Genomic DNA, 57,804 nt, shown 5'->3' with positions numbered 1-57,804 from the left:
TAAATTTTGAAGTTGTCTTTGATTGAAACTAATAATTTTTGCTATTTAAAGTAAGTCGAGGAATTCAATAGGTTTATTTACTAATGAATATTGCCTGTTAACATTTCTTCTTTATTTTAAGTAAGATTCGATATTAAATTCTTTATGTGAGAGTACGAGATTTTATCGATAACATTTATTGTTGTCATTTACAATTGTCGCTTTGGGGGCACTTGATAAGATTGGAACTGACATTTCCAATTATTATTTTTTAACCTTAAATATAAATAAGTGAAGGGTATCTAAGGTTGGAGGTTGTCTAAATAGTATCCTACTTTGTCACCACTCTTGAACAGTTAAACAAGAATCAGAGGGAAGAATGCCACTTTTTTTTTTTTTGTGGATGCAAAGCTTATAATTGTATTCAATCAAGCAAAGAAAAGGAAGTACAACAGAACAACAACAACAGAAAAATCACAGGCACTACTTAATACATTCAGCTTGAATCACTTCCTGCACTACTATAGGATAAGCCCCTACCCACACCTGTGAAACTTTACCATTTCTTGCTAGTTGAGCTAGCTCATGGGCAGGTCTATTGTAATCTCTTTTCACATGATTGACTTTCTAGCTAGAAAAAGAGCTCAGCAATGCAAGGATGCCTTGGTACAAATGGCCAAGGTTGCCTTCAACAAACTTTTCACTAATATTTTTAATAGTTGATTCAGCATTTGATTCAATAATAATCTTAGAGATTTTCATGTCACGGGCAAGTAGGATCCCAGCCTCCACAGCTCAAGCTTCCACTTCTACTACCGTGAGCTGGCCTTGAAGGTATTTACAACAAGCAGCTATGACAGCTCCACAAGAATCTCGAATGATAGCTCCCACACTTGAGTTTCTTCCATCCTCGGACGTCGCCCCATCTACATTGATCTTGAACACACCAGGAGGCGGAGGAAACCATTTATTATTCTTTGCCTTAGAACTTGTATTCATTGTTGCCTAACCTCCCCTGTACTCTTGTAGAAACCTCATAGCAAAACTCCATATTTGGCTCGGTATTTGGCACTTTGATTCAAAGGCAACTAGATTCCCATTATACCAAATTGACCAAGCCACTCCAAAGAACACCTCAAGGTCCCGATTAGATCCATTCATCAGAATTTTCATTGCAACATCTGAAAAGTCATATGACCCCTGCCAATTCTCAACAACTTTGACTTCCCAATAATCCCAGACTCTTCTAGCTACCTCGCATCTGATGATTGAATGAAGTATTGTCTTAGAATCAAAACCACAACAAGGACACAAATCATTTTCTCCAATACTTCTTTTATGCAGATTCACCATTGTTGGAAGAGCATCCACACATGCTCTCCAAGCGAAATTTTAATCTTTGATGGGAGATGCAGGTGCCATACTTTCTTCCATAAGATTTCCCTCGGATCCCTATAGGAACTTTCACCCTCCTTAGATGATTCCCCCATATTAAGTGCAACATAATAGGTACTTTTGACAATGAAAACACCCCTATTGTTACCAACCCAAATAATTTTGTCCTTTAGAAGATTATAGCTTATTGGGATATTAAGGATTTTCCTTGCTTCAAACGGCAATAATAGAGACTTCACAAGATCTGTTTTCCATCTTCTCGTATCACAATCAATTAGAGTCGAAACCATGGGAAAATAAAAATTTTGAGGAGGAGAAACAACCTTGTATGTTGTGGGGGTAGGTAGCCACTTGTCATCCCAAATATGATTTAACCTCCCATTGCCAACTTTCCAACGCGTTCCTCTCCTAACAATCTCCAGCCCATTCATTATGCTTTTCCAAGTAAAGGACGGGTTAGACCCCAAACTAACACTAAGGACATCACCATGGGGATAGTATTTAGCTTTATATATTTGAGCTACCAATGAATTTGGGTTCATAAGGAGCCTCCAACCTTGCTTTGCAAGCATGGCAAGATTGAACGCTTGGAGATTTTCTATCCCGAAGTAGCCTTCTACACCTTGAGAATTTCAATTAAATGCTGGCATTCCTGGCTGCTAGCCTTACCAAAAAGCAGACTATCATTCGCGAAGAAGAGATGCGTAAATTTGAGGTAGCCTCTACAAATTGATAACCCACTCATTTTTTGATTCCTTACAGCCTTATTTATGAGTGACGAGAAGCCTTTTGCACATATAAAAATAAGTAAGATGAAAGGGGATCTCCTTGACGGAGTCCCCTTGAAGGAATGATGTTTCCATGAGCTACCCCATTAATAAGCACAGAATAAGAGACAGTTGTTATGCCATTCATAATCAAATCAATCCACTTTTCATGGAATCCTATTTTTTTCATGACTTGTTCAATGAAGCCCCATTCCACCCTGTCATAAACTTTTCTCATGTTCAATTTAATTGCCATATAACAATCTTTACCATTTCTCTTATGGTCTAGGTAATGCATCAGCTCAAAAGCAATAAGGACATTGTCTGTTATTAGCCTCCTAGAAAGAAAAGCGCTCTGATTTTCGGATATGATTTGGGGGAGGATCAATTTGAGCCGATTAGCTAAAGTCTTAGAGATGAGTTTATAAATAACATTGCTTAGATTGATTGGTCTAAACTTTGTCATTCTAGACGAATTGTTAGTTTTTGGGACAAGAGTAATATATGTTTTATTTATGTCAACCATAGATACATGAGAATTTAAAACATTTAGCACCATGCAAACAACATTATTACCCACAATATCCTAGTACTTTTGATAAAGGACAACAGACATACCATCTGGGCCGGGGGATTTAGTCGGATGCATCTGTTTTAGGGCTGCTTCAACTTCTTCCTTTGTGAATTGCTTGATTAGATTTTGATTCATTTCAATAGACACCTTCGGATCCATAGCATCAACGACCTCCTATATTCTGGCCGGATGGGATGTTGTATAAAGCTCCTCAAAATATGAGATTGCAACCTCCGCCACGCCCATAGTAGACTCTCTCCAGACCCTCATTTAATCCATAAGCTAGGTGATAGTATTTTTCATTTTTCTCCCGGAAAACTTTGTATGAAAATATTTTGTATTGCGATCTCCAAGTGTAATACTCGAAAAGAAAAAAAAATTAAAAGGAGGGGTATTTAAGTAAATTTGTTTATGGGGTCAATTGTTATAATTAAAATTACTAAGGGGTTTTTAGAAAATAAGGTTGAAACCCTAGTTTATATAGTCTAATTTAAGTCAGCGTATACTGACAGATGTTTTGAGGGAGGAGACTAGCCAAAACACTCAAGTAGAGAAGATTTGAGGGTGCTTTTCTTAGTTTTGTCCTCATGCTAAAAGAGAAACTAGGGTCGGCGGCAATGGTAGGAAAAAAAAATATATATATATATATTATAATATTTGTTTATTGATTGGTTGAGGCGTACAAGGGAGGTCAGCAGGTCTGACATAAGTGATCAAATATATATATATATATATATATATATATATATATATATATATATATATATATATATATATATATATATATATATCAACTCACGAAAAGAAGATTAATTGATGTACTTTTGATCTTTTATGTCTATAGGTATGATGTGACTATAGACTTGATTCCTAGGAATTATTAGCGGCAGAAAATAAAGAGAGCAAAAATGTTGTAATTATGTGGGATTTTGGTGTGAGTTGATAGTCAGCAGTTATTGGTTATTTTTAATAGTCTCTTTTTGGTCGAGTACCGTTATAAGTTTTTCTTGAATTATTTGATTATTGAGTATAGTGCTTAAAATTGTTAGGTGATATCTAAGGATTTTAGAGAAAGTGCTAGGGAGAAGTCCTTTATGGTGAGCTAGCTGAGGTAAGTAACCTTATCCTAATTGGGTTTTATTTTACTTATATTAATGTATTTTTAACTACTGAAAATTTGTTTATAATTGTTAAAGTTTTATTTCTATTGTATCACTAATTTCAAGTAAAGAATCATCACAAATTTATCTGGTTATCGAATATATGATGTGCTTTGTTTAATTGATTTTAGCCATACTGATTCAAAGTAAAGAATAAAGAATTTCCACAAATATATATGAGCATTGAATATAAGATTTATTTTATTTAATTTTTTTTAGCTATATTGATTTAAAGAAAGAAATATAGAAATATCACAAATGTATTGAAAATATTGAATACATAATTATATGTATATGAAATTGAATAAGATATATTTTGTTAGAAATTATGATTTCATATATATGATTATAGACAGTCTGACTATGAATTGATTCTGATACCCAAACCAATGGGGGTTATTCATTGGTATTCTAATACCCAACCAATGGAGGTTATTCATTGGTATTCTGATACCCAGCCAATGGGGGTTATTCATTGGTACTCTGTTACTCAAACTAATGGGGGTTATTCATTGGTACTCTGATACCCAGCCAATGAGGGTTATTCATTGGTACTCTGATACCCAGCCAATGGGGGTTATTCATTGGTACTCTGATGCTCAGTCACGGGGATATAGCGTGACCATAGTCATAAGATTATTAAGAAATATGAATTTCATTGAATATTTGAATTATTTTGAGTCCTTAAACTACATATATGATTATGGAAATGTTTGAGTATTGGAACTATTTTGAGACACAAACACTGCTTATGAGTTTTAGAACATATTGTAAGTTATGGCTTCTGGATATATGAGAAACTGACTATTTTCTAAACCATCTATGATATACTTGTAAGAGTAAAGTATGTGATCTATGTGCAACCTATTATTTTAAGACTATGAAACTTCTTCAGTTAATTTGAAAACACATAGTATATTATAACTTTTGAAAACACATATTACATCTATTACTTTATGGATCTATTACTTGATAGAACTTCATAGGATTTTGGTTACTTATTGAGTTGTCACTCACCCCCCTCTTTCTCCTTTCAGATTTTGATCAGGAAGAGTAGCATATGTTTAGGCTTCCGCTGGGATGTGTGCATGAGTGAAGTTTAGGAAATCAATGGGATAAGATTTGAATTTTTATGTTTAAGATTACCATTTTGTGTGGACCCTTAAATTTAAAGGGTTTAGTTTTTATTTTTTTATTTTATTTTTTTATTTTGATGTTGGAAGATTATTATTTGAAGATCTTTCGAGAATTGCATTATTGAGGATATTTTCAAATTTATGGACTTGATGAAATTTTCTTTGAAGATAACTCTTTAATTGTTATGAGGGCCTTACATACTTGTAGGGTGTAAACTTTATAAGTGTGTGGCCGTTGTCACGTGCCTAGCTCTCACTTGGGTTTGGGGCGTGACACCAAGACCCATCCATTGAACTTTGGATCTTTGTTGCCACATTATTTCCTCACAATCCAACAACTCGTTAATCTCCTTCCTGGTCTTGTTGATTTTGCTGCCATTGCTTCCATTCTGAGGCCTTAGAACCAGGTCATTTAGGACTTTTTTTTTTTTTTTTTTTTTTTTTTTCGAATCTGCCTTGGAGCCTGGCCAAAAACCGACCTATTCCACCTTGATAAGTTAGTTGCACATTGCTTAAGCCCAGCTACTATGTCATATGGGGAATTTGATCTCACACTTCCTCTCCAAGCATCCTTAATCATATATGCATTCATCCTTTCTTGTCCACATTGCTTCGAACTGGAATCTTTTTTGGGCTTTTCCGAGGGCAAAGGAATCAGAGATTAAGAGCATAAAATGGTAACTAGTTGATTCTACTAGATGGTGCACTCTCATGTCCTCGTAATGATCAATCCATTCTTGCGTAGCTAGAGCTTGTCCAACCGAAGATACATCCTGTGCACACCTTCTTGCATATTACACCAAGTGTATTCTAGGCCACAATACCGTAAATCCTTGAACCTTCAACAATTAATTACTTCTCTGAAGTCCTCCATTTGCCTTTGAGATCTTCGGGGCTCCCCCCATTTTTTCCCTTACTGACACAATTTCGTTGAAATCACCAAAACATAATCAGGGAAGACTAAACTTTCTACTAAGAACCCTTAGTAATTCCCATGGCTCTTTTCTTCAGTGAGTCTCAGGATTTCTATAAAATCCTGTAATTTTCCATTTAAACCCAAAGTCATTAGTAACAATGGCATCAATTTGCCTACCTGAATAACTTTGAATGTCCACAGTAATTTCCTCGTCCACAACAAGGCTAATCCCCCACTTCTTCCAAAGCTTGGAACAATTAATCCATTGATGAATCCAACACTCCTTTTCTTCTTCTCCATGCCTTTCTTCTTTAATTTTGTTTATGATAAAAGCACAAAATTGGGATCCCATCACTACACGAGTTCGCGTAGCTTGCGAACTGTCATTCCTCTTGTTCCGTATTGTCTGACTTTCTTTCCAATCACGTGTTGTCTCTTCTGTCTTGTCCCGTCTGTCTAGGCTGTCACCCTCAAAGAAATTTGAACTTTTGAATTTTGTTTCTGATTCCAAGATTTGCAGCACTGCCCTATCCTGGTTACTATTCCTGCTACCACTTTCGTTCTCCCCATTTTGAGCCGATGAGCCAAAGACTTCAGCTATACTCTGTGACTTGAATCTTGTACCTTCATTTTCCACAAGGTCCAAAAATCTGCTCCCATTTGTTTTTCCTTTTTCATCTCCATTTTTAACCACACCTCCAGCTCTTAACCAATCTCCATATTGCCTCTCCTTCAATCCTTCTAATTGACTCATATGACAATGTTTATCATCATGCCCATTTAAGCCACATATATGGCAGAAAGTGGGGAGTCTTTCATACCTGAATTGAGCCAGCACCGTTCCCAGTCCGCATTTGTGATGCTCCCTCCTCGGCAAAGAGGCTTGTCAATAGGGATTTCAACTTTTATTCTCATAAACTTCGCTTGTTTTGCCTATAGCGATCTTTTGTCCACCTTAATGACTTTGCCAAGTTTGCTTCTTATATCCTTTCCTGCTTCCTCAGACATGTATTCAAATGGCAAACCCCAAACTTGGATCCAAAAGGGAGCATGGGTAAAAGTGATATTAGATGCTGTTAAACCTTTCCTCCACCGGCAGAGCAGAAGAAGGTTATTTTCAAAATTCCACGAACCACCTTTTTCAAACCACTCCAACTGACATGAAGAGCCAAATTTAAATTGCAAAATATTGTCCCCAACCTCTGCAATCCTCAGATCTGACCCCATTTTCCACGTTGACTTCAGAGTGTTTTTGAGAGCTTGTTGATTCTGTTGACGGTTAGTGAGAAGGCGCCCAAAAAGGCTTAAAGAACATTCTTCTAAAATCTCCGATCTAGTAACATTTGTTAAAACAATCTCTTCTTCTTCCTCCTTTGTTAGCTGTAGCTATTGAAGACCATCCACTATTTCTTGTTCCATGTGATAACTCTATGATGGCCACTACCTAGCCAAGTACTGATGAGTAGGCCAAGAAAAGTCCCTTACTGCAGGTTCAAAGGGAGAGAGTGCTCGTATCTTTCGAGAGGAAAAGCTCCTACCAGGGAGAAAAAAGTTTATAAAAATGCCACCTCTTGAAGGTTGTTTATGGTCAAAATTAAATGGCATTATGATTTATGACAACTTTGACAACCTTTCCTACCAAATTTTAATTATTGAGCTTGTACTTGTACTCAGCTCTAATCCATATCAAATGGCTTTCATCCTTGCCTTCCTATTCGTCCAAACATGTTCTTTTAGCTTTGGAACTAGTTAGTTACATTTCCATTTTCGAAGTATAGCCCAATACCAAACATTGAGAAAAGGTATAATGTATTATTGAATACATGCATTATTCTCTTATGCAAGGCCAATACACTGTAAGAATATGTGGGCGAGAGTACATGTATGTCTTATTGTGTGTTGGTGATTACTTTGAGCTTACCTAACCTGTACCTTGAAGCAGAGAGCGATGATTACATATAAGAGCTATTTTAAAAAAAAACGATAATTATTTTGAAATCCAAAAATTGTTAAATTTATTTCCAAAAATATGATTACAAATCAAATCACAACATCAATTAAAATAAAAAAGAATTTATTTATAGAAATAGAAAAAGATATTAAACATTTTAGAAGTTAAGGGGTTGGATTATTATATGTATATTTAATTTTTTAAGTTGTTTATATTGGCAAAATTTTCAACCCAAGTTACCCAATTCAACCCAATATTATTGAAAAATATATGTTTTTTTTTTAATGTTTTGTAGTTTGATATATTTTGGATTTTGACTTAATTTAAATTTATTAATTTGATTAAGTTTGGTATTTTGAGACCTAGTTTTTTTAAGAAATTTGAATATTAGGCCAAGTTGTGTATATGCATATATAATTTAATCTATTTTATGCATTTTCAATTTATAATTTAATTTTTATACATATTTTATTACAACCTGAAAACACTTGTCTTTATCTCTATAGAGTCTCTCATGGGTCATGGCTGCTTCTACTTCTACCTTTACTTTTCATCTAAATCTCATTAATTATGAAGCCACCTCATTAGGATGGTAAAATATTTTGACCACGACAAGGAGACAAGGCATCCTTGATCTAATTGCTCTTGATCCGAACCTCATCCCTATTTACAACCCAATGAGGTTTTGTAAACACCCCAAACACAACCTAAATCGACCTATGCACTCTCCTAATTATACTAAACATTCCATAGGACCCCAATCCAACAAAAGACATATAACGTTGATGCCTCTTTTTTCTAAAGGTCCACACAAGGCAAGTCTAATTCTTTTGGGCCTATTTTTTTTGTTGTATTTTGTTAAATTCTTTTAATATGGCCTAAGTCTATGTAATTATTGGGGAAATTGGAGTAGTGTGGTATGGATGATAAAAAGTACATCTATTTTGAGGTGGAACACTTGCAAAATCAATGAGCCCATGTGTTAGCCATAAAACACAAAAAAGAGCACTTGACTAATCTGTTGAATTTGCCCAAAATTTTGGCCAAATTGCTTCCAGCATGAAAAAGCAATTTGACCTCACTTAATGTTAACTGACTAGATCCCTTAAATTTTTAGAGGACAAAACAAAGTTGGTTTAGTTTATAGATTACCCAAAATTGATATAAAAACATATTCCTAATATCCAAATCCAATCAATAACAAAACTCAAGGTTGCCAAATATTCGGTAACCAAATGCTTTGATCCTTATTCAACGATGGACATTAGACATAGGAATGGCAACGGGTTGGGTTTTTGCATACTCGGACCCGACCCGCGGGCCAAGACTCGAAACCTAGACCCGGCCTGATTATTAATTGATTTTTTGTTTTCGGGGCCCAGACCCACCCCGCCAGACCCTGTTTATCTTCTTGGGCCCAAATTTGGGCCAACCAAAAAAAAATTCAAGCCCATTCAAGCCATATAACGTGGCCCAAATGCCAAAATTTAGCATTTAGACAATGTTATATGGCAGCCAAATCAATCCAAATTATAGGTTAATCATAAATCACCTGTTAATTATACATCTATACTTCAATAAATCATAACTAAGATTATAAATCAATAAATCACTAAACTAAGATAATCATTTATCCACAAAATCATAGCTACAAAATAAAATATAAAAAGCTACAAAATATCACAAGTCCAAGAAATAAATATCAAGTTCAAGAAATTAAAAAGTTACAAAATAAGTCTCACTAATCTAAGAAATTAAAAAGGCTAAGATATTACAAAAGGCTTAGAATAATTACAAACCAACAAATTAATCCAACAAATCTAAGAAATTAAAAGGCCACTAAATTATTACAAAATGTCTAATCCTCCACAATTGTGACACAACTCCCATCCTCTTCATTAGGCTTCCCATTATCAAGAATTGTTTGAAGATCACAATCTCCAGACATAGTTGAATAACCTACAACAATGAATTAAAAAAGGAATAAACTTCATCAAATTGTAACTAGCAAATATAAAAATACAATTTTGATTTTATAAATAAAAATTAGACAATTGCTAACCGTTGATTTCACTCCATAACTAATTTTGAGCATACATCATTGCCTCTATAGTCTTGGGATGTAGCCTATTACGGTGTGGACTTAAAAGTCTCACACTAGTGATAAAGGCAGATTTTGAAGCAATAGTTGTGACAAGAATGGCTAAAATATCTCTTGCAATCTTTTGTAAAGTAGTATACTTGAGACCATTACTTTTCCACCATCCCAAAATATCAAAATCTTCATTTCTTTTCAACACTCCCTCATCAATGAAATGATCAAATTCCATTCTAGCACTCCCATGTTTCTTTGAACTATTGTTCACAAACAAATCATAACTTGACATTGACCCACTCAACCTAAACTTCATTTGTGCCGCAGGGCTTGAAGTACTTGCAGGAATATGAGAACTTCCTTCATTATGTACAGGGGACTTATCTAGATCTCTATACTCATCAAGCAAATCATAACAAATATTCTTAATTTTTTTCAATCTCCAAATCAGAATTATCACCATAAATGTTAGAATAATAAAACTCCAATAACTTCATCTTATATCTTGGATCTAAGATAGCAGCAACAGCCATAACAACACTAACATTAGCCCAATAAGAATTAAATTTAGTAAGCATGTTTACTGCCATTGTACTTATCATCTCATTTGAAGACAAACTCCATTCATTCAATGCAATTTTCAACTCACACACCAAAGTAAAATACATATTAGTTGTGGGGTACTTACGACTATAGAAAAACTTAGTCACACTATGAAACAACTCCAACCTCCCACAAATATCTTTGGCTAACTCCCAATCATAATCATGTGGCAAAGAAGTATAAAATGTTTCACATTTAGCCAAACGCGTGAAAACATCTTTATAAATCAATGCAGTAGAAACTAGAAAGTATTAAGTAAGTTGAATTCCAACGAGTTTTACAATCTAAGACTAACTCTTTGCTGCATTGAACATGCAATTGATGTGCATTTTCTTCAAATTTTTGCCTCCTTTTTCGTGATCCAGTCCAATAAATCACACTATCATGAATCCTTTCAATACCATCATCAATAAGAGACAACCCATCTTGAACAATCAAATTCAAAATATGTGCATTACATCTTATATGCAACATAGACCCACCCAACATAAGAGAATTGGTATCAAGCTTATTCAAGAGAAGTCTTATCATAGCATCATTAGTACTACAATTATCAATAGTTATTATGGACAACTTCCTATCAATGTTCCACTCTAAAAAAAAATCAACAAGGACTTCAGCAAGGACATCTTTCGTGTGTGGAGAAGGAACATAAACAAACCTAGAAAAATAATAGGAATAATTATAACATAACTCTTTAACATTCAATTTATTACTAAATGTAAATTCTTTAACATTCTAAATGTAAAGTCTTTAACACTCAATTTATAGATAAAAAAAATTACCTTAAAACCTGGCTTTGCAACATCCAAGTATGATCAATAAAGTAAGCGGTAATGACCAAAAACCCTCTCTTTTTGTTACTTGAAGTCCACATATCAGTTGTAATTGCTATCCTACTTCCATTCTTGTCCATCATGTTCAAAGCTTTCTCCCTCTCATTATCATAGATTTTAAGTATGTCACTTTTTAAAGTATTTCTTGTGACAAGTTTAAACAAAGGTTGAAGAGAAACCACAAATTCTCTAAACACAATGTGGTCAACTATTGAAAGGGGATATTCATGTAGGATGACCATACAAGCAAGATTATTCCTCACTTTGCCTTGATCAAATTGGTAGGCATTTAAACTCATAGTTCCATCCACCTTATTTTGTTGTTTAATCAAGACTTGTTGTCGCATATCTCTTATATCTTTAAACTTCAATTGTGGACATCTTGCTAAATGATTACGCAAATGAGTTATACCTTGGCTAGAATCACTCAAGTAAAGTTTGCTACAATGATGGCATTGGGTTTTAAATTTTCCATCAACTTTCTTTCTTGTAAAATGTCCCAAATATCTGAGGTAGTCTTTCTTTTTTTACTTGTATTCAACTCCAAGTCCTCGTTTGTAGGCTCTTGCTCTCCCTCTTCCCCTTCTTGTTCCTCTACCTCTAAGTCTTCTCCCGCTAAGTCCACTGTTGGAGATTTTGGACTCCTAATTGGTTCAAAAGTTTGGGAGTTAGAATCACAACAAATATTCACAAATTTATTATTACACATACTCATTGATTAATAGGCACCGATTTATAATTACACAGATTCACAAATTCTATCAATCCAAACATAATTAAACACGATTAAATATAAATTCCTAACACTTACTTGTTGTTTAATGGTCATAAATGTGATGGTGATACTAAGGGTGAGCTGCCAAGCGACAATGGCGAGGGTGATCGTGAAAAAGGTGAAGGAGACCGCATAGCTGGCAAGGGACAACGTCTAGTTCTCAAGGGAGAGCCGCTTGGCGAGAAAGAACTAGATTTCTTTCTCAAGGGAGAGCCGCTTGGCGAGGAAGAACAAGATTTGTTTGTGTCTTCCATCTCCGTTTTAGGCTCTGCATTCCCAACAAACACAAAAACAATAAACAATTTCTTCCATTAGCACAAAATGGTTGAATTTTTAGTTTTTCAATTTAACAAAAAATTAAAATATCCTGAATAAATCAATGCAGCAATAATAGAAAAATTGTTCATCATGCATTTACTAATAATAGAAAAATTATCAAATTTGATCAGTGGCTATTCAACAACAAATTAATAGACTACTAGACTACTGATCAGTGGCTGTTCAATAACAAATTAATAGACAACTAGACTACAAATTAATGGACTACTTATCAGTGGTTTTGATAAATGTTCAACAACAAATTTGATCAATGGCTGTGCAACACCCATCTACTAAACCAACAACAACAAATTATGAAACACTTCAACATAGTAGTTGTTCAACAACAATGTGACTATATGAAAACACATTTCATAGCAACCTCAACACTTCAATGCTCCTTGACACAAACACAAACCACCAGAAATTTTGTATTACCAAAAAAAAAAAAAAATTTCGAGAGAGAAAAACATCCTCGATGAGTCTAAACATCTAATATATTATATAAACATAACTATATTCAATAATCGAAAATATTAGTAGCTCAAAATTCACAACAAACCCATATCCAAAACACCCTTTTTTTTTTCCTCACAACTCAAACCCCCAAATTACTATTTCCAACAAAAACACTACATCACAACAATAACAAAGTTTCAAAAATGCCCAAAGCCCAGAACCCTAATTAGCAAAAAGTTCCAATATTTGAATCAAACTACTACATCACAAGCTTTCCCAAGCCGATTCCCCAAGCCGATTTGTACAAACCACCACCACCCAGATACACAACAATAACAAGTAGAACAACAAAGCTCGCAGATCCGAGTACAATCGGAGCCTGGAAATGGGTAAAAAAAAAATCAAAGAATTGTTAATAAAGGGGATTTACCAGAAGCCGAGGGCGTGAGGGCTGAGGAGTGAGGGCGTGAGGGTGGTAGGGCTGAGGAGTGACCACGTGAGGGCGTGCGTGTTGAGGCGTGAGGGCGTGTGTGCTGAGGAGTGTGGGCTGAAGAGTGACCGAGTAAGGCATGGCTGCGTGATTGATGAGGGTGAGGCGTGATGAGGAAGTGGAACTGACTGAGGTGTGAAGGAAGGGAAATAGGGAATGAGACGAGAGGCGGCTGAGGCTGGGCTGGCTTAGTGATTGCTGAGTTAGGGTTTGCAAATTACATTATATATATAGGGGGTTTTATGTGATATCACATAACCGGGTTTTGCCGGGCTGGGTTTTTGGGTCGAGTTCCGGGTTTTTTTTTATAAAACCCAAACCTGACCCGACCCGACCCTATTCTTTATCGAGCTGGGTAAAATCCAGACCATTAGGGTCGGGCTGGACCGGGTATCTGCGGGTCGGATCTAAATTGCCATCCATTTAGACATGTCTAAACTTGGTTTCAATCCATGCATTAATCCAACTCCTTTTTTACTCCCACCAATCATTCTTAAGTCCAAGCTTCTAGTTTAAGAAACAACATATTCAAAAGGGACTCTTGCCGTGTTATAATTTGTTAAAGACATATTTTTATGTAATTAGCATATCATTTGACAAAACGTATTTTACTTGTATTTGGGTAAATCTAAGAAGGTTCAAGATGATTATTACAAGTGGTTAAATTGAAGACATGAAGATTACTCAAGAATTGCTCAAGAAAAGTGCAATTTGCAGGTCTCGATACCTCATCAACAGAAGCTTGATCTGTCGAGATTCTTTAAAGCTCAATTTGTCAAGATTCTTTAAAGCTTGACACATGTCTCGATCTATCGAGCTTACAGGATTTAGGCTATAGCCAACAACATTTGTATTTTAAAAGGCTATTTTGTTTATGAGTTTATATAATCCTTATAGGACTAGGAAAACCCAAGCTTTGTGAGTGTGTATAATCCTTATTGGACTAGGAAAGCCCAAGGTTTGTGTAAAGTGTAAACCTATTTAGAATAAGAGAGCCGATTAAGCTCCTATTCAAAGGAGGTAGAAAAAGAAAAACCTAACCCAAGCTTCTAGTTTAAGAAACAACATATTCAAAAGGGACTCTTGCCTTGTTATAATCTGTTAAGGACATATTTTTATGTAATTAGCATATTATTTGACAAAACGCATTTTACTTGTATTTGGGTAAATCTAAAAAGGTTCAAGATGATCATTACAAATGGTTAAATTGAAAACCTGAAGATTACTCAAGAATTGCTTAAGAAAAGTGCAATATGCAAGTCTTAATACCTCCTCAACAGAAGCTCGATCTGTCGAGATTCTTTAAAGTTCTACATATGTCTCAATCTATCGAGCTTATGGGATTTAGACTATAGCTAGCAACATTTTTATTCTAAAAGGCTATTTTGTTTATGAGTTTATATAATCCTTATAGGACTAGGAAAACATAAGGTTTGTGGGTTTGTATAATCCTTATTGGACTAAGAAAGCCCAAGGTTTATGTAAAGTGTAAACCTATTTAGAAGGAGAGCCCATTAAGCTCCTATTTAAAGTAGGTGGAAAAAGAAAAACCTAAACCTAGAGAGCTTTATAAGGTTTTGTTTTTGAAACCCTAGCCTCCTCCTACAAAAAAAAGAGTTATTGTTGCGCTTCTTGTACGCCTTTGGGTTTTGAAACCAAGTGAAGTCTCTTGCATCAACGTTGAAGATCGTATTGGTGTTTCTATGTGAAGCTGCTGCAAATCAACTACAACAATCAAATGGTTGCTGTGGAGTTAGTCATGTACTTGGATTTGTGCATCGATTGGTTAGTCACAAACTGGGAGCCGTGCATTGAAAGGAGAAATTGTCACTACATTGCAAGTCCAATTGTGTATTGGGGTAAGGGTTCAACTGTAGGTTGGTACTAGGTACTGAGATTCTTTTTACTTGTAACCACTTGTTTTGATAATAGTGGATTCTCGGGAGTGGTGACCTTAAATTCACCTGATGGGGTTTTGTCTCGGTGATTTTCCCCATTCGTAAACAAATCACCTGTGTCAAATTTATTTTCTGCTGCATTTAACTTAGTTGGTGATTTGTTTGTGCTACTACGCTTATTGCATGTAATTTGAATCTAATTAATTTACTTGGCTAATTAATTGGTTAATATTATCAAAGGAGTCAATATATTCTTGGCCTATCATAATCAATAATCATATTAAGACAAAGATTCATTTGGTTGATATTCCTTCTATGAAGTAGTTTTCACAATGCATCACTAGCCTCCATTCTTCTATTGGAGTGAGCAGCATAATTAGTAAAATACGGTACGTGTATATTATGGTAAACATATGAGTGGATACAATTTGGTATTTTTAATAAAAATATGTTTCAAAAATTCGACATAAAAATACAGAAACGGAAAAACAACGGTGTGTGTAGTATGAGTATTTTTAAAATAATTAGTATAAAAAATACATAAACATTTAACACACACACACACACACACACACACACACACACACACATATATATATATATATTGTGGCGTTTGACTAGTGAGGGAATGAAGCGTGGAAAATGGTTGTGACAGCTTTTGAGATGGACATTTTATGAGTTTCACAATTTAATAAAAAATAAAAAATAGAGCTGGGTATAACATTTTTGCAAAATTTTACAATAAAATCTAAGTATTAAGCGGTTAATATTGGGTTAAAAAGTAATATAAGTGATGAACTCAAATTAAAATCATAAATAATTTATCTCCTAAGCTTTGTTGTAAAATGGTTATAAAAATATTGTTTGTTGTATCACTATTTTAAAATAAAATATATTAAAGTTGATTCCTTGTGTTTGAGAGTAATAGACATAACATTTTCACAATAAATTTACAATAAAGCTTAGGTATTAAGCGGTTGATGTTAAGTTAAAATTTAAAAAGTAATATGAATATCATTGATATACCCAATAAAAATCAATAACAATTTACCATCTAGATTTTATTGTAAAAATATTATTTGTTGTATCACTATTTTAAAATAAAAATATATTAAAGTTTATTCTTTTTGACTTTGTGTTTGAGGGCAATACGTTTCATGTAGATTATGTTTAATATTTTATAGGTGAAAATAGGCTTTTGCCCATTTCGTGCAAAAAAATTAACAATTTGTCCAATTTCTCAAATTAATTAGGAAAATGCCTCTCTTTTGAAACTCGATTTTCTCAAAATCGATTTAAAAAAAAAAAAAAAATTTCTAGAGCCTTATAGTAGCGTTTTGAAACTCGAGCTCTATGAACTCGAGTTCCATGCAAGTTTTTTTTTTTTTTTTTTTTTTTAAAAATTTTTTTTCCTATAACTCAAGTTCATGGAGCTCGAGTTTCAAAACGCCACTATAGACTCCTTAAAATGTCACTATAAGCTCCTTAAAACGCCACTATAGGGCTTAACTCAATTTTGAGAAAATCACGTTTCAAAAAAGGAGTATTTCCTTAATTAGTTTGGAAAATATGGCATAATGCTGATTTTTTAAAGCAAAAAGGGCATTTGCCCATTTTGGCCTATTTTATATTAATCTTTGTGTTTGAGGCGAGGGTCATAAGTTTCATATAGATTACTTTTAATATTTTATATGGAGTGTCTTATTTGAGTTTTTGACAGCAGCAACAGGTATCCATTAGAAAATTTTGAGTTGTGCTAGGACCACATAAATGGCCACAACATTGTGCACAACTTGCCACATGGCAAGTTGTGATTAGCAAAGGTGTGTCCCCAAATGGCCCACTGACATACCTTTGCCAATCATAACTCGCTATGTGGCGAGTTGTGGCACAATGTTGTAGCCGTTATGTGGTCCTAACATAATTCAAAAATTTTATGACTTATCTTTTAAGCGTGTAAGTATTTATCAAACCCTTTTTATGCGTCCTCTAATCAAGTGGGCCATATTTTTAAAAATATTTACAAAAGGACCAGCAACATTGTTTTCAAATTTAGTGTTTTTAAATACCTTAAAATAAATAATGTAAGTCAAACACTTCTAAAAAAAACACCCTTACCAAACGTGTTGTTTTTTTTAAAATTATAATTTTTAGGGGTATTTGGTAGAGTAGTTTGAAATGAAATTTTTGTAATTTTTTAAAATATAAAAAAGTGTGTAAAAAAATGTGTAATGTTGTTTAAAATGTAAAAATGTGAATCTGCAATAGTATAACAAACATGCTTTGGTGTTTAGGCACTTAAATCTGTTTTTTAAAATCACATACAGAACAGCTTTATACTTTCAGTCTTACAGTAACGCGTAGATTTCCGTAATGACGTGGAGTAGTATACGGGTATCTTACGCGTCTTAACTAATTAGGAATTTCTGTTTAGTACTGTACTAGGTTTGACTACCTTAGAGCATTCACAGCAGTGGAGCTAAATAGCTATATTGCTATTTTAGCTCCACTCAAACCACAAAAACCCACATGCAGCAGTGGAGGCAAAGCTAAAAAATTTTAGCTTTGCGCTACAGTGCTCATGTATTGATCATGTATCAATACATGAGCACTGTAGCTGAAAGTTATAAAAAAAAAAAATATTTTATTCGGCAGGTGATTAAAAAACAATACTTCACTCCTTTCCCTTTTTCATTTCACGCTGACCTCTTTACTCTTCATACACTCCGGAAAGCATCTCCATTTCACTCTCTCCTTCTCTTTCTCTTCACAGTCCCTCTCTGAGCTCACCGCCACCGCCTCCGACGCCGTCTTCTCTCTTCAGTCACTCCGGAAGTCTCTCCATTTCACTCTCTCCTTCTCTTTCTCTTCACAGTCACTCTCTGAAGCTCACCGCCGCCGACGCCGTCTTCAATGTCAGCTGAGACCCACGCCGATCAGCTGAGACCCACGCCGACGCTGTCTTAACTCTCTTAAGCTCACCGCCGATCAACCTCAGCCCACGCCGTCCAAGCTCTCAACTCTCTCAAGCTCGCCGCCGCCGGCCCTTGCCGTCTTCAACGTCACCGTTCCACCTGGTAAGACCCACCGTCGATCAACTGAGACCCACGCCAATCAACCCTCTCGGCCTTAGACCCACGCCGTCCAAGCACTCAATTCTCTCAAAACTCTCTCAAGCTCACCGCCGATCAGCCCTCTCAGCTCACCGCCGATCAGCCCTCTGTTTCACTTCAGGTCAGTTGAACATTTGTGAATTGACAGAACGTATTTGTATTGGACAGAATGTATTGGGAATTTTCTGTGTGCATGGTAATTTTCTGTGTGTATGGAATTTTCTGTGTGTACAGAATGTGTTGGACTGAATGTATTTGTGATGAAATGTATTGGGAATTTTCTGTGTGCAGGGTAATTTTCTGTGTGTATGGAATTTTCTGTGTGTACAGAATGTGTTGACTGATTTTCTGTGTGTACAGAATGTGTTGGACTGAATGTATTTGTGATGAAATGTATTGGGAATTTTTTGTGTGTATTGGGAATTTTCTGTGTCCAGTGGAATTTTCTGTGTGTATGGAATTTTAGTAATATCATGGTTATGAAATCCATATGAAATCCATCACATCCTACACAGTTTCTAAAATACACGTTTATATAGAGAAATGTTGGTTGACTGATTTCATCTCTGTCCATCAACTAGTACTAAAAAAGAATTTAAGTTTTGATATAAAGATTAGATTGGGAATTGTCTGTGTGCAGGGAACTTTAGCCAATTTTTTTTTTTTTTGGCTTTTAATTCAGAGCATTTATGAATAGACAAAATATATTTGTATTGGAATGTTGTGGGATTTTTCTGTTTGCAAGAATTTGTGGTGTGGTTTTCTTTATTAGTGGGATTAAGCTACCGTCAAATTAAGTATTTATGCATAATCATGTTCTATTGTTATGATTCTAAGTATTTTAAGTTTTGATATAATTATTCGATTGGAAAATTTTTGTGTGTAAGGAACTTTACAATTTTTTTTTTGTCTAATTTTATGTAGTCACGTAGAGACATGGAGTCATGTAGGGACCTACCATATTACACGGGTATCATGAATGGGGATATAGAAATTGACTCACAAATTTTAGGAACATCTCAAAATACTCCTGTGTCAGTTTCTGATTCTCCACCTGAAGTTGAGAATGCCTCTTCTACAAAAGGAAAACGGGGCGCTAACTTTAGTGTAGAGGAAGATCAACTCTTAGTGTCAGCATGGCTTAATACTAGTGTTGATCCCGTAAGCAGTAATGAACAAACACAAGCTACATTTCGTCAAAAAGTTTGGGAATACTTCACGCAGTACAATAAATCCGGTAACACACGTACTATTACCTCCTTGTTAAGTCCTTGGGGATTGATCAGTGAAAGGACAAATAAGTTTGCAGGGTGCATGGCTAAAGTTAACGCACTTCATAAAAGTGGTATAACCGAACAAGATCAGGTATAAATTATATTGCATTAGTGTTAATATACACATTTATCAATAGTTTGAAGATTCTAATCATGTTATTATTATTATTTTTTTTAGATTATCAATGCGAAGGCTTTGTTTTTGGAGATACACCAAAAACCCTTTCTTCTTGAGCATTGTTGGCTCATGTTAAAGGACCAACCAAAGTTTGCCAATCTTAATGGAAGATCAAGAGCATTCGTGCCTCCAACTCCAGAGTCAACATCTATTGGCGAAGGGGGCGAAGGGGATTGTGGGTCCGGACTTGGTGACAGTTGCAATCTTGAGAGGCCAATTGGTAAGAAGGCCAAAAAAGCCAACCGAAAGAACAAAGCCACTGGAAAAGATGTAGGGGAATATTTGACTAAGAAAATGAAATTTATTGACGAGGTAACTCGATTGGAAGAGGAAAAAATGTTAATTGAGAGGGAAAAACTTACAATTGAGAAGGAAAGAAGTGAAGAAAAACTTAAGATTGAGAAGGAAAAAGTCATGATTGAGAAGAAAAAATTTGAGATGCAAAATATATGTTAGAGGAGGAGAGAATCATGATGAAAGATACAAGCGGCTTGACCGGAACACAAAAAGCTTTTTATGAACAACTCCAAGAGGAAATCATGGCAAAACGAAGTTCACATAATTAATGGGTTTAATTGTATTTTGGATGTAGCTTAGGCCTTTATGTATTTTGTAGTGGCTTATGTAAGCCTTTAAGTATTTTGGTTGTACGCCTTTAAGTATTTTGGTAGTAAACTTTTAAATTTATGGTATTTTGGTAGTATTTTGTAGTGCCTTAAAATTTATAGTATTTTGGTAGTAAACCTTTAAATTTATTGTTTATCTTGTTTTGCTTTGATAGAAATGAGAGCAAGTTGTTGTTGTTTTGCTGAGTTGTTGTTGTTGCTGCTAATGCTTTGATAGTATTTTAAAGTATTTTATAGTATTTTGGTTATATTCAATTTGTTGTGGCTTATGCGTAAATTGGTTATATTCAATATGTCACTTGACTTTTTAATCTTGCATCTATAGTAATAATTGTTTTTCAATTGTCTTGAAGGTTGTATCCATGAATCGCTCTTTGTTGTACAAGTTGATTCTTGATGACTCAGATGAGGATGAGATAATCGAAGAACTTGTTATGGAAACATCACAACCTAAACGTCGTCGCTCTATTCGACGTAATCATTTGGCAGGCCATGAGAGGCTTTTTCTTGATTACTTTGCTCCCACGCCAGTATATCCACCCGCTTTATTTCGTAGGAGATTTCGGATGAAGCGTTCTCTTTTTCTCCGTATTCAATCTAAGGTAGAAGCTCATGACTCTTACTTTGTCCAAAAAAGAAATAGTGCCAACAAACTTGGTTTATCTTCATTACAAAAGATAACTGCTGCACTTAGAATGCTTGCGTATGGAGTATCGAGGGATTTGCTAGATGAATATGTGCGGATTGGAGAAACTACTGCATTAGAAAGTTTGAAAAAATTTGTTACTGCGGTAATTGATGTTTTCTCTGAGGAATACTTAAGAAAGCCAAACAATGAAGACATTGCTAGACTGTTAGCTCATGGCGAACGCCGAGGTTTTCTAGGTATGTTAGGTTCAATTGATTGCATGCATTGGAAGTGGAAAAATTGTCCATCTGCATGGAAATGTCAATATTGTGGTCATATTCGTGAGCCTACTATTGTTTTGGAGGCAGTAGCATCATATGATCTTTGGATATGGCATGCATTTTTTGGGTTACCTGGGTCAAATAATGATATTAATGTGTTAGAGCGGTCTCATGTATTTAATGAACTTGCTGAAGGACGTGGTTCTGCAGTACATTACTCAATCAATGGTCATGACTACACAATGGGATATTACCTTGCTGATGGAATATCTCCAAAGTGGGCAACATTTGTGAAAACAATCCCATCTCCACAAGGACCTAAGCGAAAATTATTTGCAGCAACCCAAGAGGCGCATAAGAAGGATGTTGAGCGTGCATTTGGAGTGCTTCAAGCACGTTTTGCAAGTGTCCGTGGACCTGCACGCTTTTTCCATCTTGAAACACTCCAAAAGATCATGAAAGCGTGTATAATTCTCCATAACATGATTGTTGAAGATGAACGAGATGATAATGAAGTGGTAAACTTGGATTATGAACAAATTGATGGAGTGGATAATCCTCCTATGCAAGTGTTACATGAACAAAATGATGAATTTCTGTCATGCATTGAGAGGTATGGACGCATTAGAGACCGAGACATTCATTTTCAACTCCAGAAGGACCTTGTTGAACATTTATGGCAATTGCATGGCGAGTCGTAGGAACTTGTGCGAGTGTGTGAGTTTTATTGTAATTTAGTTTGAGTTATGTATGTGAGTAATCTATGGACTACATTGTTCCAGCTATAATATGTGTTTTATTTTATATGTTTTATTATAAAGTTCCTCTATTTCATAATTTAGTTTGAGTTTTGTATATATATAATTTGGAGTTAAAATAATTTGGGCGGTGGTGGAAGGGTTGGTGGCGGCAGCAGCTGCGGTGGTGGAAGAATCGGTGTTGGTGGTAGTGGTGGCGGTGGCTGCGGCGGTAGCGACTGGGGTGGTGGTGGCGGTGGCAGTTGCGGTGGTGGAAGAATCGGCGGCGGCTGCGGCGGCGGCGGCTGCAGCGGTAGCGGTGGCGGTAGTTGTGATGGTTGTTTATTGTAATGAATATATTATTTTATTGTAGTAGATATATTATTTTATTGTGATGTTTATATTATTTTATTGTGTTGAAAGCTAAAATAGATCCACTACTGCAGCATGTTTTGTAAAGTGAATAGGTAAAATAGATAAAGTAACTTTTGGTGGAGCTAAAAAACTAAATTTTTAGCTCCACTGCTGTGGATGCTCTTATATTGAATTTGGATTGATAGGCCCAGGCTCCCTTAAGATTTCTTGTTACAAACAATCGTGACTTCTTTTAACCTTTTTTTTTTTTTTTTCAAAAACACATGTAAAAATATTATCCAAAAGAATTTTAACTTCTTTTTCTTTTCTTTTCCATTTAAAAAAAAAAAAAATTCTCAATTCCTATTTTAGATACAAGCTGTAGGAAAATGTTAATGTTGTTATAAATTATGATACAACATATTTATGAGTTGTGTATAAGTTTATATAGTGATGTGTCACTACTCACTAGTTACAAAAAAAAAAAAATTTAAATATTTATTTATTAGATAGTTGAAACTCACCAATCACATTCATTATTACATTAGTTTGTAAACTTTATATATTAATGTTTATAAGCGTCATGTTGACGGGTGACAATCGTTAATAAATAATTTTAAAAAGGTTTTGATATAACTTTTATGAGAAATATAAAAATTATCAAATAAATTAATTATTTTTTTTATAAAATTTTTTTAAAAATATTTTCTATATGGAAAAGAAATTTCGTATGAATCAAGTTTCAAGCGATGAAAAGAATTCTTCTGAAGAAGGCCTCAACCCCCATATATGACTTATTCTTGGATCTTTTGTTTTAGAATGATTCCTGGGATCTTTCTAATAATCAAAAACAAAAGTTAAAACTTTCCACGCATGCGTCATGATCAATAGTATTAACCAATAACCGATATATTTGCCATCATTTCATCAAAGACCCCAATCGTCAAATGGGTTTCTGAAACATGAGTCCCAGCAGTATGATTTGACTAATCAAAAGTCTCAAGGATCTTATTTAAAAATCAGCAAAAAAAAAAAAAAAAAAAAACCAGTATATAAAAATATTTAGCATGAAATACTCATGGGCAGCTTTTGTTTCATAGTTCCCACTTCTCCGTCCAACATATGGAAAATAATAGTAAATACTATGTGTCACGTGTGAGTCATGGCTGACATACTTTCGGCCTTAAATCTCCTAACACGTGGCTTAATAAAAGAGAAATAATAGGAGCACACAAAGATTGAGTACTGTTGGGGGTTAATATATTTCATAATTTTTTTAATAATTGTTAAATGCGTTCTGAGTCTAAATTTTCTGTTCTACTCATCCTGTTTCACTATATACTTCACAAATTAAAACATGTTATATGTTCATCTAATTTATTAAATGCTAAATTTATGCCTTCTATTATTTCAATTACCTAAATATGATGAGTTATTTATTTATTTATTTTAGGAAATTGAAATAAGAGAAGGTATAAATTTAGCATTTAATAAATTAAGTAGACATGTGACATGTTTTTATTTGTAGAGTATATAGTGGAGCAGAAAGAGTGTGATAGAAGATTTGGACTCTCTATCGTCTATGTGCTTTTTAATGTAATTGTTTTTTTTTTCCTTTAAAAAAGTTTCTAAAAATATATCCTAAATTAATACCACATCGGAGCATCATTAACTTAATATGTCCTAAATCAATGCCGCATTGGCGCATCATTAACTTTCTCTAATAAAAATGATTTGATGTAATTAAAGCAAATTTGCTTTTTATAGAGATAGATTTATTATTGTTATTTTCATTAAGCATTAATGACAACAAACCATACTAATTGTTGTAAAAAAATCATAAATTTTATTTAAAAATGTTACTCCAATTTGTTTGTCCTCTATTCCTTTTTGGGACGTTTCAAAATATTATTCTGTTTCTAAAATTAAAAACCATTAATTTACTAATGTCTCTATTATGTCTCTACTTTATTTCTAAAACTATTTTAGATTTAGTATTCCAATATTTTGATAAATTTATTTTAAGGTAATTTTGGAAACTTATACCTTTTTATACAACATATAAGATAATAAATGACTACCTCTTAAAAAATGAGTTTTTGAAACAAGACAAACAAATTAGGACGAATATATTAACTTTATTATCTTTTTATTTTATTTTACAATTATTGATATGAGAATTTGTAACATAACATCACTATAAGATAAGTTAATCACGGCCACACAACTTTTATTAACATTAATTAATTACAACAAACCATTTAAATTTCTGTAAAAAAATATAAAATTTACTAAAAAAATGTTATATCTCTAGATTTATTAACTTTACGAATTCATAAAAAAAAAGTCAATTTAATCATTTAAAAAAATACAATTAAATGTTGTCAAAAATGGTATTGTCAAAAGTTTTTTTTTTATTATTTTTTTTTCAAGAATTTTTTTTGATAAGACTCTTTTTAAGGATTAGAAAAAAATTAAATGTCTATGTTGGCAAATCCCACCATTCACCGTCCAAGAATCTAGGTCAAAGCAGGAGTACAACAAAGTGGAAGGAGCAAATTCCTAGGAACCACACAGCAAAAGGTGAGAGAGACGCGGTTGCTAGCAGTGGAGAACTATTAGTATATATATCTTCGTATTTTACCACACAGCTTAGCTACAAACAACACCAAACTTTAAGCAGTTTGCACTTGTTGGCTTGTCTCACCACCTCCCATTCAAAAGGTTTTGAATTAAAAACCCTTAAAAGCCCTTCACCAATTACAATTAGTGCTATTCTCTCTTTTTATTTTTTGTTTGTGCAACAAATAACTGAAACAGATCCATATTATTTAACAGAAGAGAGAGATTTACTTAATACTTTATTAAGCATTGTCAATTTGTTATAGATATTTTTTGTGTCAGACTTTTTCTCTTTTTAGTTTTTGCTCCACAAATTGATTCTTTATCACTGTACTCCCTAACTTTTCCTCTGTCTCTTACTTGAGAGAGAGGGATCCAAAGCAGAAACTTTGTGTGTTAGCTTCATCTGGGTCATCAATGGCGTGCTGGGTCTTATCAGAATGTGGCTTAAAGCCTCTTCCTCTAGTTTTTCATAGACCCGGAGCCAGACCCACCTCATACAAGCCCTCAAAGATTAGATTTTTACATTCAAACAAAGGTGGTACAGATCTCAAATTTGCTTCTCCAACCGGGTGTTTTAGAGACAGGAACTGGGGGCTAAAAGTGAGTGTTCCATTGAGGGTTCCTTCCATTGAAGGAGAGGAAGAGAGCCAACAGAGAATTAACGGTGTCAATGGGTTCAATGGAGAAAAAAAAGAAGAACTTGAATTCAATCCTGGGTCACCACCACCATTCAAATTGGCTGATATTAGAGCCGCCATTCCAAAGCATTGTTGGGTTAAGAACCCTTGGAGGTCTATGAGCTATGTGGTCAGGGATGTTGTTGTGGTTTTTGGATTGGCTGTGGCTGCTGCTTATGTCAACAATTGGTTTGTTTGGCCCCTATATTGGGCTGCTCAGGGAACCATGTTTTGGGCTCTCTTTGTTCTTGGTCATGACTGGTAATTTACAGCCAAACCCTTTTGATTTTTTTATACCTTCTCTGCTACTTTTGGTTGTTAATTTGGATGCCAATTTGTATGTTGTAATGTAACTGGTCTTTGGTCTTGCTTCTGCAGTGGTCATGGAAGCTTTTCAAACAATCCTAAGTTAAACAGTGTGGTGGGGCATATTCTACATTCTTCAATTCTTGTACCGTATCATGGATGGTATGCTCCTGATAAAAAATGCTTCTATGGTTTATACACAATCCAATACGTTTTGGCCTTTAATATTTGTTTCATTGCATTTGTTTTCTTTGGTAATCTACATAATTCTAAATTTGAGATTTGGAGCTGTTTATGGTCTAATGTTTTAATTTTTGGATTAATTTTTAGGAGAATTAGCCATAGGACTCATCATCAAAATCATGGGCATGTTGAGAATGACGAATCATGGCACCCGGTTTGTAAATTTCCTCTGTTTATGGCTTCTCTGTTTGTTTGTTTTAAACAAATTTGATCAATTTCCAAACTAAAAGTTAACAATTTTACATATTATTCCTGCAGTTGTCTGAAAGAATTTACAAGAGCTTGGACATGGCTACGAAGACTTTGCGATTCACTGTGCCTTTTCCAATGCTTGCATACCCCTTCTACCTTGTATGTGTGTGGTGACTTGGTTGGTTAGGTTTGACCATAGAGTCTTATTAGACATTACTTGCTGAATTTAGATAAATCTTTTCCTTGCAGTGGGGTAGAAGTCCCGGGAAGACCGGTTCACATTTTGACCCAAGCAGTGACTTGTTTGTTCCCAGTGAGAGGAAAGATGTGATCACTTCCACCGTATGTTGGACAGCAATGGCTGCCCTCCTTGTGGGGTTAGGCTTTGTAATGGGTCCTATGCAATTACTTAAACTCTATGGCGTTCCCTACTGGGTAAATCCTGTTTCTTCAATATCCATATAGATCTATGCTATAGAAATAGAGAATGAGTTTTTCTTCTCCAATGGTTGAGTGTTAAAACCTGACTTTGCTTCATTCTTAGGTTTTTGTTATGTGGCTGGACTTAGTCACTTACCTGCATCATCATGGTCATGAAGAAAAATTACCATGGTATCGTGGAAAGGTATGGTTTTTAAAGTTGTATGTCACTTCATTTGTGTCCATTTGTTTTCTTCCTATATTGAAGTATGGAAATATGAAAAGATAAGATAGAGATATGCCTAGAGTTGTTGCAAGGTCGATGTTAGTCTACATAGATAATTCTTTGGTTAAATTGCAGATTTGATCCTCAACCTTTGACATTGTTTCAAAAATCATACATTCAAATTTGTTTCAAGAAGGTCCTTATCATCATCTCATGAATGAAAAATGCTGGCTTAGGAAATGAAAATCATGCCTTGTCCTCCATGTTATCAAAGTAACCTCGGTTTCATGAGTTCCCTTTGCTAAGTGTGCACTTTCCATATACTAGATGACTGTCACAATAAGGACCTTTTTGAAACATTTTAAAGTATGAGGAAAATTTTGAAAAAATAGTCTAAATTATGCAATTTAACCTAATTCTTAAGACATAATAGCAAAGAAAAAAGAGAAGCCAAGGATATATATTTTTTTTGGTTTGAAGTTTGTGGTATGGCATTTTTCCTTTTAGATGTTAAAGTTTCCTCCATTATGTTGGAACAGGAATGGAGTTATCTTAGGGGTGGTCTTACAACTCTTGATCGAGACTATGGACTGATTAATAATATCCACCATGATATTGGGACCCATGTCATACACCATCTTTTTCCTCAAATACCTCACTACCACTTAATTGAAGCAGTAAGTATCTCTTTTGTGTGATAGAACTAATTGGTCATTTCACAGTTGTGGAAAAACATTAAGACCTGCAAAATTTTGATGCTCTTGTTGTTGTTCCACCTGTAGACTGAGGCAGCTAAACCAGTTCTTGGCAAATATTACCGGGAGCCAAAGAAATCAGGTCCTCTTCCTTTTCACCTAATTGGAAATTTGATAAGAAGCTTGAAACAAGACCACTATGTTAGTGACACTGGGGATGTTGTGTACTACCAAACTGACTCTGAGCTGGATGTATCATCTAAGTTAAATTAAAAGCTTCAAATTGCATTCTTTCATTACAACAAGAAGAAAGGTTCTCGAGATTTTACCTTGGATTGCCGCTTAATTAAATTTGATGTTCAAGCTTGTGATCCAATGTGGCATAACAACCATTCAGTTTCTGAATTTGTTATGCCAAGAGAGAACTAATGCCTGACAAATATGATTAGAGCTACTTCTTTTAGAACATAAGTTAAATATATATGCATATGGCATTCTCAATATTATTGCTGTAATAGGGTGGAAGATGTATATTTATTCTTCTTGGAGAGAATAATCTCTTCAGCAATAATGTAGTGTACTATTAAAAATTTCATTATTGATGATAAGAAGAAAAAGAATTTATTCTAAAAGTTTTGGATTGGGTTGGCAAAGTGAAAGGCTATTGTTCCATTTGAGATAATGACTCGCATATTATTGTTGCTTTGTTTGTTTGGTTGTTTGTTTTATGGTTGGATTTAATCAGCTTGTCTAAGGTTCAATCAAGGAAATGTACTTAAAGTTTTCTCATTCTGTGATTAAGGAAGTAAACAATAAATTACACATCTCACTCAACTTTTTTGGAGCACGCCTAAATGATGATTTTTTTGGGTACTGCACCTAACTGAATGATTGATTCTGAATGAAAAATCATTTTTGTCAAAATTTTCAATTAAACCATCCAATTTCCACTTACTGATAAGTTGCCATCAGCCATCTTAATTCACAAATCTTGGATTTAGAAGCTAGCTAGCTCCCTATAAGGGCTGTCAATTTCTTTTCTAGTAAAGCAATCGTTCATTTGTGTCCTATACTATATGGAAAATTCAAAGACAGGAGCATGTGGTTTTGAGTAAGGCCAACCATGTGTCTATGGACACCATTGGCATGTGAGATATGTCGCTTATGAGATGGTGGTCCTTACCAGCAAGTAACAAAACGACGAATAAATTGACTCCGTCCATATGGTATCCATTCACCTAGTATCAAGTTAGTTCATTACTTACACGCATTTGTTGCTTGTATCAGTGAAAAACTGCTATACATGATGCATTGAGTGACTGTAATTGGGTCAAGAATGTATGGTTCTAAGTGCTCCCATCCTCCCTCTTGGGAAAATTTTCTTTCATCAGGACATTTTTGAATGGTGCCACCTAAATCTAGACTCTCAACTGAGCCCTTTTGACTATTATTATCCTTTCTAACATTGTGAATACGGCTAGTAGGGAACCAGCAAATTTTCCAACAGATTTCGATACCAACACAACAAATTATTCATAGGAGTTGTCAGCATGCACTAGAATACTTTTCACATTGCTTACCAGCACGCACCAAAATCAGGCCTCACCACACTCAGCTATTGCTTGGTAATCTCACCCTTTAGAAAAGTGAAACTGAATACGGATAAGAGACCCAAAGGCCATTAATTCTGGTCAGCAAGGGGAGAAGGACTAATCCGTGAGTCCACTTAAAAATCTGTTTGGGATGTTTCACGCTTAAGCTAGGCCATTCAACTAGTATCATTGCTGAGCTATGGACAACACGAGAATGATTGGCTCTCACTTGGGACAGGGTATATAGAGTTATTCTCAAGGTGGACTTTCTATTGGTCCATTAATTATTACATTATGAGCTAACAACCCATGTTGGGCTTCTGTACTTGTTTTTGATAGCAAGAACTTGTTCGATAGAGATCGCGGCGAGTAGAAATTTGGCACATCCATTGGGATATGGGAAGTTAATTCTTGTGCAGAACAGCTAATGACTAAGGGAGGTGAACAACAAGAATTTTTTTAAATATTTGATGAGCCTTCTCATGTAAGAGAAAATTTTGTTACACGCTTGCTATTGTACACTTCGTACACACTTTCTTTAAAATCATGTTTTGAAAATATGATTTTAATTAAAATTGTGAAATGATAAAATTGTGTTTTCTCACAATTTTAATTGAAATCGTGTCTTTAAAATATAATTTCAATCCATGTGGTAGTGTGTACATGGTGAGTGTATAATAGTAAGTGTGTGATAATCATTATTTATTTGTCATCTTTGAAGGTTTAAAATTAATTATATATATAATTGCAAGAACCTACTCGATAGAGATTAGTGAGTAGAAATTTGGCACATCTACCGGGAAGCTAACACCAAGGGAGGTGAACAACAAGAATCATTTTAAATATATGATAACCCTTTTGTCTTTTATTGTATAATATATTTTGAAATGAGAGTCTAGTTTAGCTCATTCTTATTTGACCTCCTACGTGTGAGCCTAAACTCTCTTTTAACATGTTGAATTTTTAACATTTTAAATGGGTTTTAGAATGGAGAAAAAGATTGAATTTAAGTTCTCATACTTTGATATCATGATAAATTATCAATTGTCCCAAAGGCTTAAACTATTAAGAAATGATAAATTTAATCCCATAAGATAATTCTAACAAGTTCTTGGGTATACCGCGTTCGTCTCATTATGCTATTGTTTTCAAAATCCTTTGTTATTTGATGTAGAATGGGCAAGGGATCCCATTAACTTCCGTTTCAACACAAGTTTTTAGTTTTTTTCATAGTAAATCCTTCATTTTTTCTTGGAAAAATAAGAAGTATGTTGTAGTTGCTCGCTCCAATTTTGAGGCTGAATATCACACACTTGTAAACACCATGGTCGAGCTCCTCTAGCTGCATTTGCTCCTACAAGATCTTAAAGTTAACCATTTTACTGCAATTTCGGTTCATTGTGGGCAATCAAAATGATATTCAAATTGCCCACAACATTGTATTTCATAAGCGTATTAAAATATGCTTATCACTTCGTTTGTCACCATTTACTTGAGAGTATCTTGTAGCTATGGTTTGTCTTCTCACAGGATTAGTTAGTTGGTATCTTCATCAAGCCTCCTCCACCAGGCCGCTTACATGAAGACAAGCCCGTTGTATTTGTATAGTTGTATTCCGCTCCTATTGTTTGTACAACACTCGTATATCTCCCTACATAGAGCACTGATAAAGGTTTTACACACAAACACAATTCAATACATAGACACTTTCACTCATATTTCCTCACTTATCTCATGTTTGAGACACACCAGTGTCGAATGTGTAAATTAGAGCTTGGAAAAACGTGTTTTCATTACTGATCAGTCAAAGCCCATATCAGTTTAAAAATTGGATTCAGCCGACATTTTTGAGTCCAATCTAGAAATGACCCACCAACTTAAAATCCGAATCCATGCCAGAGAGAGACACAGAGAGAGCCTGACCCAAAATCTGAAACTGAAAGTCATATAAGTCGGTGGCTTGGAATTCGTACAACGTGTAAGAACAAACGCCACAGTGGTTCAGACTTCGATAAATATGGAGAGTACGAAAAGAAAGAAAAGTCAGCATCATCGGCTGAAACCTGAAACACGATTTACACTCAGATTAGGTAGATACATAGATAGATCAGTTATTATTTCGCCGAGTAACGTTAGAATTGTATCTTTTTTCACAATTTTGTTACCATTTGTACATATAATGTTAAAATTGTAACTTTTTTCACAATTTTTTTACTCCCAAGTAAGTCTAATATCACAAATTTTTCTATATTTTTATAACAATTTTATTACATGACAAATCATAAATAGTGAAAATAAAATGTTGGGTACTGTAAGCCCATGATTTCAGAGTCAACATGTCGAAAAACTATGAAAAAAGTGGTGATTTTTGCATTTTTCTATTTCGCGTAGACTTAGTCTTAGTAGGAGGCGCGTAGCTGTAACCTAAGGCTATAAGCTAAAAGTGTGCATGACTGAGAAAACACTCGTTCACAGTGACACTCAAATTCGTCGTTACATTCTTTATCGTACAATATTTACGCGACCTAATTGCGCGTACACCTATGATTTCTTTTTCTGCTCTCTAATATGAATCCGACAAAGTGCCAATTTGACCTTTCTACCGACAGCATTCAATTCCCCAATCAATTGATGCCGTTACCTCACATGAAAAATTCTCCTGTGATTTCATCTGTATAGTCCAACATGTACATAATAATATCATGCCCTTTTTTCTTTATTATTATTATTAGGAAAATGTTAACAAGCCGTTTTTTTTTTTTTTTTTTTTTTTTTTTTTTTGTGTTTCACTTTAAAAAAAATGAAAAAAATTGTTAAAAAAATTACAAAAAAAAATTGCCAAAAATTGAAAAATTACCAAAAACTGAAAATGTTACTCAAAAAGATACCAAAAATGTGTTATTATTATTATTATTATTATTATTATTATTATTATTATATTACAGAACCCTTATTATTATTGCCAAAAGCTGAAAAACACAACCCTTATTATTATTATTATTATTATTTTACAGAAAAAAATTGTTAAGAGTATAAAATAAAACATTACAACTTATTTAAGTTTTTGATAATTCTTTTTAATATTGAATTGATTAAAGTGTGATTCTTCTTAAGAAAATTGAAGTTTTAAAATACTCAAAATTCTGTCTAAATAAACACGAAAAGAAGAAGAAAAGAAAGCTAATCCAAAAGAACTAGTGTTTGATAAAGGTTTTACTCCTATCTCTATTCTATTATTCTAATAAGTGAAATAATTTTTCATAATAATTTTTTTACGGCTATAAAAGTGTTAGATTATGCTATGTATAAATAATATTGCATTAATTATATACTATAAAAGTCAAAAAGATGCTAAGAAAAAAGTAAAGAAACTTGTCTCTTGTAATGTTGCTATTATTCTCTTATAAAATATAAAAAAAAAAAAAAAAATTGTTGCTATTATTCTATGCTTTTGGCAATGGAGGTACTGGTTACCTCCGAGTTACTTCCTGGTCCTCGTAAAGTCCTAATTGTTTCGCTGACAAACTTTGAACCCATCTCTACCATTATTCTAGTTATAAATTGCATGCCAATCTTTGGCTACCAAAGTTAGCCTATCCTCTCTCTCTCATTGAACAATGACTCATTCACACAACGCAAATTCTGGGTGTTTCTCCAACATGGTACGCAGGATTTCATGCCTTAGAAGTCTCCCAACTCACCCAGCCGATTATGTTACTAGTGACTCAAAGACAAGCAAGTCTGAGGAGATTCAGAAAGAAAATCCAAAAGCTGAGGCTGCAATCCAAGCTCCAGGTAACCTAGGAGTCGTGGCAAGACTAATGGGCCTAGACTCATTGCCAGAGACCAATTGGGTTCCAAGAAAAGGACCCCAAGACTCAGTTTTGCGAAGCAAGTCAGTGAATTTTGCGGATTATATGCTGGAGTTTGATTTAACTAAAGCTCAGCATCGCAGAGTTAGGACCTCGGTGTCATTTCGTGAGGTTCCAACTTTGTCACATCAAAAAAGCCATGATTTCTTGGTTGTGTGCCTGAATGAGGTGGATGAAAGTGAAACCAAGGGATCAATGAGGTCCAAAGTGAGGCAGTCTGAGATGGGTTATGGAGATATGAAGCAGAGGAAGGCACAGAGAAGCAAGAACAAAGAGGATATGAGGGCGAGTAAAGTAAACAACAAGATCTCTAAGTTAAGGGATGAGCCTAGGAGAGTCTCAACCAAGTCCAACCTATCTTCAAAAGTTGGTAATGGTAGTAACAGCAATGGAGCTAAGCGTTTGAGCCTTGTTCCAGCTCACAAGAAGAAAGAGTATAGAGAAAATGTTGCAAGTTTGAAGGCGAAAAGTTCATCGAAGCCAATAAATCAGAAGAAACTGTTGGTTGAACCCGAGTTCTCAAGGAGAAGCAAAGTTCAGCATTTAGCTGTGAAAGTAGAGCCTGACTCTGACTCTCAAAATTCAAGTCCATTATCTGTTCTTGAAGTCAGTGATTGTACAACGCAACAAGAAGGAAGTCATATATCAGGTTTGTTTTCTGAATAAGGCTATCATTTTAGATGAAAATATATTGTTATATGCAATTTCAACAATATCTTGTTAGGAAAATGCTAAAACTACTCCTAACTTACAATCTGACCTCATAATAAATAAATGTAGCTGGTGCCATTTCAACAATATAATAAATGAATATCAAAATTACTTTTTGTGATTGAAAATACATTATTCGTTAAGTCTTTTAAGTTTTAATGTGTACTAAAATTTGTAGTACATACCGTGTAATGATATCCTCTAACTTCATGTTCTTTGATGATATTTATTACAGAAGTTTCAAGGCCCATGGAGTTGAATTTAGAGAGAAAATCTACAGCAAAAGTTTCTTATGCTGATGATCCTAGAGTCGGATCAATCAAGAGCAAGGATTGCAAATCAATGGACACTTCAGAGACAGAGTATTACAGGGAAGTGTTGGGGAAGCTTTTTAGGTTTACAGAAAATGATATTAAAGAGTCAAATTGGAAAGCAAAGAATTTCCATGGATGTGAAGAATTTGAAGAGGTCTGCAAGGAGTTCGAGCAACAAGTTCTTGATGTACTAGTAAACCAGGTTTTAGATGAACTTGTGGAAATTCCATATGAAAATTTCTTATACACAATGCCTGAAGAAACTCTATAAAATCGTGTATAGAGTTTCAAATTTGGCATTTTTGAGCTGTTTTACATGTGATTTATAAACATTTGATGCACAACATTATGAAGACAGCATATTACAAGAAAGAATACGATTCTGCAAGATACTAGGCACAATGTAATACAATATAATTTATTCAAACTTTCACCTCGTGACCATGATTCACGAGGTTAACAGTTTCAACTAAATTTCAATTTGACAAAGTCCAGAGAGGTGGAAATGTATCCTTCCGAGGATTTACAAATTGAGTGTTTTATTCCTCAGTACTACCAAAATGCAGAAAACCAAATGAATCTTGAAATAGAGAACTAGAGAAACAAGCAATGGTGTTTCTTGACTGTAAATGACACATGTTGGTTAGCATTTTAACAAGGATTATCGAAAACTTGAAAAATCTTTACACAACTCACAAGTAGTATCTTTGATTACAAGGACTTGACTATTAATAAAATCACAAAGGTTGATCTGTTGCTACAGACTGATTGGGAGCTAATGCTTGTTCAAGCAATGATGCCAAGTATTCAGCCAAAGAAATTCAGAAAGAGGGCTATTAAGCACCACTAATCTCTTTATCAAGGTATAGAGCTCCAATTGATGTATTTGATCTCTTAGCACATAAACCGACAAACACCTACTATGTGTATCAATTTCAATATTAAAGTTGAGGACATAAACAGTAAAGAGAAGTAATCCTTAATGATGTATTCAAATGAAACTGAATGCATCTTTCATCACTGTCTGCCATTTGAATGTAAGAGAGGAAATCCCCCACAAAGCAATCGGGACAGCAGACACCAATTGTAGTGCCTACAGATAAATATAAGCGCTCACATACTAACATACTGACCACCATTAGGCCAAATTAACACTTCCAAGAATCAATAGAAGACATCAGGGTGTAGGGAAGCGCCTTGGGATGGAGTTGCTTTGCTGAGTCTGTTGTAGATGGCTTAACATTGAAAAATTCCTCATTCACTGATTTTGTATTGTCAATTCAAAATTCTTTGCCTGGTAACACATCATACAATCAAACAATAATCATGCAATGACTGTAAAGAAAGCAATGATCTAAAAAATAATGACCAATGCAGGAATATTAAGTTCACAATTTTCTGAATATTTTCTTTCTAATGCAAAACATCATATAGCTATGAAAAACTCTGCAGATGACATAGAAACAAGCTGAAAGCCTGACCAAACATAAGATCATATACAGAGTCAATAAATAATGGGGTCTGTGAGCTAAACCTGTAAATTTCTCAGCCCAATTTGGTACTGGGACACCAGTTGTTGCAACTCCAAGTTCCGTTTTTCATGCTCTTTCTGAATTTCATGTTGGATAGCCACTGTTTGCTTGAGCTTTGTATTTTCATGAAAGAGTGCATCTCCACGTTCAAACAGCTGTGAGAATTTAAAAACAGTGGAAAAAATTAAAAATTACCTCCTGCTAATGTTTTTCCAATAATCTTGTAGAGAAAAGCAATAAATAAGTTAAGAGTTCTTACACATTGTAAACCCTTTGATGGACACAAGTTTCTTCCTATAGATTAGGGACCCTATTGTAATTAATGAAGTTTTCTTTTCATAAAATCCTTCTATCAAGAGTTATCAATGACATGTTTCACTAAATATCTATTCACAAATAGCTTATTCTTGTTTTTTAAAGTGACAAATAGACTTCTAATAGGTAAAAAGAATATATAATAATTAACTTATTAGAAAAAACCCCTATATATGGGGTCATATTAAGCCTCTTAATGGAGATTTTTTGCATCAGCATCTTATTTTTCTAAAATAAGGAGACAAGCTATTACATTGATTAAATTTAAGGATAAAATTCAATTTACTCCCTTGTGGTTTGGTTTTATCATAAATTAGTACACAAACTTTCAACTGCTACCCTAACCTATGGATTAAAATGAAATCTTTCGGATTCCATCCAAATTAATGGATTTTGCATTTTGTGAACAAACAATTTATCTCCTTATGGTTTGGTACAATCATAATTTAGTGTTACAAATGTTTTTAATTGCTACATTTTGACCCCCAAGGTTTGGACTCAAATAAAATCATTACGGTTACTTTGGACAGAACTCTAATGATTTCGTTTTTAGTCCAAATTTTAAGGGGTCAAATTTAAGCATATAGAAAGTTTATGGAGAAAATTATATGAAATGGCCAAACTACAAAAGATAAATTGTAATTTTATCTAAATTTAACAGCAACAGAAATGATAACAAGATAAACAACCTCGTTAATCCCTGCAGTTGCAAGTTCCCAGATGGATTTCTTGAAATTCTCAAGCAATCTTGAAGCACGAGCTTTACCATCTTCTACAGTGGAGGCCCTTAACATTTCTCTAACAAAGAGCTCTGCCCAATGATCAATGCTGTCCATGGGATTGTTCTGTAACTTTTGTTTATATAAGGAAATATCAAGTTGGGCTCAAAAGCTTCTTTAAGCAATAGATGAGTAAAATTGCCAATAAGAAAGAAAAATTCAAGCCCAAAACAATAAAGGAATTCAAAATCGTAGAAACCCCATAAGAGATTATCGTAAAGAAAACAAAAAGAAAGTGTAGCATAAATGTAAAATACAAAAAGGAGCTTTCTTTATGCTCTGTTTGTTTACCAAGAAAAAGTTGGATAGTAAAAAGAAAAGACTTTTAATGTTTAATCTCTAATATCTCATTTGGAAGCCAGTAACTAAAACCAAGTATCCCAATTCCCACACAACTAGTTTCTTTTTCTTTCCTAAGTCTAAAACTAAACAAGAAAAACTCATTTGAATACAAATATTTAAGCCAATAAATAACGAGCTCTCTGCTTTTCTTGGACGTTTCTAATGAAGGTCAAGACCAAAATATAGTGCAAAAAGGATTGCATTCTTAATTATTGGCAACTTCAACTTGCAAATATCAAAATGCCATAACTAGAAGAGAATCAACAAAAGCAAATACTATATCTATATATACTGTATTAAGAAAATGAGAGTACCCTTGAGAGAGAGTAGTATTAGCGATCGTGAAGTGAGAGCTAACAGCGATTCTTGTTTGAGAATTGAGAATTTTCAATTTTGAGAGCTCTTCGTTTGAATGGTGAAAGAAGAGTGAGTCTACGAGAGGCTATGGCTCTTATAAACCGACCTAGTAAATTAGTTAAGTTAGTTACTTCCCGCTATTTTGGGTTTTGGCTTTTTTGTCGGCTTCGGTCAAAGTGATCAGCGACCAAGAATTTGAGCCGCGTTAGCATTTATTAAATATGGATGCCAAAGTCATTGTAGATCTGGTTCAGTCTAACAAATCATCTAATAACCCTTATTCATCTCTGCTCAATGATTGCAGGCTTCTTCTACATCAGTTGCACCGATCCAAGATTAACCATACCTTTCTGGAAGCGAACAGGAGTGCTAAATATCTTTGCAAAGGGAGGCTCTGTAGTCTTCTAAGTAATTTTGTTGATTTAGATTATCCACTTACGGATGAACTAAGTAATACTTTACCCTCTACACTCCATGTAGCCACAATTTCGCCTTTTATGACTAGCTAATTTCAAAATTATCATCCTTTTAACCAATTTTTTTATTTATTTTAAATATGGTAATTTTTCTTTAGTCTTTATTTAATTGGTACACAATGTTCATAATTTCATGCATGATAGCAACATTTAAAAAAAAAAAAATTAATGTTGTTATTTAAAATCTGAAATAGATGTGTATGGACAATTAATGTACAATAAAGTGTCTATGCGTGAAAATGAGACCATGAGAGAATCAATGCCCTTAACAGAATGGGTCCATTAATATTTTCATACAGTGGATCAATCAAGTTTTTGTGAAAATTATTTTATGTAGCATTACTCAGGTCTAATTGGAGTCAAATGCTTTGTAGTTGAATTGACACCTCTCCATGTACAAAGTGCTTGGAGGTTTAGGGGGGAAAGAGTTCGAGCTGTGGGGTTAACAACATGTTGTAATTATCTCTAAAAAAGAAGGATATGAGCAGTATTCAGCAGTAGGTGGTTGTTGTTTTTTGCTGAAAGGTTGTGTTTGTTTCATCCAGAATATTTCCATGGGGACCATCTGAAAATATTTTCCCCCAATTTTAGGTCGTCAACATGGAAATTTTTTAGATTGACTATAAAATTGAGGGCATTTTGGCGTAAAATGATTTTTGCCTCTATTTTGGGGCAAAACATTTTATGCCTCTCCTAAAACTCATTAGCCTTTACCTCCACCTTTCACCTTCCACTTAGCATCTGATGTTAGCTTAAGGCATTGGTCATCGATCTTATCTATAGTCATAGAACTTCTTAAAAACTTCTCTCTCTCTCTCTCTCTCTCTCTCTCTCTCTCTCTCTCTCTCTCTCTCTCTCTCTCTCTCGTTTGTTTTTTATTTTGGATTTTTTGGGTTGGAATTTGTTTATTATATATGATTAGAATTTGAGAAAATGTGAGAAAGGATTAGAAGATACGTTTTTCAGAACATTTATATGAATGCAACTAAAAACTTGAAAATAGTTTATGGTTGGAAAATAGTTTTAAGTGAAACCCAAAAAAAAAAAAAAAAACTTAGATTGAAATAGTGAAAAAGAAGGAAAAAGAAAATAAATTTTCAACCTATGTATGGATAAGAAGGATAAAAAATTAGGAAGGAAATATAATGGATCTTTCCCATGTTTTGATAGGAAAATTATGAAAAGGTTTGGCTCCAACTACCAATAGGAAGATGACATATACCCTGTCACATGCAATGTACATGACTCACTTGGACATATACATTGTCACATACAATGTACATGACTCACTTGGTTGGACAAGTACAAATGTCATCTTCTTACTGGTGATGACATAACATTTTCCTATTTTTGTAGTGAAAGACTATAATATTGGTATACAATAAAAGTAATGTCATGACCCTATATATTGTGAAATAAATTGTAAAATTTATTGTGTTTGTAGCATATATTGAAGTAATGCCACTAAGTATTCAGCCAAAGAAAACCAGAAAGAGAGATATTTAAGCCAAAGAGTCAATTTCGTACTAGAGACCGTTTCGGTTTGGCCAAGGGAACAAAATATTTTAGTACCGGTTAATACTGGTGTACCGTTTTGGCTCTTTTGGGATTACTACTACTTATATATTTCTATACATATATTTTAAATGGCAATGCCAATACCGGCCGAAACATCTCTGGTATAGTTGGTACAATCCAATACATTTTAGAGGAGTACCGATACCAGTTTAATGACCAGTATGATATATTTTCCCATAATGGCAGATATTTGTACGATATTGATTTCCCTTAAGCACCATTGATCCCTTTATCAAGGTCTATACCTAAGGTGTATTTGAACTCTTTGTAGAGATTGGCCATTGTGGAAGCTTTGTCAAAATAAATTTGACACTCAATAGAAAAGTTTTTTGTCAAATACTTTGTGATAAATCCCACCACACTCAAGTAGAATACTCAAAAGAGTTATCAATAAAATAGAAGCTTTTATTGATGCTTAATACATTACACACACTTTGCTACACACACCACTCTTTACTATTTCATTCATTGCTTAATTCCTTAATTCTTTACACTTATCTGCTATCACTCTGTCTTATTAGATACAATACTTCTGTTGGATATTGGATATATGGCGAAATTTAGGTACAACATTTAGGTACTGTTCTTTATGTTTTTTTATTAAAATTTAGTTATATGGTTATATTTAACTAAAAGTACACTTTCATTGAATAAATTTTAAGAAAATAACTTAAAAAAGAGTACCTAATTACTGTAACTAAGTTTTGTCCCGAATAAAGGATTCTATTGAAGGTCTTACATGCATAACCGTAGAAGCTATACATAGAACTAATAAATGAGACAAGAAAACAAAGCATTAAATGATTTCACCTAAAAGCAAATAAAAATAAAACTACACTAGTTTAAATGTAGAAAGCATGGCAAAAGAAAAGTCAAGAAAGGCAACACATGCTTTTTGAACTTTTCTTAACCTAGCCTAAGCTATTGTCCCTATTAAGCAAACATATAACACAAGAAAAATATTTCACCGTCCAAACTAAAGTTGGCGATGAATCTTACACTCCGTATGTTTGGTTAGATGTGGAAAAAGGTGGATTGAAAATAATCGAGAGAAAATAGAAGAGATAATGGGTTTTGTGTATTGTTTGGTATAAAGGGAGAAAGAAAATTTTTAAGTGGAATCCATGCATTTTTCACCAAAGCCCACACACAATTTATCTCTCTGGAGAGAAAACATGCCTAAAAATGCCTATTGAATGTGAAAGACAAAAGTGCCCAAACATTTAGAACAAAAATTAATTTGAACCACCAACGTTCACAAGCTCCTTGATTGAACATTTTACCTTTTCCTTTTGGCATTTCACTCGGCCACGTTCAAGCCTCTTTCTTTCTTTCTTTCTTTTTTTTTTTTTTGAAGAAAACAATTTTGATTCTTGAACTTCTCGTGTTTTAATTATTTTTTGCTTTTTTTGTTAATAAAGTATTCATTCATACACAAATTTTTAATAAAAATATAATGTGTTACTTTTGTTTTTTCTAAAAGGGACATAATAGTAAATTTTTACCAATTTTATTTTTTAACACTTTATTTTTCTTCTTAGTCAAATAAAAGAGTTTTTTTTATCTCTCAACTTTTTCATCTTTCCAACAAAACATATTTGAGTGAAAATTAAAATTTTTTTATCCTCTCATTTTTTTACATTTCCAACCAAACGGACCCTTAACACATAAACCTACAAACACCTCCTATGTGTATCAATTTCAATATTGAAATTGAGGACACAAATAGTAAAGAGAAGTAATACTTAATGATGTATCCAAACCAAACTAAATGCGTCTTTCATCACTGTCTCTGTCTAGCTATCATTTGAATATAAGAGAAGTAAAACTTGGCTTTTCCACTTACTAACCACCCATTAGACCAAGTTAACATATCCAAGAATCAATAGAAGATATCAGGGTGTAGGGACTGAGGAAAGCGGCTTGGGATGGAGTTGCTTTTCTGATTCTGGTATAGATGCATTGCAAAGTTCTTCATGTGTAGATATTTTCTTGCTAATATAACATTCTTGTTCTGTTACCGCATCATAAAATCAAACAATAATCATTAGACTTATGGTTAATCGAAATCATGCAATGACTGTAAAGAAGCTTAAGTGCACAATTTTTATGAACATTTTCTTTCAAATTATGGAGTCAGTGAGCTAAACCTTAAATGTTCTCAGCCCAAGTTGGTACCGAGTCACCAGTTGCTTGAGAATTATGTGTTTTTCTAATAGTGTTTCACGCTCCAATTTCCATTCTTCACGCTCTTTCTGACGTTCTTGTTGTTGGATAGCCATTGTTTGCTTGAGAATTATATATTCCTGTAAGAGTTTTTCTCCTTGTTCCATCAGCTGTGAGAATTTTAAAACAGTGGAAGAAATTAAAAAAAGGAAACAAGCCCTTATTAAATTGAAGGAAAAAATCCAATTTAATTCCTAGTTCTAATTTATAAAAATTCAGTACACACTTTCAATTGCTACATTTGAACTCCTAAAGTTTGGATTAAAATGAAATTGTTAAGATTCCATCCAAATGAACTAATTTTCCATTTTGTGGGCAAGTAATTTACCCCCTTTTGGCCCACTCACAAATCAATCTCACAAACGTTAGTAATTGCTACGTTTTAACCCCTAAGGTTTGAACTGAAATAAAATTGTTAAGGTTATGGTGGATGGATGGAATTTTAACGATTTCATTTTAGTTCAAATTTTAAGGAGTTAATATAACAATTGAAAATTTGTGTAATAAAGCTGTGAAATGACTAAGCCAAAAGAAAGTAAATTGTAATTCCCCTAAACCTAAATTTAAATCCTCCCCTCCCACTCAACAATCAATACTGCCCTAGCACCCCTTCGCTTCTCTCCCCATTTCTCCCATACACCAAAGAAGAAAAGGAAAGAACAATAAGGGAAAGAAATATGATAGCAAAATAAACAACCTGATTAATCCCAGTGTTTGCAAACACTCTTGAATCACGAGCTATAGCATCATCTTCATTGGAGGCATTCTTCATTTCTCTATCTATGAGCTTCACCCAGCCAACAAGGGTCCATAGGAACTCTTTGTAACTTCTGTTTATCTAAGAAATGATCAACTAGTTGGGGTCAAAATCATGCTTTTAAACCAATATATGAGTAATTGAAGAACAGTTCAAGTCCATAACAATATTGCAAATCAAAATCGTAGAAACCCCTTTACAGATCATCCAAAAGAAAACAAAGAATGTGTATAATAAATGTAAAATATGAAAAGAACACCCTAGTATTGCTCGAATTATGATTAAAATTACACAAATGATTATGCTTAAATCCCCAAGAAATCGCCATAACATATTTACATAAACAACCTCAAATTCACTAATTAAAGCCTATCCAATATACATGAAATATTATAATTAAACTTGAAAGCATAAATCACCGCAACAATATATATATATATATATATATACACACACACACACATGCAAAAAAAGCCCTCATTTCAAAGATTAAAACAATCCAAAACAATTGAATGTAGAATTAAGCAAAAACCTAGATTTAATAATAAAAAATAATCCAAATTCTAAATATTAAAAAGATTTGGTCGTAAGTTAACGTAGACACTAGAGCCTCACATGAAAATTGATTTAACGTTGAAAGTGCCAGATCCTTGTAGACAAACGAATTGCCATCAAATTTATCACCTCAAAGTTTCCTATCCAAATACAATTGTTATAAAAAAACCCTCAATTCAATAAAAAAAATCATCCCAAAATAATTGAATGCAGGATTAAACAGAATACTAGATTTATAATTAAAAGTAATCCAAATTTCTAAACATTAAAAAGATTTGAAAGTAAGTTAAAGTAGAGAGCTAGAGTCTTACATGAAAAAGTGCCAAGAGACTTGTACACTGATAAACTGCCATAAAATTTATTACCTCAAAATTAAGTCATGATTATGCCAAGTGACTAACTCTATTAAATTGCAGCAACTTTTAGATAACTTTCTTATCAACTTTTTTTTGAATAGACATAAAAGCTATTTTTTTATATCAAATTTTCTTTATTTTTTTTTTCTATATATAATTTTTATTGAAAAAATAGCTAAAAGAATTATTATTACATTATGAACCTATTATCTGAAAATTTTAATTTGGTTGCAGAAAATAACAATCTAAAATTGTTTGCAATATAAGAGGAGTGTTGCGGTTATAAGAACATGGGAATTCCATTCCTTTTGTCGTTAAAGGAAACCACTGTACCCACATCAAGCATCCAAAGCATATAAAAAATGCTTAAAATAAGTGCGGTTTTCAATTTTTAATGCTGGATTCACAAATTTAAATACGTGTATGAGGAAGTTTTTTTTTAATCCTTTTGAAGTAAAAAAAAAAAAAAAAAAAAAGCTTAAACAAAGGCAACCCATGCACAAGCACAAAACCTATTCAATTTGATAAAGAAAAAGAAGAAAATTATTGATAAAGAAGAATAAGAAGGCAAATACATACCTGTTGAGAAGGGAAGAATACACTATAAAGTTGTACGGTACGTAGGATACGGTATGTAGGAGAATAAGGGAAGAATCCATAAAAAAAACCGAATATGTATATAGAAGTTGATGTGAAAAAGAAGAAGGTGTTTATGTTAAACTCAAATGCTTATTTCTTTATTTTGTAGTAATCAACTTAGAAATTATAGGAGAAGAAGATAAGAATAAAAAATATTATATATATATATATATATATTTTTTTTTAAATATGAATAAAAAATATTTGATATTATACTATTTTGGTTTCTAAACTTTACCAAAAGTTTGTTTTTATTCCTAAACTTTAAAAAGTTCATTTTTCGTACTTAAATTATTAAAAAGTTCATCTTTCGTCTCTAAACTATTGATTTTTTTATTATTATTATTTATGTCCTTAAACTTTACCAAAAACTTGTTTTTCATCACTAAACTATTGAAAAAAATTATTTTTTCATCTTTAGTTTTGTCTCTAAACTATTGAAAAAACTCTTTACAAAGTTTACGGATGAAAAATAAACTTTTTGAAAGTTATGGATGAATAACAAACTTTTGTCAAAACTTAGGGGCCAAATAATATTTTACCCAAAAATATTCTATCTATTTTTTGTTTCTTATGGCCGTGTAGTAATATAATTTAAGTAAATATAACAAGTAAAAAATAAATTAATAATAAAACAATTAGATGGAGAATTTGGATTGTAATCAAATAAAATTTTTTATCAACTTCGAATTTATATGTAAAGAAGATAAGAACAAATATATATATATATATATTAATAAAAAAATCTAAAAAAAAATGCTGCAATTAATTTATTGTAGCCACTTTTTTATTATACCGTATATATTTGTTTTTGATGTAGGCGAGGATTAAATCCCAGATCTTTTATTCAACTATCAGAAACTTTATTTGGTGTAGGCGGTGATTGAATCTCAGATCTTTTATTCAACTATCAGAAATTTTATTAATTGAACTAACTGCAAACCGCTTATCATCCATATAGTATATAATATGATTTTGTATTCACAATGTTCATATTTTGAAGTGCAATGTTTACATCTTTTATTGATTCCACATTTCAAACATGAAAATGATGAAATGTATGAATGATGTACAATAAGGTGCGAGTGAGGAACAAGCCCTTAAAGAATATCAACAAATTATTATCATACAATGAGTCAATCAATAAGTCTAGAGTAAAAAAAAAAAGTTCACAATTGTTGAGAAGTTGTTCTTTGTAGGTCAAAAAGTAACATTAACAGTAAATCTAAATGAGAATTGGTAAAACTTAATGATTCAAATTCTATTAAAAATGTTGCAAAAATTATTGTGTGTAGCATTGCACTTGTATGATTGATAGTTAGGCTGTGTTTGGTGTGACTGATAATATATATATATATATATATATATATATATATATATATATTATTTTAAATTTTTTTTTTCTCAATTTCAAGTGTTTGGTGTGACTGATAATGTTGGTCAACTAGAAACGTTTTATGTTGATGGTAAAATTTGGGGTATTTTGGTGCAAAACGATTTATGCCTCTATTTTAGGCAAAACATTTTATACCTCACACAAAACTCATTAGCCCTAGCCTTTAATACCTAGCCCCTCACCTCTAGCTGTTGATATACTTGCTCTAATCATTGGTCTCTTATATGGCTACCGATAGTTGATCTTGCCCTAAACTTCTTATTATTCTCTCTCATATTCTCTCTTGATTCTATTTCTCTTGATTTTTTATTCTTTCTTGCAACTCTACTTTATATTGATGAATCATTGTGATTTTTAAAACTCTATTTTGGGTTCATACATTTTGGTGTTGTCTTTTTTAGTTCCCCATCATAAGTTGTCTCTCTCTCTCTCTCACTCTCTCTCTCGTAAATTAAATATTCAATATACGTTGGATATGAGTTTTGATTATCATGATAATTTCTTTTGAGAGAATGAATACTTTGAATAATTTATTTAAATAAAAATTATACACATACACACATACATACATACATGTATATATTTATTTATTTTGCTTAAATGTATAATCAACTTTATGCAATTCATTTAAAAGTAACAATATTAAAACAAATAAATAATTGCTCTAAAGATTACATTTGTATATTCATAGCCTTTATGTTTAGAAAGACTTCCATTTAAATTTAGCTGTACCGAAGTGGATGGAAATGCTATATTAATGTGGCTCAACAAAAGTGTAACAACAATAAATACTATGTTTAAAATTTTAGATATCACAAGTTTTAGATTTATATGTGTGTGTGTGTATATTAATAAATATGGATTTAGAATTAGTGCTTTCAACTCAAACATGTCTTTTCCCATTATGTAAGGGCACAAAATTAGATCGAAGTGGACTAAAATGAACCGAAGAGATCCGAATGGACCAAATGAAACAAGGTGGACCAAATGGATAGAATAGGACCAATGGGAACAAGATGGATCGAATAAGAATGAATGGATTGAATAGGACCGAAGTGGACAGAATGGACCGAACAGGACCAAATTGGATTGAATAGGACAAAAATGGTTAGATTGCACTGAATAGGACCAATGTAGACTAAATAGGACCGAATAGAACTAAAGTGGATAAAATGGATCAAAGTGGACTGAATGACTTGAATAGGACTTGATGTAGAATAGACTACCATGGCCTTCTTGGACTTTCATGTGCACCTCGGAATCGAAATCGCATGAAATTTGGCAAGCTGAAGTGCAATGGTCTTCCCAGCAATGTTGTCGCTTTGCCACAAGGTATCCCTTGAAAATGACGAATTACTTCATTTAGGCAATGGAAATTGTGATTTGGTAAATTTCGGTATTTTGTCACCTAATCACGTAATTAAGGCGAATTAGAGTTTTAGATGTTTTTCTTAGTATTTATATGTTTTGTAGTCACTAGAGACAAATTAGACTTTTATCAATAAATATAGGCTTTTTGTTAAATTATTTCTCTGGTGGATTCCACTTTTCTCCTCCTTGTGGATTTAGGGAAAACTCTCATGGATTTGAGGTTTACTACCAGAAGTTAATAGTTTAGTTTTTGTTCCATCAAAAGAGTATTGTGTGTGCTTTCTTTAGACTTCCGCAACATCAGGACTAGACATGGCAAAATGGGCGGGTTAGGTCGGGTTAATCGGGTTGTGGGTCAAAAACGAGTCATTTTAAGCGGGTTAAAAACTGGTTCGTGTCAATCAGGTTGCGGGTCAGGTTGACCTGTATTTTTCACATGATTTTTTTTTAATAAAGAAAACAACATGTATTTGTCATTTGAAAAATCATGCAATAAATTACTTGATGTAAAATACATTACTTTGAATTCACTACTTATATCAAGAATGAACTCAGTTAAACTTATTAATACTTATTCAATAGTTTTAAAATTATACAAATCCTAACATTGCTATATAAACAAAATAACACAAAGATAACTAAAACAAATGCACAAATTTTATTTCTACATAATATCAACATCCCAAAATATAAAACAAAATTACAAATAACTTATTGGATAACTCATTTGACAAAAAATAAAAACATATAAGAAATTTACAATCTTGAAAATTAATTTTGTAATCTATTATCAATTATAGTTGACAGCCTATTTCAATTTGAGATATATATATATATATATATATATATATATATATATATATATATATATTAAAATTTGATTGTTTACTTATTTATACATGGTCTCTTTTATGAATATCATATCATTGTTAAGCAACACAAACTTTGGGAAATATCATAATTTAAATTGAAAAGCTGTTTAATTTGGACATAAATTGTTAAAAAATAGGTCTAAGCATTCATAATTTATGCTAATTTGATACTATGACTTCACTATTTTCACACTTGTGAATGTTTCTCACACATGTCTACAATTTTAAATCTATGTTTTTAACTCTACTGTAACCAGATTATCTTGGCATGTACTTTTCTATTTGATATCTAAAAATCTTTATTCATTACAAAATGCTCAATTATTCATCTTTCAATTAATTTGTATGTAGTTTTGTAAATGTCTCAATTGTTTCCTTAAAACTCACAACAAATAATTAAACCAATATTGTATTAATTTTTTTACAAAAAAAAAAATTTTAAAAAATAATTCAAGTCGAGTCGGGTTGATCCGCAAAAAATATGGGTTGGATCACGGGTCAACCCCTTTTACTTCGGGTCAAAAAAATCGAGTTTGAGTTAGATATTTTTCTGGTCAGGTCGAGTCAGAAAATTTTGACTTGTTTTACCATGTCTAATCAGGACTGAAGTGGATCAAAGTGGACAGAATGGACTGAATCTGACCAATGTGGACCGACTAGGACCAAATAGAACCAATGTAGATAGATTGAACCGAATAAGATGAAAGTGGACTGAATAGACTAAAGTGGACAGAATAGGACCAAATGTGGACCAAATAGAGTCAATGTGGACTGAATCGACTGAATGAGAAGTGGACTGAATAAGACCGAATGGATTGAATTGGACGGAATAGAGCTCGAGTGGATAGCATGGACTAAATAGGACTGAATGGAACGAATTGGACCAGGATGGACTCAAATTTCTAATTTTCAATGTCTATTTTAGTATTTTTTTGTTAACTCGAAACTAAAGAGTTTAGCCCAAATATAATAAAATTTTATACTTTTCAACCCAAAATTTTTAAAATTTTTAAAACTCTTATTTCTTTCTTTTTCTCTCATTTATTTTCCATAGCTCCTAAAATCACTCTGAGTTGGGAAAAGTGGCAATTCAAGGTGAGATTCTTTGGCTGTTTGAATTTTTCAAAATATTAGATCCTCTTTTGGTTGAGTAATTATTTTAGAGCCCTGTTTAAAAATTACTCCTTTGGTTAGCTCTATGTTTGATTGAAAGATATTTAAGGCGAGAGTTCAAAACTTTCACAAATTAATAAATTTATGGGTATTTTTGAGAATCAAGTTATGGGTATTTGATTGACTAATATATGGATGTTTAAAAATCTCAAAATATATTAATTCCCTCATTTTTTTTGGGTTCTAAAATTGCACTTATTTGCGATCTCACCCTTAAAACTAGTAAAATTTCTCAGCATTTAGAACTTCTAAAATTATATTTTTTAAGGCCTACCTTAAACTAGTAAAATTTAAAATTTTACCAAGATCAATTACAACAAATACTATCACTTGGGTACATTTTCGTCGATCACTTAATTTACAAGGTGAACACAATCAAGACATGAGTGGAGGATCACCCATGACAGTCAATCCTTTTGGAGATAGGGAATAAAGCATTGGAGAGATGCAAAGCTGTAACCAAAAAGAAAAAGAAAAAAAAGAAAAAAAGAATCTAAATATACAACAAAACTCATAACTGTTGAGACTTGAGATGATAGGTTATATACAGTAATTCAGCCAAAGAAAACCAGAAAGAAAGAGAGATTTAAGCCCTACTAATATCTTTATACAATTACTTTACTTGATTTCTAAACACATAAACCTACAAACATCTATGATGTGCATCAATTTCAATATTGAAATTACTTACCAAAAAAAAAAAAAGGTTCAATATTGAAATTGAGGACACAAACAGAAAAGAGAAGTAATCCTTTATGGCGTATTCAAATGAAACCAAATGCGTCTTTCATCACTGCCTACTATTTGAATATAAGAGGAAACTCCCCGCAAAACAATTGCTGGGACAGCAGACCATTTGTAATGCCTTCCTTTTTCACAGCAGTTGAAAGCACTAACATACTAACATATTAATTGTTTGCGGAAACTGTAGTAGTTGCATTGTCAATGCATATTTTTCGTCCTGATTGCACAATTTTTATGAGCAGTTACTATCAAATGCAAAACAGCATATATAGCCACCAAACACTCTCCTGCTGACATGAAAAACAGACTGAATTTCAGTCCCAACATAAGACAATATACAGAGGCTGAAATTCAGCGCCACCAGCCTAGCATTGTACTTATGATGATCACCTTTTGAACACACGTTCTTTAGTTTTGTTTGTGTTATGCATATGTAACCAATTTGCACCCAAAAAATCTGGGTTAATGGCCAATTTCTTTTAGCATCACCTTCATTTCCTTCATTCTATTCTCTATACAAACAGAGCTTTCTACTCAATTTCTATTAAAGACCCAATTTTTCCCTTATTTAAACAAAGTGTACACTGTAAAGCCTTTTCCTTTACCCTATTACCCTGATCTTTTTGTACCTACTAACACCAAACACAGACAAAAAAACAACATGGGGTCTTTCTTTACACACACACCCCACACCCAAAAAAAAAAAAAAATCCCTCCAAGCATCATAGTAAAACAAGCATATATGAGTTCTGTAAGATAAACCTGTAATGTTCTCTGCCGATTCTGGCACTCGGACACTTGTCGCCTCACTTGTTCCAACTCTGAATTGAGAGATCCGTTTTGCTGATTAAGTGTATGAACTTGTCGCCCGAGATTTCTAATTTCCCGATTAAGTCTATCAACTTGTCCCTCCAGCTGTGAGAATTTATCCTGCTAATGTTGTTTAAATAATTTGTAGAGAAAAGCAAAGGGTAGTATTTTCTGTTTTGAAATCATGTCTTCAACTCACGATAATCAAATTACAATAATATACTCTACATCACATTTTCCTAAGAAAGGAAAATTAACAAAAAGTAAACAAATCCTAAAAGAAAACAAGCCACTATTAGATTTAAGGGTATTTAATACAATTTACTCCATTGTAATTCGACTTTAATACAATTTAATACACAAACTTTTTTCTCCTTTTTTTTTTTGACTTCAATACACAAACTATCAATCACTTCATTTTAACCCATACAGTTTGGAGTAAAATGAAATCAGTAGGGTTACTTAGGACGGAATTCAAACAGTTTCGTTTTTTTTTTTAATAAAAACTTTTTAAGGGTCAAATCTAACAATGAAAAGTTTGTGGAGTAAATTTTGAAATGGCAGAATCACAAGGAGGTGAATTGTAATTTTATCTATATTCAAATCCTCTTTACCCATCTACCAAAGGAAAAAAAAAAAAAGGAAAGGAAAGAACATCGAAGGGAATTATAATACATTGTTAACCACAGGGCCTATACGGTTATTGATAAATGTCATGATGTCCTCAATCAATCTTCTACAATTAGCTCTGGCAATTTCTTCATCGAAGGTCCTCATCCATTCTCTAACACTGCGCTCCACCCAATTATTAATACTGTCCATGGCAGCGTTCTGTAACTTCTGTTTATGTAAGAAATATCAAGTTGGGGTCAAAAGCTGATTTTCAGCAATAAGTGACTAATGAGAAAGAAAGAATTGAAGCAAAATTCCAAGTCCAAAAAACAATAAAGCAAATCAAAATTGGAGAAACCCCATAAGATACTATCCAAAAGAAAGTTTAACATCAATGTAAAATAAGGAAAAAGGAGCTTTCTTTATGCTATGTTTGTTTACTAAGAAAAATTTGGATTAGAAAAAGAAAAAACATTTAATTTTTAGTCGATCTCTATTTTCTAATTTGAAACACAGTGGTCAAAAACAAGTACCCCACAAAACTAGTTTCTTTTTCTTTCCTCAGTCCTCTCGCAAACCAAACAAGAAGTAAAAAATTATCAAGAAAAACTCTTTTGGTTTCTTTGGATACAAGTTTTTAAGCCACTGAATAACAAGCTCTCAGCTTTTCTTGAACGTTTCTAATAAAGGTCAAGACCAAATAGGCCACAAGAAAATTTAAAAAAGAAAAGAAAAGAAAAGCAGTCGATATAGTGCAAAAAAGAATTGCATTCTTTATTATTGGTGACTTCTACTCTGCTAATATAAAAAGAAACAAGATGGTTGCGACTGTGAAATTTATTGAATTTACTCCAAGGAAAAGTATGAAGAAAATAGAGAGTAGTACCCTTGAGAGAGAGTCTGGTTTGAGAATTGAAAAATTTGAGAGTTTTTCGTTTGAATAGCGCAATAGAGGAGAAGAGTGAAAGCTACGAAGCTATAGGCTCTTATAAACGGTCTGAGTAAATTAGTTAAGTTAGTTACTTCCCGCTCCTTTTGGTTTTGGCTTTTTTGTCAGCTGCTGTCAAAATAATCAACGGTAGAAATTTTAGCCACGTTAAGATATAAAATAATTGAGTGTTTAGGTTACACATTGTGATTGTAATATGTATAATCATATTTATATGGGATTATCATTGAAATGAGCAAAACTTAGATAAATTACCTTAGGTACTGTTACTTAGGTTTCCTCTTAAATTTTGCTATATAACTTTTTTTTTTTTTTTTTCATTAGATAAAAGTGTATATTTAGTTAAGTAGCCACATAATTGAATTTTAAAAGAAAACCTATGAAACAATATCTAGGGTAGTACCTAAGTTTTGCTCTATTAAAATCATTTTTATTATACACTAATTACAAATGGCAAACTACATAATTGAAAAATTGGGCTTATAGTTATTGAAAGATTAATATATATATATATATATATATATATATATATATATATATATATATATATTATCTCATGTATTTGATATGAAGGATATAAAAAAGGGAAATAGTTTGGCTTTAAATATATTTGGAGCCTTAGGCTTTTACTCCTAAGAGGAAGATGATATGTGCCCTTAAAAAAATGGGTCAATCAATAAATTATTATTATACAATGGGCTAATTAATAAGTATACAATGGGTTTACCATCCCTCTTCTCAAAATAAAGTTATTGCATTCTTACCCTATTTTTCTCTCAATTTTTTGTATATTTGGAGGGATTAATTTTTATTTTTTTGGAGTTTGAAGAAAATAACTCGCACTAATTTTCCATCTTCTCTACTTTCTATCCAACCAAACAAGAAAAAACAAAAGCTCTTATTTCTTTCTTTTTCTCTCATTTATTTTTCATCGCTCCTAAAATCACTCTAACCTAGGAAAATTTGCAATTCGAGGTGAGATTCTTTGACAGTTTTAATTTTGCAAAATATTAGATCCTCTTTTTGGTTAAGTAATTATTTTAGAGCCATGTATAAAAATTACTTCTTTTGTCAGTTCTATGTTTGATTGAAAGAAATTTAAGGTGAAAATTTAAAATTTTCACAAATTAATAAATTTATGGGTATTTGATTGACTAATATATGGGAAGTTTAAAAATCTCAAAATATATTAATTCTCACATTTTTTGGGTTCTAAAATTGCACTTATTAGACTTGTTACCCCTAAAGCTAGTAAAATTTCTCACCATTTAGTATTTCTAAAATTATATTCTTAAGACCTATCCTAAACTAGTAAAATCTAAAGTTTTACCAAGGTCAATTACAACAACATACTATCAAGACATTTTCGTCAATCACTTAATGTGCAAGGTGAACACAATCAAGACATGAGTGGAGAGATAAAGCAGAACCTTTTGGAGGTAGGTAAGAAAGCATTGGAGAGATAAAGCAGTAACCAAAAAGTGATTTCAATGACATCACATGTTATGAAATAAGTTGTGAAATTTATTGTGTCTGTCGCACATATTTAAGCAATATTGCCTAGTATTCAGTCAAAGAAAACCAGAAAGAGAGAGATATCTAAGCACCATTAATATCTCTATCAAGCTGTATTGCTAATTGCTACGATTACTTTATCTGATCTACATAAACCTACAAACAAATATGGTGTGCATCAATTTCAATATTGAAATTACTTACCCCAAAAAAGGGTTCAATATTGTAATCGAGGACACAAAGAGAGAGAAATAATCCTCAATGCTGTATTCAAATGAAACGAAATGTGTCTTTCGTCACTGCCTATGCTACCATTTGAATATAAGAGAGGAAACTCCCCCACAAAGCAATTGCTGGGACAGCAGACCATTAGTAATGCCTACAGATAAATAGCACTACCATTTTCACAGCAGTTGAAAGCACTCGCATACTAACATACTAATTATGCACCCATTAGGCCAAATTAACGTATCCAAGAATCAATAGAAGACATCAAGGTACAGGGAAGCCCCTTGGGTTGGTGTTGCTTTACTGAATCTGTAGTAGTTGCATTGTCAATTCACATTTTTCCTCCTGGTAGTGCATCATAAAAACAAACAATAGTCATCAGACTAGAGAAAATTTTGAAAACAACACTAGATAGTTAATTGAAATCATGCAATGATTATAAGAAAAGCAAGGTTTCAATGAAAATTATTAATGCAGAAATACTGATTAACTAATTTTTATGAACATTTTTCTATCAAATGAAAAACAGCATATATAGCCACCAAACACTGTACTGCTGGCAGGAAAAATAGACTGAATTTCTGTCCCAACACAAGAGAATATACAGAGGCTGAAATTCAGTGCCACTAGCCTAGCATCGTAATTATGATGATCACCTTTTAAACACACACTCTTTAATTTGCATCCAAAAAATCTGGGTTAATGGGCAATTTCTTTAAGCCATCATCTCCTGATGCCTTTGCTCCAATCAAAGAGCAAGCTGCCTATTTGGCTGATCTCACCACATGTATTGAAAGCCACAGCAATCCTACGCAAATTCAAGCTCACACAAGTCTTAAAAGGAAGAAACCCAATATTAAGTAAATAATTTCCTTCATTCTATCCTCTATACAAACAGAGCTCCATTCTATTTCTATTAATTATTCAAACAAAGTGTAAACTGTGAAGTCCTCTTCTTTATCTTTTTACCCTAATCTTTTTGTACCTACTAACACCAAAATAGACAAACAAACAACATAGGGCCTTTCTTTCTCAAAAAAAAAAAAAAAAAAAATGGTGTCTTTCTTTTTCCAAGCATCATGGTAAAAGAAGCATATATGGGAGATAAACCTCTAATGTTTTCAGCCGATTCTGGTGCTCGGACACCTGTTCCCTCAGTTGTTGCAACTCCGAGTTGAGAGATCCGTTTTGCTGATTAAGTCCTTGAACTTCTCGCTTGAGAGTTCTAATTTCCCGATTAAGGCTATCAACTTGTCCCTGCAGCTGTGAGTTTAAACAGCGGAAGAAATTAAACTATACCTCCTGCTAAAATTAAATTATACCTTCAAGAAAAATAAGAATTTTCATTGACACGTCTTACTAAAATACATATACCAAAGACATTTCAAATAGGATCCTATTACTCACTCTAATTATTACATATAAATATATATTAAAAATAATTAAATTACATTGTAAGTCACATATACATCATAATTTCCTAAAATAGGAAAATTCACAATAAGTAAACAAAGCCTAAAAAGAAAACTATTATTCGATTTAAGGGTATAATACAATTTCCTCCCCTGTAATTTGACTTGATTACAATGTAATAACAAACTTTCTTCTTTAACCCATAAAGTTTGGAATTCTACCAAATCAATTACTTAATTTACTTTGGATGGAATTCTAACAAATTAAAACTTTAAGTGTCAAATGTAACAATTAGAAGTTTGTGGAGTAAATTATGAAATGGCCAAATCACATGTAAGTCTTTACCCTAACCTCATTAGCCCATTCGGACAATGCCCATTTCTCCCATCTATCAAAAGAAAAGAAAAAGGAAAGGAAAGAACACTTAAGGGGAATTATATTACATTGTTAATCACAGGGCCTACACGGTCACGGATAAATATCACGATTTCTTCAATCAATCTTCTACAATGAGCTCTGGCAATACGTTCATTGAAGGTACTCATCCATTCTCTAACACTGCGCTCCACCCAATGGTTAATATGGTCCATGGCAGCGTTCTGTAACTTCTGTTTATGTGAGAAATATCAAGTTGGTTTTAAGCAATGCCAATAACAATAAGAAAGAAAGAATTGAAGCAAAATTCCAAGTCCAAAATACAATAAAGCAAATCAAAATCGGAGAAATCCTGTAAGATATTATCCAATAGAAAGTGTAACATAAATGTAAAATAAGGAAAAATGATCTTTCTTTATGCTATGTTTGTTTACTCAGAAAAAGTTGGATAAGAAGAAGAAAAAAGATTTAATTTTTTGTCGATCTCCAATTTCTCATTTGGAACACAGTGGTTAAATCCAAGTACCCCACAAGACTAGTTTCTTTTTTTTTTTTTTCCTCAGTCTTCTAGTAAACCAAACAAGAAGTAAAAAATTATCAAGAAAAACTCTCTTGTTTCTTTGAATATAAATTCTTAAGCCAATGACTAACAAGCACTCAGCTTTTCTAAAACGTTTCTAATAAAGGTCAAGACCAAATAAAATGCAATATAAAATTTCATTCTTTTATCAAATGCAATAACTAGAAGAGAATCAACAAAAAGAACCAACATGATTGCAAATGTGAAATCTATTGAATTAATACTCAAAGGAAAAGAATGAAGAAAATGAGAGTACCCTTGAGAGAGAAGGCTAATTTGAGAGATTACTTTGAGAACTGAGAAATTTGAGAGCTCTTCGTTTGAAGAAAAGTGAGTCTACGAAGCTATAGGCTCTTATAAACGGTCTGAGTAGTTAAGTTAGTTACTTCCCGCTCCTTTTGGTTTTGACTTTCTTGTCAGCTGCTGTCAGAGTAATCAACGGTGGAAATTTTAGCCACGTTAGCATTTAAAATAACTGATTGTTCTGATACAGTGGGTCTCGATTGCTAGATAAAATGAAAAGGTGAAAAGGTGAAAAGGGAATCCTACCATGCACCCAACAAATTTAACAAAATTTGTCACTTTTTGAGGCCACACATTGTGATTTGTAATATATCACTTTTATATGGGACTATCATTGAAATCATTTTTCTTGTACACAATTACAAACGGCTAACTCCATAGTTGTGAAATTGGGCTTATAGTTGGTACAAGCTGCTAACTCTAAAGTTAGGAATTCGGGCTTTTAGTTGGGAGCAGTTAAGGTGCTATTATGGTTACGCCTAGGTAAAAAAGTCACACTAATCACGCCCCTCTCTAACCAATATTTTTTACCCAAAAAAGAAAGAAAGAAAGAAAGAAAAGAAATTGGGCTTATTGTTACTGAAAAACACTAATTTTCTTTTTTATCTTATGTATTTGATAGAAAGCATTTAAGAAAAGGAAAAAGTTTATTTCTAAACATAATTGGAGCCTTAGGCTTCAACTCCTAATAGAAAGATGATATGTGCTCTTAAAAATGTGGGTCAATCAATGAATTAATCAATAAATCTATAGTTATGGAAAAAAATTATAGTAGTTGAGATGACAAGTTATTTTTTGTAGGTAAAAAAGTGGTGTTAAGGGTGATAACTAGAAAAACTTACCAAATTAACTAGTATCATTATTTAAGTTGGTAGTTAGGATGCATTTGTTTTGCCTAAAAATATTTTCAAAATTTCTTTTTCCAATTTCAAGTGTTTGGTGTCACTGAAAATTTGGGTCAACTTTTGACTTCAAAAATTGGGGCAATGTGTAGTAAAATGATTTACGCTCCTATTTTCAAGAAAAACATTTTACACACAACTTAAAACTCATCAACCCCAACCTCCACCCCCACAACCTAAAATAGCAACTAATATTCTCACCCTCATTTCCGGTCATTGATCTTGCCATCGAC

General features: G+C 33.1%; 3 protein-coding genes across 3 annotated transcripts; all 3 read left to right on the top strand.

Annotated features, from left to right (window-relative positions):
* The first annotated feature begins 19,401 nt into the window (after nucleotides 1-19,401).
* LOC142608818 (uncharacterized) lies at nucleotides 19,402-22,153 on the top strand. The gene is made up of 4 exons (XM_075780490.1): nucleotides 19,402-19,830; nucleotides 19,918-20,229; nucleotides 20,897-21,428; nucleotides 21,648-22,153. Exons 1-4 carry the CDS (start codon nucleotides 19,402-19,404, stop codon nucleotides 22,151-22,153), a joined length of 1,779 nt encoding a protein of 592 aa, XP_075636605.1.
* A 3,039-nt stretch (nucleotides 22,154-25,192) lies between these two features.
* On the top strand, nucleotides 25,193-28,559 carry LOC142610545 (omega-3 fatty acid desaturase, chloroplastic-like). The gene is made up of 8 exons (XM_075782380.1): nucleotides 25,193-26,106; nucleotides 26,224-26,313; nucleotides 26,482-26,548; nucleotides 26,653-26,745; nucleotides 26,836-27,021; nucleotides 27,131-27,211; nucleotides 27,772-27,909; nucleotides 28,015-28,559. The coding sequence occupies exons 1-8, from the start codon at nucleotides 25,583-25,585 to the stop codon at nucleotides 28,198-28,200; spliced, it is 1,365 nt and encodes a 454-aa protein (XP_075638495.1). The 5' UTR covers nucleotides 25,193-25,582; the 3' UTR covers nucleotides 28,201-28,559.
* A 4,440-nt stretch (nucleotides 28,560-32,999) lies between these two features.
* On the top strand, nucleotides 33,000-34,876 carry LOC142609970 (uncharacterized). Its single transcript, XM_075781694.1, has 2 exons — nucleotides 33,000-34,040; nucleotides 34,338-34,876. The coding sequence occupies exons 1-2, from the start codon at nucleotides 33,137-33,139 to the stop codon at nucleotides 34,685-34,687; spliced, it is 1,254 nt and encodes a 417-aa protein (XP_075637809.1). The 5' UTR covers nucleotides 33,000-33,136; the 3' UTR covers nucleotides 34,688-34,876.
* The last annotated feature ends 22,928 nt before the right edge of the window (nucleotides 34,877-57,804 follow it).

This window comes from Castanea sativa, chromosome 9, assembly GCF_040712315.1.
Source record: "Castanea sativa cultivar Marrone di Chiusa Pesio chromosome 9, ASM4071231v1".
NCBI lineage: Eukaryota > Viridiplantae > Streptophyta > Magnoliopsida > Fagales > Fagaceae > Castanea > Castanea sativa.
The sequence above is the reverse complement of the archived record's forward strand: the minus strand, read 5'-3'. Positions and strand labels throughout refer to the sequence as shown.

Coding starts and splice junctions, on each gene's coding strand:
- LOC142608818 (XM_075780490.1), top strand. CDS start 19,402: ATGGAGTCATGTAGGGACCTACCATATTACACGGGTATCATGAATGGG. Junction 20,230..20,896: donor AAATGAAATTTATTGACGAG/GTAACTCGATTG, acceptor ATTGTCTTGAAG/GTTGTATCCATGAATCGCTC. Junction 21,429..21,647: donor CGAACGCCGAGGTTTTCTAG/GTATGTTAGGTT, acceptor AACTTGCTGAAG/GACGTGGTTCTGCAGTACAT.
- LOC142610545 (XM_075782380.1), top strand. CDS start 25,583: ATGGCGTGCTGGGTCTTATCAGAATGTGGCTTAAAGCCTCTTCCTCTA. Junction 26,549..26,652: donor ATGACGAATCATGGCACCCG/GTTTGTAAATTT, acceptor TTATTCCTGCAG/TTGTCTGAAAGAATTTACAA. Junction 27,910..28,014: donor ACTACCACTTAATTGAAGCA/GTAAGTATCTCT, acceptor TTCCACCTGTAG/ACTGAGGCAGCTAAACCAGT.
- LOC142609970 (XM_075781694.1), top strand. CDS start 33,137: ATGACTCATTCACACAACGCAAATTCTGGGTGTTTCTCCAACATGGTA. Junction 34,041..34,337: donor AGAAGGAAGTCATATATCAG/GTTTGTTTTCTG, acceptor TATTTATTACAG/AAGTTTCAAGGCCCATGGAG.